Genomic DNA, 70,854 nt, shown 5'->3' with positions numbered 1-70,854 from the left:
AGAACAAAAATACTTCCAGAAGTGAGATATGGATAACTTTGTGCTTGTTAACTTACAGCAAAATGCAGAAGGGGGACTGCTCATAAAATAAGAGATAGAATTCTCATGTTTGGAGGCACAGTGTCCTCCCTGCTTCATTCAGCCACGTTGTTCTTAATGTTTTAGGAACTGGTAGGTGAGAAAGGATTTCTCATTGATGGTGCACAGCATTTAGGCATTTAGCCAGCTCTCTGTTGTTGGAGAGAGGTGTTCAACCCTTTGGGCTCTGCTCTAAAGTCACCTAAAGCTCAGTCACTGTCTTCAGTGGAAATGAAATGCAGTCAGAAGAGACAGGTTTGTTTGCAGGAAGCCGGACTTCAAAACAGTGTGAGAAGTTTAGGCTTTACTTTAATTCACAAAACAATTTGTATTGTTACATAAACAGTGCCTGAACAGCAGATTCCTAAGTGAAACTCGGAAGGAAGAGGTTGTGTTATTTGTAACTCTGGTTCACCAGATGCACTGTGACTTCATCTGGGCACTGCAGTGGTGCAAAAGTGTAATATTTGTGTTATCAATGTGATTTTGAGACAAAAAAACAGGGGGTTTTGGCTCCTTGTGGTCAACACATCTCTCAAGACAGAGTAGCTGACTGAATTTCAGTGTGGGCACTGTATTTCTTTATTTAAATGTGCCTCTCCTTCCTCTCTGATGCTGTTTACTCAGTGGTGTGTTCCACTTCCACATGTAAAGTGTTTTTCCCCCAGTAGCCTGCCTCAGCAGCTGTCAGCTTCCCCAGCTGTGGGTACCTGGATTTCTGGGCTGGGTGAAATGGCAGCTACCTGCAGAGCATGAAGTGCTGTGAGTTACTTCAAGGTGAAAAGCTCTCCAGAGACTGCAGCTCCTGTGCTGCTGGGTGTTCTTCAGCCTGCAAAGGGTCTTGATTTCAGCATTCCTTAAGACATGGGAGCCCTGTGGCTTTGGTGGGAGGAAGAGGACAGCTTTTCTACCCATGTTGGTCTCTGGAGCTCTGGAAAAGAGGGCAGTTTTCCTCTGCTGAGCAAGACGAGGAATGAAAAATGTGTCAGGCCCCTCCCAGGCTGGGCTGGTGTTGCCTGCAGAGTGCTGCTCTCCATCAGGGAGCTTCCATGGCACTCTGGGCTTGTAGCCGTGGTGGCAAACGCTGAGCTGTGCTGCTTCAGAGCAGAGTATCCTCACGTGGGAAAAGAGTTTGCCACAGCCTTGGTAAGGATGCTTTAAATCTCCAAATAACACCCTCAGGAGATGTTGTCTCCTCCCTTCCCTGCTAAGCTTTGGAGGACTTGTGCTGAGGTGTCATCAGTCTTAGGAATGCTTCAACATAAAAGATGTTTTTGGTTTACCTTGCTATATTTAGGCCTCACTTACAATAGGAGTACTAAACTTGGAATGTTTGGAGCATATGGGGGTGTTGATATCTTATATTTAGCTTGATCTGTCAGTTATACAAGCATCTGTCACAGACACAGCAGATGGCAGAAAGCCCTGATAGGGTTCAGAGGCAAAAGAACCAAGATCTTGGTTATTGGGGACAGGGTATGCTTAGGAGTGCAAAAAGCTCATAAAACATATGTCTGTTTTCTGTGGGGAAGCAAGAGCTGGACTCCACTGTGGCATGATCAGCGTGAATCTAGGAAAAGGGATTGCAATAGTTTGAAGTTTGAAAGGTGAGCTAGCTCAAGAATGTCACTTGAGCTGGGGTGCTTTTGGGTTCTGGGGCCTGTACAAAGATAAATGAAAATTCGCTTCTTCAGCCAGAGAGCTTTGCAACCTGTTGGCTCCGTGGATTTTGCTCTGTGGCTGCAGCTGTTGGAGCTGAGGTAAAAGAAGTGTTTGCCTGGGAATGTGGCTTCACAGCCAGCTCACCCTGACTGAATTGTGTGTGATGTGCTGCCAAAAGGAGCAGCTCCTCTGCCCGTGCTCAGCCAAGGCTCCCAACAGCCCCAAATCTACTTGGGTGTTCTGGAAGCTGAGCTGTGACTCACAGCAGCTCCCTGAGCTTGGCTCAGAACTCAGCTTGCAGCTTCACCAGCCTGTGGATGCCGTCACCATGGAGCTGGAGGATTGGTGGTGCTGGTGGGAAATGGGGGAGTGGGAGAAGAACGGGGTATCCAAAGTTATGGGCCAGGCAGGAGTGAGGCCCAGTCCTTTAGGTGGTGACAGGGCCTCACACGGGTGTCCCACAGCGTTCTCCTGTGCCAGAGGCTGAACATTTGCCAGCTGTGCCCAGGTGGGCAAGAGGCCAAAGGCACCTGGGCTGTGCCAGCCATGGGGTGGCAGCAGGGCCAGGGCACGGACTGTCCCCTGTGCTGGGCACTGCTGGGGCCACACCTCAGACCCTGGGGCACTTCTGGAACCTGGGGACAGGAAGGACATGGAGGGGCTGGAGCGTGTCCAGGGAAGGGAACGGAGCTGGGGAAGGGGCTGGAGCACCAGGAGGGGCTGAGGGAGCTGAGGGGGCTCAGCCTGGAGAAAAGGAGGCTCAGGGGGGACCTTGTGGCTCTGCACAGCTCCCTGACAGGAGGGGACAGCTGGGAGGGGTCGGGCTCTGTTCCCAGAGAACAGGGACAGGATGAGAAGAAATGGCCTCAGGCTGTGCCAGGGGAGGCTCAGGTTGGACACCAGAAAGAATTTCTTCACAGAAAGGGTGAGCGGGCTTTGGAAGGGACTGCCCAAGGAAGTGGTGGAGTCTCCATCCCTGGAGGTGTCCAAGAAACAACTGGATGTGGCACTTAATGCTTCAGCTGACAAGGTGGGGATTGTTCAAAGGTTGTACTCAGTGATTTGGGGCATCTTTTCCAATATTAATGATCCTGTGGTTCTATTCTGTGATTCTAAAGGCGACTGAGGTCTTGGCAGGGTGTGTATGTGCTAAAATGGGGCTTGGGCTCACTTTGCTTTAACAAAAGAGGAATAACTGTCCTGAGAATGCTTTCCCCACTTCACATGTGTTAAGTGATTCATTGTGGTCTTTTTACTTTTTCACTATCATGCACTGGCTTAGACAGACTCCTTGTACCATCAATTAGGATAAATTATGAATTAAGTTGAATTGGCTTAAAACTACCCATTTTTGCAGACTGTACTCAGTGGTTTTTCTTCCTCTAGAAAATGCTTCCATCCTTTTGCTTAAAAAGCAGGCAAACAAAATCCCCATGATAAACTGGTGTAGAAGATGTGGTGTGTAGACACGAGGCAGGGAAATCAACCCCTTCTAAAAGGGTGCGGCCAGGCAGTTCAAATCACCTCTTCCCTCTGGTTTCAGTGCTGAACCAGAGCAGGGACACCAAGGGCATCACAGGGATGGGGCAGCTCTGATGAGAGGAAAGGCTGAGGGAATTGGGATTGTTCAGCCTGGAGAGGAGAAGGCTTTGGAGTGACCTCAGTGGTAGAAGGAGATACCATTTGCAAGCTGCTGAGAGAAGCTTAAGGACTGGGGGAGGTAGGAAGAAAATAGGGAGAGAGGGGAAAGGATAAGTCCTAAAGCTTTCTGTGTACCTGTTTACTTGAAATGTGTAGTGGGAATGAAACGTTTTTAAACAAACAACTTTGCAACCAATAGAAACGAATCAGTGACTATAATTTTCATAGAAGTGCTTCATTTTCTATCTGGCTTGTCTCCAGGACTTAATCAAGGCTTTCTTGGAAATGTTGGGTTTGCAGTCAGTGTGAAGGCATTTCAGAGGCAATTTTTGGTTTGCTGCTTGCTTTCTGAGCAGCTGCAGGGATGTGTTTAAGTGAGTAGGATGCTGCTCTCTGTTCTGTTGATGGCATGTAGCTTTTCCACACATAAGTTAGTGGGAACCTGCTGAATCCCATGAGTAGTATTAGTCCCTCAGAGGTAATTGAGCTTTATGCAAGTCCCAACTACTGGTTTTGAGAATAACTTCTCTCCTGAAGAGGTGAATGAAGCTTTAGTTGCTCACAAAAAGGTGAAAGTTTGAAAGTTGTTCCAGTACTCAAGACAGATTTGCAGTGAGTTATGTGAAAGGTGAAACTTGATTTTGATGAAGGTTCTTCCATGAACAAGTAAGGTTTTCCACTGGAAGGACTTAATGCAGTGCCCTTTCCCATTTTAATGTGCTTTGTAACAAAAGTGATTAACCAGCCTTTCTTGCTGCCAGTCAGGTGATAATCCCAGTCAGATAATGCTGAGTGGAATTGTTCTGGTGCAGACAGAAGACAGGGCAGCAGTTCACTCTCCATACCCTGGTGCATGTAGTGTCATCTCTGCTGGTGATCAATAATGCTGCAGAAATTGCTGTGCCATTGGTTATAGCTGCACCTTGCAGATAATGAATATTTATTTGCCCAGCAGCAACAGATTGTATGCACATTTCCAGGTGGATTTGAAGAAATGTATAATTTAAGCTGATACCATCTGCTAATTCAGGTGCCTAAGAAAAATATGTAAAACATATTTTTGGTGTGGACTTATAAATAAAAAGAACTCCCCCCAAAAAACCAAGCAAACCCCAAACCTGTCACATTCTGTAATTCTGGCTTCTTAGTGGCAGCAATTAAAACACCAGCTTATGATAATTTATTTTTCTTTGTTTTCCCTGGTTTTGCCCCCTCATCTGATAGAACAGTGCTTCTTCCAGAATATCTTCTTATCAAAGAAAACATTTTTAGCTGACCCCAGACAGTTCAGCCACAGGAATGTTAATAAAAGGAGTTATTAATAATTCTTGCTCTGAATAGACTTTAACTTCGACAGGAATACGATTTCAAGATGCAGCAGCTCAGCCTAAGGACAACAAGCCATGTTTATTTTGTAGCTGATTCAATGGTTGGAGTTCAGTTACATCCAAATGCTTTGAGGAAAATTAATCAAGTAATGGGGGATGAAGGCAGTCGGGGAAAGTCTGATTTTATTTCAGACTCCTGAGCATCTGCTTTCAGAAACAGCATTCCTTTTAGATGGAGGATACCTTTTCTTAATTAATTAACTTTCTAGGTATTTTTTTTTGTTTGCATGTTGCCCTACCATAATGTGTTCTTATCAGCATGTAAAGTCCCTTGTTTTCCTGAGGGCTGCTGGCTGCCTGTGTCAGATGTTTTTGTTCTTGTAGAAGGAAAAATAGACACTTTTGGGGAAGTTCAGACAGAAGTAGATTATTTAGATGGCACTGAAGTCCTCAAATTACCAGTGGAATGTTGCCAAGGATATGGAGGGATCTAACATTCCCTCCTTTGGAACACAGTGTAGATGCCACAATTTGTCAGCTTTCTTTTCTTGAAAAGAATATCCTCATACTCTTCCCACTCCCTTCCATGAGCAGGCAAGGAGGAGGAGCCCAGAAAACCACAGGCTGGTCACACTCATCTTGACCTGTGGAGAAAGTGATGGAACTACTCACCCTCGTAGGTTTTCCAGGCACAGGAAGGTGACCAAGAGGAAGCTAAATTAGTTTATCAAAGGGATTTCATGCTTGACCAAGCCAGACAGCCTTCTTGAGAGATCTCAAGGGGATCTTACCAAGGTGCAGAATTATCTGAAGAGAGTAACTAAATAAGATGAAGCCAGGCTTTTTTCCATGGTGCCCAGCTACAGGACAAAAGGCAATGGGCACAAACTAGAACAAAAAACAGTTCTTTGGTGGTTGTTTTGTTGGTTTTTTGTTTTTTTGGGGTTTTTTTCAAGTGGCTGAACACTGGCACAGGTTGCCTAGGGAGGTTTTGGAGTTTTCATCCTTGGAGATATTCCAAAGCTGACTGGTCATGGTTCTCGGCAGGCAGCTGTGGCTGGCCCTACCTGAGCAGGGGGTTGGACCAGGTGACCTCCAGAGGTCCCTGCTAACATCAGCCCTTCTGTGATTGATAGTGAAAGAACCCCCTGAGGTTCTTCTCAGTGTATTGACACAAGATCTGATTTGGGAAAAGCTTCTGCTGATGGTGACTGCATTTAACTCTTGAATTTCTTCCTAATTTCCTGGAGATGGTCATTATTCTTCCTCCCTTGAGAGTCTGCCTGTGTAATGCTGCACGATGTGTTGGGTGTGGTTTAGGATCTTTCTGGTGTTTCCAGTTTTCAGAGCTGATTAGGTTGTTATACCCTCCTACACAACCTGGCTGAAGACTCATTTGGTGACTGCATCATCAAACTGTTTGCTCTGTGTATTTCCCTTTTTGGCTTTTAGCACTGTTCTTCAGCAGCACCACAATCCACTTCTCCTTCCTGCTGCCTATCTACCTTTTTAAGCCTTTAATCGATAAGAATCCAGCTTGTTAAAACAATTTGTGAAAGCATTTGGTGACATTCACTGGCTTCTTGAAGTCTGCCAAAAAAAAAAGAAAAAAAATCAGAGTTACAGAAGCAGTCAGAGCTGCAATGTGGGTAGGAAGTTATTTCTAGACATATTTGTATTTATCTGGCTAATATACAATACCTGAGGATCTGAGCTGGTCAGTGCAGCAGAGTCACACTGATTCTGTTGTTGGGAGAACAAATAACAGAGAAAGCATTAATCTTGTTTATGTTTCTCTCAAAGAGTCTCTGAAGTAATTTTTGCATACCTTCACTGCACTACTCGGGTTTTGGGGCTTCCAGTTTTGGGGGTTCCATTTTTGTATGCCCTGTGAATGCCATCTGTGCATTACTGTGAATGGTAATGGGGGGGCAGGATACGAATTAGAGAATTTATATTACAGCAATTAACATTGCCTAATAATAGAATCAAGGAATGGCCTGGTTTGGAAGGGACCCTAAAGATCATCTTGTTCCAGTGGCCCTGCCATGAGCAGGGACACCTCCCACTGGACTCGGCTGCTCAGAGCAAGGGATGATCTCCTTCCTAGACTATGAGCACTGCATTTGGCTCACTCTGGTTTTCTGCAGTCAGTTGAGAGGAAAAGGAATTGCTGTGTGTGATTCAGAGACAGCCTTAAATGTTGACCAGACAGTAAGTGGATTGTGCTGCAGAAATACCAGTTTGACCCCAGTGACTCTAATGGGAGTTCAGATCACTAGCTGAGTTCTTCAGTGAGTCTATAAATCACAGGAGATAACCATGGTAAATCCAACCCCTAGTTTCTAAAATCTGTGAGAGATTAGATACAGGTCTGATGCAGATTTTCAGCCTTGTGAGGAATGCCAGTGCCTTTGAGCAGGCCCAGATGACCCATGAAGTACCTGGAAAGCTTTTGAGCACAATATTCACAACATCTGCAGAAGAGCCTGTGATTCAATTGCTGTAGTGGCATTTCAGAATCATCTTTCAGGTTTTAAGTATATTTTTAAATTTTTTAGTCTCTGTATAAATATCAGGGTTTGGCTCTGGTGCTTGATGGTTCATTGCTAACTTAAATAGATAGATGAAGGCATTGCTGTGTGGAGTTTTTCAGGAATAGATCCACCAAATGATGGGCACTGAAGTGCTCAGTTTCTGCTTCAGCTGGGGCCGCAGAAGGACCTGGGATGGAGTGGGTGGTGAGATGGAGAGGGTGAAAACATTGTTTTCTCTGTTCTCTAATTCCCGTCTCATGAATTGTGTTAATGTTGGATCTCACATTTTGCATGAGTCAGGAGTGCTGTAGTGGTAAACATGAGCTTCTAGTCAAGCACAAGTGCAACAACAGAGAGGATGAGAAGAAAATGTGGAAAAAGCACTGCAGACTCAAGGGGGGATGGCAGAAGGGGGGAGTGTGATGGTTCTGTTCCCTGCCCTTCCAGAGATCTTCATGGAAATGAGTCTACCAAGTTAAAAAATAAGAAGGCTGAGCTACGTGCTTTATCAAAAATATACCAGATTGAGGTGGAAGAGAGCACTTCTTTCAAAAAAAAAAAAAACACCAGTATTTTTGTCAAAGATAGGGAAGTGGGAGGAAAGTCCACTAATGCTTTGCAACTTAGTAGTAACAAGCACCCACAGGAGCAAAATACATCTGAGTGCCTGAGGAGGAATGAATGTGTGAGTGTAGACGTGGGCTAGCTTGTGTATGGAATGGAGGGGCTGTATCCTTGAGCAGTTGGGTGGAAGGGCTGGTTCTGCTGCCTATTAATGAGCAATTTGGCTTTCTAGCTCTCTGTAGGGCTACTTTTTTTCTCTTGCCCTTTGGAGCACCGGGCCTGGTAATAACCAGGTTCTGCTGGTGGCTTCTGTGTGTGAGGTGGCCTCACACAGATGAAGACATTGGAATAATTGCTTGCACTGACCTCGTAACAAAGGATTGGGAAGGCATTAAGAAAGTGTTTGGGGAAGTGTAGGCCATATGCACCATCACAGCCACAAAGGTTAATCTCAAGTTCTTGTTGTGTTAAGAGCTGGATGTGACTTGGCCAACCAGAGGGACACCCCTTTATGTGACAAATAAAACCTGCTGGGTTTTCTGGTGATGTAAATTGAGTTCACAGCAAGTAGGTTTATATGCAGCCAGGCCCTGTCTCCTAAAGCATGCACAACACATGGATGCAGGCACCCACTTCCCCAATATTTTCAGTGCCCCTACAGAAAATCAGTATTTCTTTAACATTTACAGAATGGCCTGGGTTGGAAGGGACCTTAAAGACCATCTTGTTACAACCCCCTGCCAGGGATGGGCAGCCACAGCTTCTCTGGGAAACCTGTGCCAGGGCCTCACCACCCTCACAGGGAAAACATTCTTCCCAATATCCAATCTAATTCTACTCTCTGTCAGTGTGAAGCCATTGCCCCTTGTCTTCCAGACCCTTGTCAAGAGTCTCTCTCCATCTTTCCTGTGGACTCCCTTCAGGTACTGCAAGGCCACAGTGAGGTCACCCCAAAGCCTTCTCCTCTCCAGGCTGAACAATCCCAATTCCCTCAGCCTTTCCTCCCAGCAGAGCTGCTCCATCCCTCTGATGCCCTTGGTGTCCCTGCTCTGGCTGCAGCAGCTCCCTGTCCCTCCTGTGCTGGGCCAGGGCTGGAGCAGCTCTGCAGGAGGGGCTCAGCAGCTTTCCCAGGCTCTGTGGCTCACGTACTTCCCATGTACTTCCATCACTGGGTTTCCACTGTTTTCTCTATTGGACTGTTCAGGGTTTTCTTTCTTATGTCATCAGTGTAAATAAACATTTATTCTCTAAGCTCACAGGGCTCAAGGTGTATCAATAACTGCTGTGAAGCTGCTAGGAGGGTTTGTTTTGTTTAGCTGGGGCTTTTTTGTTGTTTTGTTTTGTTCTCTCTGCCTTACGGAAAAAGAGGGTGTGTGTTATGGAATAAATAAAGAGAGGTTGGTTTGGTTTTTTTTTACCTAGCAAGGAATGCTGCTGTCATCCACTGATGCACAGAGATAGGAAAAAAATGTGGAAGGAGAGGTGCTGAGGGTTGGTTGGAATGTTTTATCTGAGAAAGAGCCCAAGACTCTCCTGTTCAGCTGTCCCCACTGCCACATCACTCTGAAGTCTTACGAATCTTAATGCTTGTATTTTAAGTCCAAGACTGCTTTGTACAGACATTTACACTTTTTTTTTTGCCCAAAGGTGTAAACAGCAGGTCTTGAAGTCCTCTGCACAGACAGAGAGCCCAGCCCAGCAAATATTGATCTGAATGGAGGCCTTTGGGTGCTGCTGCACAGCAATACAGGAATATCAGCTCCTCTCATGTCCCTTCCATGGTGGGAGAAATGCATGTGGAATATTCCCTCTTGCTGTCTTCATAACAGATGGAAAGCACATGCACAAACAGAAAAGCATGGATTTTAGATCTGTATGGGGGGTGGGAAAGTAATAACTTGGAGGACGAGCCACAGTCATTGTCACTCCAGGAGTTTACTGTTATTAATTGTCAGCTTCTGTCCCTTGTTTTTCCCTAATAAAGACTCCAGAAGGCTTTTCCACTTAGTGAACAACCTGTTCTACACAACAGGGAGTAAGGAAGATGAATTCATCTCTATCTCAAATTTGGATGAGGAAAGACTAGAACATTTGGTCTGTAGTGAGGGGACACAAGCTGCCTCTCCAGAAATGATCTTCCACAAACTCCAATTAAGTGGAATGCTGGGTTTTGTGAAGTTATTCTGAGGCTGAAGTGTGTGTGTGTGCAATTTTTTTTTATTTTGAAGCTGTGAAGTTTGTGCCCAAAAGCAGAGAGTCTTAAAAGCAACATTTAAATGTTTGAAGCACTGTTTGAGATGAGGTCTTTGTTCAAGCTTCTCTTGTTCTTGCCATCTAGGCTGTATATTTAACCCTGCTTGAGCACAGAGGTGGTACCAGGTGACTCACTGTGGTCCCTTCCAAATTGACCTATTCTGTGATATTTGTCTATGCTGGTGACATGACTTCTATTTCTTCATGATTTTTTGATGGGTAACACTAAGAAAATATGCTGCTAACAGTCATATCACTCATTTATCTTAGTCTTTAAACAGAAAATTCCTTCTCTACTACTTTTTCTGTCTGTCCATTCACATCCCTTGTGATGCCTAATTGGCTTGTGCACCTTTCAAGGAAGATGTGGTCCTGGGGAAAATTCAACTGCTCCAATAATCCATTAACATTGCTGGTCCTTAAGCATGGCTTAGTCTTTCTGTGGCCTGCAGTGCTGTGTCTTCATGAATAGAGGGGTTTTTTTCTTCAAAAGCATCAGCTGTGTTTCGTGGTATATCAAATTAGCAATAATTTACTTAAGGAAAACATCGTGAGTTACAAAGCGGGATTGTGCTAAATTGCCCTGGCCTTCTTCCATCTGGGATTTCACCAGCCTTGTGCCTGTGATCCTTGTCGGATCAAAGCTTCCCTCTGAAGTGGGAAGGACTGGAAAATGGCAAGAGGGAGGAGAATTCCATACAATTCTCAGTATCCTGACCTAAAAGCACCCTGGTGGCGTCACTCTAGGATCCTGAACCTGAAAATCACAGGAGTCCTGTCAACTTAAAGGGCAGCATCAAATTCCAGATCTCTGGAAGGCCAGGCCAGGTACCCAGGTAGTGTCCTAGGGTTTAGAATAGGCATCCTCTATTGTTAAGTTTGTTAAATTTGTTAAGCTATTATAAGTTAAATTTGCCTATAGAGTGATGAATGTCCTTCCACCAGGAATGTAATTGGTTCTAGCAGTGCTAGATACTATTGGCTGCTCTTTAGATCCTATTTATGCTCTAAATACCACGGAGAAGTGCTAGCCATTAACAGGAAAAATGTACTGTGTTCTCTCTGAGCCTTAAAAAGTGTGTCAGTGCTCTACCTGCACCCCCTTCCTCCCCTTTTTTGAGCCCCTCAGCATTTAGACATGGAAGTTTTGTTAGTCCTGCTATAATTCATGTATCCTTCTTCCTTAAAGGCTATGGATTCCTACATTTCAAAACCAAAACAGTGGAGTCTTTCTGAAGAAAATCCAAAAACATTGCTAAAAGTAGAGGTAGAAATGCACAGGATTCCAATTCTAGTCTAGCCAACAATATTGCTGTAAACAAAATTTATCCAGTAACTATCAGGATATCCTTATCATAAGCTTTAGAGATCTCCTAAACTAGCTGTTAAAAAAAAAAAAACAAAAACAAAAAAACAACCAACCCTTCTAACCTGACCTCTTCTGTGAGCTGATTTCGAGTTCAGCATAAAGCTCAGGATTTGGGGAGGGGGGTGGGTGAGTTAAGGTGAGCTGGGCTCGCCTGCCTGCCCCCTGTGGCACCTGCAAGCCCTGAGCCAGCTGACATTGTTTCAGTGCAGAATGCTGAGACAAAATCAGAGGATGAGCAAACCCTGGCCTGCAGCCTTTGCATGTAATCCACCTGTCCAACAGCACTGACATCATCTCCTGGAGAAGGAACTGAGAGGAACTTTAGGGTAGAAACCTCAGAGTTCAGTACGGCTTTGTTGGATCAGGTCTCCTGCCCCTTGATGGGGGCTAACATTGAGCTCTTTGATGTATTTTATACCTTTTACATACACAGCCAAAATTAAGTTTGGAGAGAGTGTCAGTTTTTGAAATGTGACACTGGCTTTTTCAGTGTTCAGTTCCATTTTAGTTCCTACACCGACCCTGTCCTCTTTTCCACATTCTCTGGAAAGATGAAGGAGCTCAATGGCTCAAGGGATGTGCAGGCAGGAGATGCCACAAAGTACAACAGGAATGCTCAAGGAATGTGCAGGCACTGCAGAGCTGTGTGTGCGTGGTGGTGGGGCAGGAATTTCTGAGACATCCCACAAAAAATGTAACACAGAATGGGAATGAGGGAAGGGAAGGGAAGGGAAGGGAAGGGAAGGGAAGGGAAGGGAAGGGAAGGGAAGGGAAGGGAAGGGAAGGGAAGGGAAGGGAAGGGAAGGGAAGGGAAGGGAAGGGAAGGGAAGGGAAGGGAAGGGAAGGGAAGGGAAGGGAAGGGAAGGGAAGGGAAGGGAAGGGAAGGGAAGGGAAGGGAAGGGAAGGGAAGGGAAGGGAAGGGAAGGGAAGGGAAGGGAAGGGAAGGGAAGGGAAGTTTTCCTGCAGATTGCAGACAGTGGAGATGGGTTCTAAGCTCTTGTGGGACAGAAACTGTTATTTTTAAAATGAACTGAGAATGGTTTGTTCTAAAAACAATCAAGATTCGTGCTACAGATTCCAGCAGAAGAGTTTCAAATCAAATTAGTTAAGCTGGGAAGAAGAAAAGTAGGATGAGAAGGTGTAACAAACATATAGAAGGGCTGCATGACAAGTGTCTGTATCATCTGTGTTTTCCTTTAAATTCTGTCATTTCTGTGTTTTCTCCTGAATACAAGCATTAGGAAAAAGAGAGTTATTGTGTAAGTTCTTGAGGTGGCTGGGGAATACTGTCTTGAAAAGCTCCACAGGGAAATTTTGCCTTTATTGTTTGCATTCCATATTACCAAAAGGTCTTTGGGAATCAAAATGTTATTTTTTTAGCCCCTATGTGGCAGAAGTTTTTCCACTATAAGCAATAACTCTATAAAGAAAAAATGCAGTGGTAGGGAAGATAAGAACTGGAAGCAGTACTAGGAAAATCTGTTATGCATATTAATATTGCATAGAAATCTTGGTAGGCGACGAAATTGGATTTTAGAGTATTTACTTCTGAAATAAAAAATGCTGTACTGAATCTGTGGAGATAGCTTTAGAGAATTTAGCTTTCTGAGCTCTCATTTTTCTTTAATGCAGGAAATATGCTACTAGTGCAGTTCCTGGGCTCTGTAGACTAGGGAATGCTGATGGCATCCTAGAGAAACTTCCTCATGCCATTGGAGGAAAATGGAATTGTGGCATATGCTGGTAAACAGATTTAAAAAAAACAGGCTGAGAAAAGGTTTGTGACTTACCGTAGAGCCACTGGCATCTAAATAGGTCAGATTCCAATAGGATACCTGGGCCATTGGTAAGGGTTCCTGAAGGGAATGGATTGCAGGTATTATAACCTCAGCATCAGCACAGCTGTTATCTCTGTGGAAAACCTGCCTTCATAATAAATGAGATTTGTATTTAAGCAGCCAAAATTACATGCTGTTCCATCATGAAGTTCAACCTCCCTCCCCAGGACTCAGGGGATGTTGGATTGCTGAAGGACAGGGCAAGAGGGGCTCCTGAAGGGAATGTGGAGCTCCAGAAGTTGTGGTGGACTGCCTCGTGCACTATGAGACTTGCAGGGAGCACGGGGTGTGCAGCTCCTAGAATGTGCTTTTTCAGATACAAGCAGCCTTTTTTCCCTCAAAAAAGTCCATTTTAGCCATGTCTGAAATGAATCTGAGAGATCTTAGTCACAGCAAAGCATAGGCATTGTTCCGCCACAACTGAGCCTGCCTGCTGCTGGATTGGGTTAAAATTCAAGTAAGCCAGAAATTTATCAATTTTTTAGATGATATGGCTGTGTGTTTGTCCCTGGGAAGGGAGGGAATTGTCTTTGCTGCTTATTTAGTTGAATACCCACAGCTCTTTGAATCCCTGCTTTAGGAACAGGGCAGGACAGTTCCCGTAAATTTAAGCAGTTGTCATGTAAAAATCATGAGGAAGTACAGGCAAGGCTTTGTGGCCTGCATTGAGTGGAATTTGATCACTGTTTATTGTATTGACATATTGGAAGAGGTTTTGTTGTCTAATGTGGTTGCTGATTGATGCTGGCATTAGTGTATGATTGCCTCTGAAGGCTTCCTGTCTCCACAAGATCTCAGAACAGAAAATTATGGCAACAAATTTTAGAGTTGCTAAAGGGTTGGCTTTGTGAAAGAAGTACAAAATAAGGCTGGAGTGGCGAAAGATGGTGATGAGAAAAACTTATGGACTCCAGTTTTTGCAGGAACTCCTGCACCTGTTTGTCTGGCCAGAAACACACAATATAAAAGGAAATTGGGGAATCTATTAAAGACCCTCTGTTTAAACCCTTTCTGGACATTGTTTCCTTATCTGCTTCCCCTGTGAAATCAAGGCTTTTGGTTTATTAGGGATTATACCTCAATAAAACCGTATCTGTGGAAAGATATTTTTTTCTCTTTCTTGACTGAAAGGTGTTCAAATTAGGAATCTCTCAACAGAGACACAGGATTAGAGAGTCTGCTGCTGAACCATCCCTGCTGTTATGTGCTTGTAGGAGAAGCTTGTTGCCTTTCCCACTGGTGCTCAGGAGAGATGATCTGCCTTGTAATAAGGACTCTGAAAAATTTAGAATGTGGTATTACCTTTATTATCATTTTCTGGTTTGTTTGTTTGTTTGTTTTTAATGCTACATTAGTGTGTCTGTACTTATATCTATAGAATATATACACACCATCTTATAGGAAACAGCACCTGCTGCCTAGGGTTGACCCAAAAGACCATCTATTTTGTCCTTAAATACGGTCTTTATAACTTGAAACATTTTGTATTTAAGCACCTACATTTGTCACATGAGAGCATTTGAAAATAATTTTTTGTGGGGAAATTCAAAAAAGTCAGTTTGAGGTTAGAAAACAGAGAGACATTTCACCCTACTTTATCTTTCCAAAATGCTTCGTATTTGCTGTGTGTCAGTTCCTTTCCCCAGTAGCTGGCACCTTGTCCTTAGAGCATTCCCACACATGGGGCAGACAGTGAAATTCTACAGCAAAAGGCTTTAAAATACTGTAAAAGGCTTTAAGAGGCTTTAATAAAAATATAGGATGGATGCAGTGACTGGGTGCAGGCTTGCTCAGCCAAACACACTGATCAGAGAGAGGTTACATTTGACTGACCCCTCTTTATACCCTTTTATGTCCTATTTTTCCCTTCCCTCTTGTTTTGCCCTGACCCACTAAACATTCCTTAAGTTCAGTCCCTCAGGCCCACCTCAAATATCCTCAATTGTCCTGTTCCTCTTGTTTCTTTCTTCTTATCCATTACAAATTCCTCTCCAAAGCTGTGCCTGAGGGTCCTTGGTGGACCCATCAATGAGTGCCTAAAGACTTTTGTTCTTTCCCAGTGCCTTTCTCTCTCTCTTGTGCACCTGGCTTGGGGCTCTGCATTCTTGTTTACAAATTCCTCCTTCATTTAATATTCCCTTGGAAGTGAAAGGGTTCTTGAGTGGATAATGAAGCAGAGGTCCTCAGCTCCCACATGTCCTTGGAGTGGTGGCTTCTGTCTTGTACTGGAGGTTCAGCTCTGGATGTAGCCCTTGAGTGCTGGAAGGGCTGAACAGGGAGGCAGAACGTGTGTTTCTACCATTTCCCCTTCATTACAACTGATTAAACAAGTGTTTAATGTGGCACTCACAGCACTGCACAGTATGGGCAGCACTTCAGCATTGTTTGCTTGGCTTTTTCAAAATCTGTCATCATCCCTGAAATAGAAATCATTTCTGAAGCAATGCTCTGGGCAGTGATTCTGGTGCTGTTGCCCTGAAAAACAACAGCCAAAGTCTAATTGTGGTAGGAACAAACTTTCAAAAGAGAGTTTAACAGCATCAGGAACTCACCTGTTTTACACAGTTATAATCTTTCTATTTCACCTGGGTAGAAATAATCAAGTCCTTGTTTCCTTCCCTATTTATGCATTATTGTTTTCAGCAGAAAATGGCTGGAGATGGCCCAGCACGACCCTGTTAAGAATAGTGGTGCAAAGATATTTTCTCATCAGCACAGACAGAGCCTTAGACTGGCTCTGAATGGGAGAGCACTCCTGAGATTGTTGTCTTTCTCTTCCAAACAGATAATAAACCTGAGTTAGACCCACCAGTGCAGATTCAGAGCTTAAAATCTGCCCTTTGCCACCACGTGCCTGTTAGGGGCAGAAGGCAGTGTGCTCTCCCTGTGGAAAGAGAGGCAGAACTGTGTTGCCAAGCTGTAACAGAAGAAGAGCTGTAATGAGCCTAAAAGAAGTTGGGAGAGTATTAACTTACACAAGTGGCCAGAATCTGTAACTGATACAGAACAAAACAGCATCTGTGCCCTCTCTCTGCTTCAGGGCCAGCAAATCTCTTCACTCTCATAGCAACAGCCACACTAAACAGACCTGCAGGAGCTTTCATCACCTCCACCAATATGTGACCCTTGTCCTGTTGCTCTTGTTAGCAAGGACTCTATTTTCCATCACCTCTCCTCAGGCAGGTTGGACTGCCTTTCATTCTTCTGATGAACTAATCACACCCTTGGATGACAGGCCAGCTAGAGGGGAAGAAATATGGGGAGCTAAATATCATCCTGTGAGCAGGATAAACACATACAAGAGTCAGGAAACTGAATTTGACTTCTGAAAATGTCTCTGTTTGGCAGGAAGGGGGAGGATTTGGCATCCAGCTTTCAAAGCCATGTTGCAAAAGAGGGTCAGAAGGGGTCAGTCTTCTTTCACTTCCAAGGAAGACTTCTGGAGGCTGGGAAAGAAAACAAGATATGCTCTGCATGTGGCTTCTCTTGTTGGTTTCGAAGGCTGTGAAGACTCCCTGTACTTCTCCTGCACCAGAGCTTCTCTGCCTTGCAGGAGCTGGGCTGGGGGTGTAATTTGTTGTAAATAGTCTCTTCATTTTTCCTGCAGCCTCCCTTCAGGCACTGAAAGGCCACAGTTAGGTTCTTTAGTCTTTCCCATTCCCTTTCAGGGTTAGGTCAGAGCTCTTTACCTTGGACTAAAAGCATCAGGAAGAATCAGGGCTTGTCTTAGTCAAATCCACTGTTCCTATACAGGGATAATCTCTGTGTCTAATAATCATTCCTGTGAAATAATCATTCCAGTCTGTGAGAACAAGACATTATTGCTGCTGCTCTTGGTCTCTAGGTAGGCAATCCTTGTACAGAGTAAACAAAAGATGCATTTCTGAAAGTGTTTGAGTCTTTAAAGGCATCCATTCCATCAGCAGGAGTGGTCTTCAAAAGTGTTTCAAGCATCCAAGAGCACAAAATCCAGGGCAAGACAAAATGGTTTAAATTTCAAACTGCCCAAGTGCTATATGAAGACTCCAAAGTCTCTCAGATTGCTTAAAAATTGCTTGGAGCTAATTGATTGAGAGTTAGGTGCCTTTGAGAATCTGAAAGTACCTCAACCTTATTTATGACCCTATATTCTGAACGGACACTTGCATGTAAATCCATTTTGGTCTTCACTAGGTGGAATTCAAACAGAAAATAACAAAGCAAGGTGCCAGGTGTCCTAGTAAAAGTAAGGATGTTTTCAAAGACAGTTTATTTCTTGTTCATTTTTCTATAACTGTTAAAAAAATGTTTTACTGTAATAGTACTATAGTAACGGTAGTTCAGTGAATAAGTAGTTCAGCTACTGTTATTTTTTCTTGGTGTATTGCTGTCCAGTCAGAAGTTTGTTGAAGAAGCAACAGTTCACCTGGGAAAAATCTCTTTCATTTTCAGGAGGAGTGGGACAAAGAATTGCTCTGCTTTTGAAACCTTCCCCTTTAGTTAGTGAAGGGTGTATTTATATGCTAAATCTTCCTTAAATTATTAGCTGCTTATTTATAAGGTTTTTTTATGAACATGCCTATGTCTTGCAGCACATTCAGGGGTAGTAATTAAAAAAAGTTAGTTTTATTCCAAGAGAGACAATCAAATCTGCATTATCTGACTTTTATTAGCATAGTACTCTATATCTGGCATCACCTTTTAAGTGATAAGTCTTTATGCCTTTGTCTCACTGTGTAGAGCATCTTGTCATGGGATTTTTGTCTTGCTTTAGAGAACCAGAGCTTGCTGGTGCTTCATTTGTGCCTTGAGAGCTCTGGAATTTTTTTCCTTCCTTCTAGCTCGAGGTTGCTCCAAGTACGTTGCTGATTTTATTTTGTTCTGTTCAAAGAAATCAAAGGGAAATCTTGGCAAAAATTTCTTGGCAACTCTCATCAAAAGCTGGTGCCCTGTTATGCTCTGAGTGGATAGATTCAAGTTTTTTTCCTTATTAAATGGAACTGAACCACACCTGGCTGAGGTTATTCCACAAAGCTGAACCAGAGTGTTGCTTGTATAGAATATTGACTCCAACAAGTGAAATGCTCTTATGGAGCTCTGCAAGATGATCACCCCCAAACCTGAAGGGTTCAAACTTAATTTGAAATTGCTGCATAGGATTTGTGTGATGCCATCCCTTCCTGGGGATGAGGAGGAGACAAAACATCTCTACTTGCACAATAGTTCTGCAAAGAGGTTAATCTTTCTGGTTGATACATTCCAAGACTACAGAAAGACTGGTTTAGATTGACTTCCAGGGTGCAGGGTACAAACAAGGGTGTCTCTTCTGATTTCCACCCTTCTTTTGAGCAATTTTTTCCTTATCAAAATTAGATACAATCAGATAAAGTCTCTGGGGTGGAGAAGGGAAACAGATTTGCAAGGCATCATCATGATCTACTGTGCTTTGTCACGCCAGGAGGGAAGTAGGAAGAAGGAGTGATAAGAAATTTATGTCTTGTATTTTATTACTCATCCGAAGTCTTCAATTATTGGTGCTATGCTAATGAAATCTTTTTGGATTGTCTGACAGATCTTATGATAAACTCCTTAACAAGACAATAAAACTGGGAGGATGTCAATTGGGTAATTACCTGATAATCAATATGCAGCAGCTGTGACAAGATGACAGGCAGATATCAGGCCCTGCTCCAGGCTCTGGGTACTTTGTTGGTTCAAGTTTCAGGGAAGATGCTGCCAAAACAATAATAATTGCATTGTGTGACAAGAGTTGGGATAAAGGAATAGCAGCCTAATAGTGACATTAATTTAAACTGAATATGTAGAAATCCTTTCTCCTAGACAAATCGTTATGAAATGGTTGATCCTGGCAATTTGAGTTTTTTCTTGACGTGAGCAGGAAAGATATGAAATGCCCTGAGTAGAACCTTAATTTCCTAAATCTCCAGAGAGCCAGGGACATCAGCCTATATTACATTAACCATTTAATTAACCATTACATTAACCATTTAATTATAACTTCATGGATGCAAAGCTGATTGGACCATTCCTTTACAATCTCAGAGGCAACTGGAACACAATTTACTTCATTTATGTGTCAACATCAACAGCAAAGACCTAGACATAATTCTGAGCAAGACATCCCAACCCTCTCAATGACACTGAGGAACAAGGAGCAGTTGTCTGGTGTAGGGAGCTGTCCACATTCTGATGGAGGTGTGGTACATCCTGGAAGCCTCTGGTTCTGTTCATTACCTCTGGAAGCTAGAACAGCCACATCAAATGCCTGAAGTTCAGAGAGATGAACCTCACTGTGACTAACAGTACCACAGATATCAATGAGAATAAGAACTTGCTTGGAGGGAGTCTGTTTGTGTGGCAGATCCAATGGCATGATGACGTTTTGCTTAATAATACAAAGCTGGAACTTTGCTTTGCAAAATTCAGCCTGTTCAAAGAGATAGAAGCTTATTTTGGAGATAGAAAAGGGAGAGCACAATTTGGCCATAGAATGGACATTTACGGTCATCTCATTCCACCCCCTGCCATGGCAGGGACACCCTCTACTATCCCAGGCTGCTCAGAGTCCCATCCAAACTGGCCTGGAACACTTCCAGGGATTGGGCAGCCACAGCTGCTCTGGGCAACCCGTGCCAGGGCCTCACCACCCTCACAGGGAAGGATTTCTTCCCAATATCCAATCTAAACCTGCTCTGTATCAGAGGGAAGCCATTTCCCTCTTGTCTTGTCACTCCAGGCCCATGTAAAAAGTCCCTCTCCATCCCTCTTGTAGGCCATCTGTTACCTTTCACTGCCAACCCATGAAGATCCCAATATGATTTCTCTATATGATTTTCCATTGTGCCTCACTGCCCTGGGTTGGTGACAAACACACAGTATCATGGACAGGATATTTGCTGTGAAATTTAAGACTGAGCCCTATTCTTGATTTAACCACCCAAAAATGTGAGGTTTGGGGGTTTTTGTTTTGTTTTGTTTTACAAAATTCCTGAATGTTGCAGAATTCCTTCCCATCCTAGCTGAAAGTTCAGGGAGTTTCTGGACTTGTGTGAGATAAAGAAGCAGGCTGGAGGAGACAGGGTGGGCAGGTTGTGCTGGAAGCATTTCCCTCTCATGTAGCAGAGGGGAGCATTAAAAATGCCTCCTGCAAGTTTCTGCTCTTGCCAAAACCTCTCCTGAGAGCTGTGCTGTAATGCAAAGCACCTCAGCAACTCCTTCCCTACAATTTGTGTCAAGCCTGGCTTGCACTGGCCAACTCAAACCAGAAAAAGATGACCACTGCTTTCACAGAACTTCCCAGAGGCTGAGAGAGCCTGGCTTGAGATTCAGCTCAAAAATAGGAAGGAAGGGTTGGAGAAAATAAAATAAAAATAAAATAAAAATAAATAAAAATAAAATTAAATTAAATTAAAAAAAAAAAACGCAACCCATCAGAAGCAGTTGTCACAGCTTCTTGCATATTAAAGCAGGTTAGTGTTCCAGGGTTGTACTGCTGGGAGGGTTTGACAGGTTTACACTGAAAGACACCACTTAGAAGTGTTAACTCCTTTTAGCTCAGCCTTATGGAGCCTTTTCACTGCAGACTGTAATGTTGGCTACAGCCTTCATCATTCATTCTTAAAATGTGAGGTTAATGTGTAGCTACATTGGATATTAAGAGAAACAGATGGAGCAAGGAACACAGTGAATCACAGGGAATCTGTTCAAGAATTTTTCTCATTAAGAGGTTTTTTTCCTTACTGAGCCTGCCTTAAGTATCAGAGCAAGCTCAAATCATCATGTAAATGCCAGTTCCACTGCTCCCAGGTTGGGATTTGAAGCTTTCAGATAAATGTTGGGTTGGGACCCACCAAGGAGAAGCAGCAAATTCTTTCTCATGGACTTTAAGTTGGATCTTTGTTCCAGGTCTCTCCTAAAAGTCCCAGCCTTTGATTTCCCTGATGACCCGCAGTACTGTGCTTTGTAAACCTCACATGCAGGCCTGCTTTTGTCAGCTGTAAGAAGGCACTCCCAACTCCTAACAGAGGCCATACCTCACATCTAAATTTACTGTAATTCCAAACTACCATCAGCCTTCTGGCCAGCTGCCCCAGGGCAGGGGATGGCTCTGTGGTTACATAAACAGGGTTGTTGGAAGCACCAAGGGAGGTCAAACTGGCAGGATTCCCACAGTCAGAAAGCCCAGACAGGATTTCCATTGCTCTTCCATCAGATAGGATGGAGGAAGAATGTCTCTGATGATCTCAGCTGGGAGCTGATAACCTTCCAGAGCTGGATAAATAATGAATGGCTCCAGTGATGGCTGTCTCTGAAATGTGCTAATCATTTTGGTAGAATGTGCTGGATACCATGGATGTCACCATTGCCACACTGAAATGACCACACGGACACCTGGAACTTTGTAGAGATCAGAACAGGGGCCAAAAAGCCCTGATTTGTTTATTTCATTCTATTATATCCTTGTAGAAAGGTGACCATGAATTTAAGGGTGGAATTCCCACCTCTCAGCTACACTGGTCAAAAGGACTGTCAATCAACACTCTCCTCCCATGAAGAGACATACACAACAATGACAGTGTTTACAAAAAACAATCTCTTGTTTGCCTGAACAGAGCGTGAGAAGTGAAACCTTCTGATTTAATATGAAAACTCAGAAAACTGGAAAAACTCATGGTGACACATGGGTGCATGTCTGTGCTCTCCAGGTGATCTAGAGTTTGTCACTGGTGTGTAAGAGAACAGAAAATGAGGGCCTGTTGTGAATCCAGTGGTTATTCCCTGGAGGACACGATCAAGGGAAGCATCACCACCTCTTGATGTTCTCAAAACTGGATGGCTTTCAGAAAGTAAAAACTTTAGCTCAATATCACTCGTGTGTAATGAAGAAGCGAATGGAGGAAATTGGAGTCTGTGGAACACAAAGGGATGACACCAAGGGATCAAATGCCTCCTTTGTGTTTACATCTTTCAGAAAATGTTTTGCCTATATTTTCTGTTAAGAGTTTGGAGCAAAACATTTCTAATCAGCTTCTGAACTCGTGGAAAAAAGAAAAGTTATAATTTTTTTCCTATCATTACCCATTCTGAGAAAAATGTTTTGGCTTGATTTGTTGTCAGCTGGTTTTCAAGTCTTTTTTTTTTCCCCATGGCTCATATTGCAGTAATCTGTACCTTGGAACAAGACGATCAGAGCTTAGTATCTGCCCTTACTGAACTAATCCTCTTGGCTATGATGTGTGGCAAAGTGGCAGCTCTGAAAGACTTTGGTGTCTTCTGCCCTCACCTGCTGGGTGGGATGTGGTGAGGAGCTGTGCTGTTTTGCATGGAGTGAGAGCAGAATATTCCCTGCTGTTCCCTCTGCAGGAGGGAAAGGCTTTGCACCACCCCTTCAGCTGGAACACCCTGCTCCTCTTGGCTTGCCTCCACACAGGCTGGTGATGGAGGAGAGGGAATACATCAGTCTTCCCATCCATCCTCAATTCCACCTACTTGGTCTTTGGAGTGCGAGGTACACTCAACCAATTTTAGGCCAGGAGACAAAAATTTAAGGCCTTTTTTCTTCCCTTGTAGCAAGGAAAGGAAACCCAGCTTCTATTAAGAGGGAACAGAAATCTGTGTTGGTGTCAAGGCTCCTGTTTAGCTGCCACAGGTAGTTTGTTCTCCCAAAAGGCTCCATCTGGGCTGACACTTGGTGCCTCCCAAGGCAGGAAAAGGCAGAGTTAACACATTGGCAAAGTCAGAGCTGGAATCCTGTAACTGTTCTGTATAAAGCTGTGGGTTTGCAGTGGCAGAGGTCAGGAACAGGCTGGGGGAGGTGCAGGAAACCTCCTTCCCATTCTTTGCAAGGGGCTGGAATCCTGTCCATTTGCTGTGCTGAGGTGGCAGCACAGTGGAAGACTGCAGCTCCTGGGCTGGGCAGACAACCCCCCTTGTGATCCTGCTGCAGGCTGTGTGTCTGTCTCTGCTTCTGTGGGGTCTTGATTCTGCAAACACCCCAACAATCCCACCCTGTGCATCCCTGAGAGCGTTGTCCAAACTCTCCTGGAGCTCTGGCAGTCTTGGGGCCGTGACCATTCCCTGGGGAGCCTGGGAAGTGCCAGACACCCTCTGGGGGAAGAACCTTTTCTGGTACCCACCCTAACCCTCCCCTGACACAGCTCCAGCCGTTCCCTGGGTCCTGTCCCTGGTGAAACAGAGCAGAGATTAGGGCCTGCCCCTCCTCCTTGTGAGGAAGCTGCAGAACTGCAGTGAGCTCTGGCCTCAGTCTGCTCTTCTCCAGCTGAACAGAGCAAGTGACATCAGCCACTCCTTTGTGTCTTCACCTCCAGGCCCTTCACTGTAGCCCTCACCATCTTCCACAGCCTAACTGGATCCCTCAAAAGGAGTTGGTGCTTGCACAGGCCTACTGCTTTATGTGGCACTGTTTGAGATCTGAAGTGTGCCAAGTAAACAGCAAAAATGAAAAAAAAAGCCTTGTCCTTTCCCCGTTCTTGCTCCTTGTAGAATAGGTGGTGGTGTCATTCAGTGAGACAAAGAATTGTGCTGTTCTTCCCTTTTCTGTTTGGTGGGTTTTGGTGATGGTGTTTCTGGATCACTTGACATATCTCTGCCACCTTTGAGATATTCCCTTAGGATTCATGTCACTCCCCAGCAGCACCCTCTGGGTGCTGGCAGGAACCAAACCTGTTGTGACCTGGACTGGTGGCCAAAGCCCTTTCTAGACCAGAGGTGGCAGGAGCCCTGCTCCTGATTTACACTGCTGGAATTTCTGTGCCTTGAGTGGAGGCTTTCCTCACCTGTGAGGTGCTGGGGAGAGCCAGGGTGAGCATTCCTCCCCTCCCCTGGCAGGTGGGTGTTGTGTGGCATGTGGCTTTGGTCCCCTGTGTCACCGTAGTAACAGCAAGGCGTCGTTTCCTGGCAACTGTCAGGGTTGCTAAGAGAAAAGTCGGCAGCTTTGGTAGATGTGACATCTCTGACATCCTCCACTCACATTACATTGGGATGGTTTGATGGAGAGAAGATGACCTGGTGGCCAACTCTCATCTCCTTTGACCTGGCTGAATCTGCTTTTCAGAAACAATTACAATGTCTATAAGGCAATGGAACAGCCTGTCTGGGAGATGGGGAACATGGATCCTGATCCTGTTGTGTGCCATCTTTGCCCCATTCAATAACTACGAGTGACACTTCCTGCCCTCTGCTAGGAGATAAAATGAGTTCTGGGAATAAAAATAATTCTCTAGGTACTGAGTGTTATCACTGGTCTTTGATGCTCTGATTCCCCAGTCCATTTCAGAGGTGGCTTCACTGAGAAAGAAACTTTCCTCAAGCTGTCTGCTCTGCCAGTGATTCATTCTTAAAAGAGTTTGCTTCCCAAACCCGCCTGTCCATGGGGTGAAAGCTGTGGTTGGAGGGGGTGGGTGAGGGAAGGAGCAGCAGGTTCCCTGAGGTATTACTCCAGCTTAGAATCTGGAATTCAGTGCAGTTGTACCAAGGCAAAGCTGAAGGCAGCACAGTGATGAATTGATAAATCCTATTTGCTCGCATCTGCCCACTCGGAGCCAGAGCTGGGGACATCACTGGCTGCTGCTGCGTGCCAGAGCATGTGCAGAGGGAGTTGTTGTGCTCTCTGCAGTGCTTGGGAGACAGATGGTGGAGCCCACCCATCCTCTACAGAGAGGAGGATTTCTGCAGTGCTGTGGTTCTGGCAGACGATGCAACAGCAATGTTCTTACATTTCACAGAACTGACTGGTCTCAGAAGTGATATTTTACCAGTGTTCTCTTCTGGGACCTTGTTTTTGTTCCACAGCTGCCTGCACAGCTTTTGGCACAGCACTAATGGAGAATGGGCACTGCTCTGGCTGGACCAGCTCTGCCATTTAGGGTGAGAGTTGGACTGTAGGGAAGAAATAATCTTGGCTGCTGAGGTGCTTTTAGGAGAGGAGAACCAGTGAACTGATGTTCTTATCCATTCCAAAATTCCAGCAAACCCTCTGTCTTAGCACAGTATGGGAGAGCTTCTGTTCGTTGGGAGTTGGGGCAGATCAGATTAATGGAGATGTCTTCTCTTCCCTAAATGGAAAAAAACTGATTTAGCTTTACAAGTGGAACTTGCCACAAGAGAATGAAGCCCAGTGCGATTTTGCAGAGGCCATCAGAAATGCTGGGGACATTCAGAAATGCTCAGTTTCCCACCAATTTCCTGCAGCTGACAGCACATTTGCATTGACCTTGGTGACAGCGCCAGCCTGGCAAACGGAAAGGACGTGCATCACTAAGAGGAGAATTAAATTTGCAAGGAATGCCTTGTATTTCATCTTCTGTTACTGCCATTTTTATCTGTCCCGGCTAATCCTTGTGTCCCTAGAAAGCCTGCCCTAGTGTTCCAGTTCCTGCAGCAGGAATGGTGTCTGTGCTCACAGCAGGGATGGCTTTCTCCAGCTCTTTAGTCAAACGCTGTCGTGGACCCCCTGAGCTCCTCGTTCCTTTGCCAGCTGTGGGGAGTGTGCAGCTCACTGATGTGGAGCCTTCTGCCTCCCAGGGCAAGGAATCAGCCCTGACCTGACCGGCTCCTGTAAGAGCAGCATTGCTCCAGTGGAAGCTGTCCCCAGTTTAGCAGATTCCAACACAGATTCCTTTGTGTGGGAATAAGAGGGGAAAGTAATGTCTTCTCTTGCAGCTGTCACTTCAGAGATTTTCATCCCTCTCTCTTATGTAAGCTGTGAGCATCATAGACACGAGAGGTGTGGGTTACAGGTGTGTGGAATGGCTTCACACAGCTCAACAGTCATCCCTTTCAGCATGGTTTGAATTAGAAGAGGTGTGGGATTAAAGAACCCATCCTCTTTTTGCTCTTTAAAAAAAATGTGTACAGGCTTGGCATAGTTACCAGTGCAATAGTGACACTGTGGGTGCATCCAGATTAGTGTTTTCTTCTTCTCCTCCCTTCCTTTTTGCTTGTATAAAACATCACTGCAGCTCATTTTCCAGGACTGTGTGCTCATTATTTTATAGTGAGTGGCTCTGCTCAGAAGTTTCTAGCTGATATATCCTACTTAGAAGGTGACGTTGTTTCTTAAAAACCAAGAACAGTCATCTCTAAAGAACAGGTCCAGTAGTCTGAGCAACCTAGAGCTGTTTGGAGTTGTAAAGGCTTAGTGTTCTTGAGTGATGGGGAAAAGAAATTATTGGATACCAGCCCTGAGTCCTTGGCTTCTGGAGCTGGGCCAAGTCCACTTCCTATAATTAACCCGCAGTGTCAGGGGCGTGACAGGAGCCGGGCATCACCAGGTGATCCAGCAACCTCTCCTGTCCTCCACCAGAGACCGGGAGGAACAGGGGGCAGAGCGGGTGGGGAATTTAAAACAGATGCTGTGACAGGTTGTGCCCCACTCCCAGACAGCCTGGGCTCCTCTCCCTGTCCCTTTCCTGCCGGACTCTGTGAGGTGACGGCGAGGCTGTTCCCGCCGGCAGGAATGCGCAGTGCCCGCGGAGCTGTGCCCCAGCCAGGCTCAGCACACCGCAGCCAAGTCTCGATGACTTTGCAGATGCTGGTGCTGCATGGAGTGACCTGAGCTGAGCCGAGCCACGATGCAGTGCCAGCCCTGGAGAGCTCAGCCTGCAGGAACGCGGCAGTGGAGCTCGGAGTGGAGCTCCTCAAAAGGGATTTGCTTTAAGAAAGGCTCGGGATTGATGCAGCTGGCTGAGGTGAGGATGCATTTGTCGTGCAAAGGCAGTGGGAATGTTCTTTTGTTCTCTGTGGAGACAGAGTTGGGAACCATCAGGACAATGTTACCAAGAGCTCTGTGGGCAGGAGACATTTTGTTGCAGCAGCTCCATCTCTGTATCCCCAAACAGATGTAAGCCAGGGAAACCTGAGGACAGCAAAGCCCTTTTCTGGCAATATCCAGCAGCATTTCCTCTCCGGGGAAGCCCAGGTCTCTAACTCTGTGGAGACAAAATGTCAGGGCTTCATCTGTCCCTCCCTCCCTCCTCCCAGCTGAGAAGCCATCAGGTACCTTTGTAATGAAGGATTAACTTTGCAATCAGATCTGTGCTCCTGGTGCCCTCCCCACATCAAGCACAGTCATACCCTGAGCATAGGAAAACATGCTCATGGAATAAATCCAGGTCAGGTTTCAGGCTGCTGGCTTAGCTGTGGCCCTGACTTCTTGAAGCTAGAGTTTAGACTTGCTTAGCAATGGTAAAGCTGTGCTACGGGTCCAAGAAGCAGGGCAGGAAAGGTTTTGCTCCTGACCTCCCATCTGAAGGACACAGCTCCTGAGCTGCCTGGTGCCTTTTGTTTCTCAGTTATGATCCACAGAGAATCATCATGGAATCCTAGAATGGCCTGGGTTGGAAGGAACCTTGAAGATCCTCTCACTCCAGCCCCTGCCATGGGCAGGGACACCTTCCACTATCCCAGCTTGCTCAGAGCCCCATCCAGCCTGGCCTTGGACACTGCCAGGGATGGGGCAGCCAGAGCTTCTCTGGGCAACCTGTGCCAGGGCCTCACCACCCTCACAGGAAAGAATTTCTTCCTAATATCCAATCTAAACCTACACTTCCAGTTTGAAGCCACATGCAGCCCCCAGCAAAAGCCCTCTGGCGTTTCACCCCCTTAGCAAGGCTGGGGTTTGGTAGTTGCTGTGGGGTGGAAGAAGAACTAGGGAGGCAGGGCAGTAGAAGCCTGTTTTGAATCCATGTTTTTGGATGCCAGCCCTAGGCCAAACCTAAGGAAAGGGACATAGTGTTTGGGCAATGTGGGAACAGGAATGGAAATGAACTCTGGGTCTTTTCTGTTTAAAACACGTCTCCCTAGTACTAATCCTGTAAGGACTCGGAGTTCCCTCATCCCAAAAAAGCATTTCTAAGTCAGGCACTGCTGAATATGTCCTTGCTTTGCTTGCCACAGGCACGGAGAAAAGAGCCTGAGAAAAACAGTAGCTCCTGCTGCCAGCTCTGGAAGGCAGCAGACTTCTCAGATGTCAGGCAGATCTGAAACATCAAAGGGGCTTTTCCTGAACTAGCTGACCTTTTATTACCCATATCCTTCCACTAATACCCAGCAGATTATCTTTGCCTTGTTTTTGCTGCTGTGTCCCTGACCTGTGGAAACCCCCATGCTTTGAACATGCCCATGATGGCAGGGAGGTGGCATTTGTAGTGACTGCTCTGCTTCAGGTGGCTCCTCTGCGAATTTTCTTTTGGATGTTTGTGACTGGAAGTGCCTCCAAGTGTGTGTCACCACCCCCACACCTCCATCTGATCCTGAGCTATAGGTGAGCACCAGCTCAGCAGACACTGAGAGGGGGTTTAGCCCCAGGGGAACCGTGGGTTGCTGTGAGTACAAGCTGGCTGTGCTTACACACAGGATAAGCTGCACCCCCAGACCACCAAGGACAATAATTTCCAGTGGTTGTCTCTCTCCTTTCAGCAGTCTTGCTGAAATCCAGGGGAGTGCTGGTGGAAACAGGAGCAAAAATGGTGTTCTGGGGGGAAGGTGTTGCTGGTAGCTTCTGGATGTAACCATGATCATGAGATGAGGCAGTGGAGGAAAGCCAGCACAGAGGAGAGAGACCCTGTGCTTCCAAGCACTGCTGTGCTGTGTCTCAGATGTCAGTCCCTGACCCCAGCACACGTTCCTGTGGAGGTGCACGATGCTGCCACACACAGATTGCCTCTGGCTCTGCTCTCTAGGCTGTCTGCAGCTTTCTCCTTCCTGGGTCTGCTGCTCTGCTCCTGGACTTTCTCCAGGCAATGCCTCCCACCGGCTTCGTTCTGTTCTCAGTGGTTCCTCTCTCATGATGGAATCTGCTGGAATAACTTGCACTGCAGGAGCAATTCTTGAAATGTGCATCGAGATTATCTTTAAGGCAGAGGACAGGCACTAGCAGAGACTGAGAACCACCAGATTAACACCAGTCCCTGTAGGGAACAAAGGGCAGAAACTGTGCAATGTGTTGCTCAGGCCATTAGAAACCCCTGGTTTCTAGGGGAAGGGGGCAGTGAAAAATGGGGCTGTGTGAGCTTTGGCATGCTGGACCAAACAGTGAGGGTCAGCTCCAGTTTCCCAGAGCCAGGACCCTGGAGGATTGTTGCATTCACTAGCTATCAACGTCATGGTGTGGAAACCAGTGGATTGAGGCTGTGCCTGCAAAATTACATGTCTGGTTCTCTTCCACTGTCCTTTTGCAGCCCTCAACATCCACACAACTTGCAGCCTTCCAGCACCTGAAGGGAGCCCATAGGAAAGATGAAGAGACTCTTGACAAGGGCCTGGAGTGACAGGACAAGGCGGAATGGCTTCACACTGACAGAGAGCAGCTTTAGATTGGATATTAAGAGTGAGTTTTCCCAGCCAGAAGTTAGTTTTTAATGCTGGACTAAATCCTTGAATAATGAGGTGGAACATTTCTACAGCACTTTTGTTCCAGGAAGGATGATCAGGTGCTCTATAGACAGCAAATCCATGATGATTTTTGTCGTTAGCAGAAACACAGATAACTATGGATTATAGTTACCTCCCTTTTACCATCTCAAAAAGAATCTGGGAGTTGCTGCATGAGACATAGAAATATCAGGCAAAGCTGTACTTGTAGGCATGAACTGCATGAAAATTAGCCTGTTAACTTGGCCTAGTCCATGAAATATTATTGAAACAAAATTGGAACAATCCAGTTGGGTCACGAAGTGAGATGTGTGATTTATGAGGGTGAAACCAACTTGACATCATCTTAATGACATACTATTAAATACACATTACTAAATTTGATCTGTCCAGGAGCACACTGCCTGAGGGCCAGCATTCCCAGCTAATTCAGTGGTTTCCACTCTTTCTCAAACATATTTCACAGACATAGAAAAAGAGCAGAAGCAGTATTTTGGAAGGTTTCTCTGCTGGCTACAGATAAAGGTAAAATTGAACAGTCATCACTAACATAATGTCATCTCACAGAATCTCGGAATATCCTGAGTTACAAGAGACTCACAAGGATCATCAAGTCCAACTCCTGGCCCTGCACAGGACCAGAGCCAGGCACGAGCATAAAAATGTTTAGACTTTGCCTTCTGGAGTAAGGAAGGGAAGGAAATGGTGTAAGACTTCCTGTCCTTCATATACCTTTTTGTGAGATGACCTTTCCTATGCTAATTGAGTTGAGTCAGAGTCTGAGCTGTGACAGGAATAATTCTTGGATGCAAAAGAAAGCAATAAACATACAGACACAGTTCTGAAAGCTTAAATTGGTCTCCCTGATGCGGGGAAATATCTGTCCCCTGAGGTAAATGCCACCAAACAATGCTGGATTCCTGTCAAAGTGGCAGCTGATGGCCATTCTGGGAGTGTGACTACCGATGGGTCAGCAGCTGCCAGCTTGGCCAGTTTGTTTCTGTAGCATTCAGGCAGCAGTTCAAGTTGGCCTCTCTCAGCAGAGCTCATTCCAGGGGCTGAGGGGTGGAAAATCCCTTGTCCATTACATACCTCTGGCTCCACAAACGTCCATCTTCCCTTGAAAAGGGGAAAGTGTCCTGCACCTCAGTTTCTGCAGAGAAGGAGACAGCTCTTTCCTGTGACCAAAAGGTTTTGCCCCAAAGATCACAAAGCTCATGGATTGGTTTGGGCTGGATGGGACCTTAAAGATCATTTTGTCCCAGCCCCCCATGCCATGAGCAGGGACACCTCCCACTGGAAGTTCTCCCATGCTCTTTTCATGGAAATCACATAAGGAGAGGAGCTTATAATGCTTGTAATTGTGGCTTGCAGTTTCCATGCTTCTCATGAACAACAGCCAGCAAGAGGAATGAGCAAGTGGTTTATGGGTATGGGAACTCAGAAATTCCATGGTGTGCACAGCACTCTGCATCCAAGCCAGGTGACATTTGGTGATGCCTCAGATGACACCTGGAGTAGAAGGGAGTTTGTGAGGATCACCACAGCATCCTAGAAAGAGCCCTTGGAGCTGCACAGAGGACCTGCTCCATGACAAAGCCAGCTGCAGTTTCTAGGAATGATATAATCATGTGAAGGGAGACCAGGCTTAAATTACCAGGTCAGCAGCCATCATTTGGAGGAGGCAGCTGAGGTGTAAGCAGATAGCAGTGGCAGGGTGAACCAGAGTTCACCTGGATTACAGGGCTCCGTGTATGGCACAAACTGGTTTTGATGCAGAGCAGCTGGAGGGATGGGCAGCCAGCAAGCCCAAAGTGGGATGGCCAGAAGGTTCTGTGGCTGAGGCAGGGCAGGAGGTGGTCAGACTCTAGGGACAAACTGTCAGAGTTGCTGGGTTGGGTCCTGGAGAGATGCACAGCAAAGAGGATCCCTGCTTGCTACAGCAGAACTGGCGTGTGACTTCTGCTCTGGCACAGAAACCACAGCGGAGTCCCAAAGGGCTCCATTTGGGAAAAAAGGTGCCTTGGCAGGGGTGGGATTAGTGGGATGATTCAGGGGGGAGATGGAGATCATGGAAATACTGTCAGCATCAGCAGATCTCCATCCCCTTCCTGCTCATCCTTGACAAACAAAATCTCTCCATCTATATTCCCTCCTCATTCTCTGCCCCTAATAGTACAGGGAAAGTCAAACAGCTCTTCTCTTATTTTATACACCCCCCTACCCTGTGACTCTTGAGGGGGAGGCAGTTTGTCTCTCTCTAGAACTCTGGAAGCATGGGGAAAATGAATTTAAATGCAATGTTTTGGGGTCATGTTCTCTGACAGTGCAAATCAGCACAGCCTCAATTAACTCAATTAGCAGTGCTGACCCTGGAGTCATAAATATTGGCGAGTCTCTCACTCTGGGCACTGTGGCAGCATGCAGAAGATTTTAAAAGAGCAATTTTCCTCCCCCTCTGGCTTTTCATAGAATTTAAAAAAAATGCTATAAAAATTTGTCAGTCTTTGGGTCAAAGTTCTGGAACCAAATATCAGCTGTACTGTCAGTCTGCATCTTACAGCAACCCTCACTGGATGCACTCAACTGTCTCATTCAAAGGGCTTTTTTCACATTAAAAATCCCCTTGAGTTTGAATAACAAATGACAAATAAGCTGCTCCAAGTCCTTATGGGAATCCTGAAGGATAGATCAGTGTGGGGGCATGCAAGGACTTTAATTTCATCTTAGAGAAAATCCTGCCACCTCGTATGCGTGGAGAATTGCAACAGAAGGGTTCATATCCTCAAAAGAAATGTTTCCTGTGTGTTTGAGATGGCAACAACAGGCAGGATTCCCTCTCAGCATAGACACATCCTCTACAAATGCATGGAAGTCCCAGAAGATCTTGATGTCCAGTATTTTAGGGGGGTTATTATTTTCGGAGAGGGACAGACTTAATTTTGGTTTGTAAGTGCAGCAGGTCTCTTCTCAGACACTGATAGGCAGAAATCCATGAGGACTGGATGTCATTTACTGTAATTTCTTACAAGAAATTGAGGGCCAGCACAATCAGGGTCAGATAGTGAAGTAATAACAGCTTTCACAGGAACAGCCAGTCTTTCATTTCTAGATCCTCATGCCTAGCTCACTAGAGCAGCTTCAACTAAATCCTTTTTATTATAGAAAAAAATTCTAAGTCAACTTAGTCAAGTGGCAGAAATCCCAGACTGGTAAAAAGGCTGAAAGGAAAGAAAAGTAATTTCTATGCCATCTTCCCCTCAAATATGCACATATGAAAAAAGAAAGGAAATATGAGAATTTGCCGGTCTTCATTTAGCCTTTACTTGGGAGTTTCCTTACCTGAATTTGATAGTTGATCACAACAAAAAATATCAGCATAAATGATGGCACAACAGCAGCTGTAGCTCAAATCTTCAAGTCTGTTTTTCAGAGAGAGGTTTCTGGGGACATGTATCCTTCATTTTCCCAGTTGTCTGTCTCTGCAGTGTGAGTTTTAGACTAGACATTGGGAAGCATTTCGTTACCAAGAGAGTGGTGAGACAATGGACCAGGCTTCCTGAAGGGGTGGTCAGTGCCCCAGGTCTGTCATTGTTTGAGGAGTATTTGGACAATGTCCTTAACCTTTGATCAGGCCTGAAGGCTGCTGGACTGGACAATTACTGTGGGTGCCTTCCAAGTGAAATATTTTGTTATGTTCTGTTCTATTCCATTCTTGCAGTCATGGTCTTCTCTGTATATAGGGAAAAAAGAGGGAATGAGGGTCCCAAAGGCCACGGCTGTTCCCTGGGGGTGTGGGCAGCAGATTTGGAGTGAGGTGGATGCCAGAGCAGTCCCCACCTGCCAAGGTGTTAAGGAACTGCAGGTCGGGAGTGAAAGGCATTGACAGCACTGCGGAGGCTGCTGACCCAGCACCTGGCTCAAACCAAACGCACAAGCTGCTCATGAGCTCTAAATCTGGTGTTTAGTTCTGAAAGCCAGAAGGGCTTTCAATCCCTGCCTTCCCCTTCTCCTGCATCCAAACCTTTTGCCTCAGTGGCTTTGCTGAGTGGGCTGGCAGCGGGATGCTGGGAGCAGGATGCTCAGTCTCTGCTTCCCACCCTGCTCCCGGATGGAAACAGGAAGATGCCACTGTGGGGGGAGTGCTGTCACTTCCCTGTGCAGGCTTCCATTCCCAGAAAAGACAGAAGCTGTGTTTGCATGCAGAGCATCTCTTTTATGTATCCAGTAGCTGTACCCCATCTGAGTGTGTGTGCTGAACAGAATGCTGGTAGTAGCAGAACTTCCATCAGCTGAAGGAGAATTATATCCATAAGCTTAGTTATATCCATAAGCTAAGAAATTAAAATGAGGGGGGGAAAGGAAGCTTGGCATTTTTTCCATATCCATATGTTTTATTGCATGGACTCCAGCAGGTCACAGGGAGGGGATTCTGCCCCTCTCTGCTCAGCCCCTCCTGCAGAGCTCCCTGCAGCCCTGGGCCCAGCACAGGAGGGACAGGGAGCTGCTGGAGCCAGAGCTGGGACACCAAGGGCAGCAGAGGGATGGAGCAGCTCTGCTGGGAGGAAAGGCTGAGGGAATTGGGTTTGTTCAGCCTGGAGAGGAGAAGGCTTTGGGGTGACTGAATTGTGGCCTTGCAGTGCCTGAAGGGAGCCCACAGGAAAGATGGAGAGAGGCTCTTGACAAGGGCCTGGAGTGACAGGACAAGGGACAAGGGCTTCACACTGACAGAGAGCAGGGTTAAATTGGTCATTTGGAAGAAATTGTTCTCTGTGAGGGTGGTGAGGTCCTGGCACAGGTTGCCCAGAGCAGCTGGGGCTGCCCCATCCCTGCAAGTGTCCAAGGCCAGGTATGGATGGGGCTCTGAGCAATCTGGGATAGTGGAAGGTGTCCCTGCTCTGGCAAGGGGTTGGAACTGGATGACCTTAAAGGCCCTTTCCAACCCACACCTCATCCCTGGGTGTCCCTGTGTGCAGGGAGGGCTCCGAGCAGGGCCCAGGCTCTGCTCCCTGGGGCCCAGCAATGGCACCAGAGGAACGGGCAGGGACTGATGCCCAGGAGGTTCCACCTGGACATGAGGCAGAACTTCTTCCCTGGGCAGGGACCGAGCCCAGAACAGATTGTCCAGAGAGGGAGTGGAGTCTCCTCCCCGGGGATATTCCAGACCCCTCTGGACAAAATCCTGTGCCCTGTGCTCTGGGATGGCCCTGCTGGAGCAGGGAGGTGGGACCAGATGACACCACTGTGGTCCCTTCCAGCCTGACCCATCCGAGGATTCTGGGATTCTGTGAGTGCAGGTGTTGTCATCATCTTTGTTAAAATCCTAATTTAGAAACCACTCATAAATTCAGTGTTAAATTCTTGGTGTGTTGTAGACAGACTGAGGAATGAGGGGAAGTCTGCAGAGCACAAATGCTTAAGCTTGCAGTCTCCAGTGGGACAGGAGGAACACCTGCCCTCCCAAAGAAGGTGTAACAGGTTCAGAGAAGGTGATATTGTACATACGTCTGTGGTGTTTGAGCTTGTCTAAAGGATATTGGTGTGAATATCCATCGTGCATGAGAAGGTAAGGACTTTCCAGAAGGGATAAAGCAAGCTGCTCATTGGAGAGCTGGTGCTGAATATGAGATTTGGGGAGTGGATCTCATCCCCAGCCCTGGTTGCTGGATTGTTGTCACCTCCTTTTTTTCTGATGGTTCCCCATATTTTTTGAGGGAGGAGAACAATTTGCAGTGGAGTCACACTGAGTTGTTCTGCCTCCTTTGCCAGAAGGTTCATTTTTGCTTTTGATTAATTACAGGAGTTGAGTGACTGCTTCAAGTGCAGCAGTACAGCCCTGGTGTCCTGTGAAAGGTATGGGCCCAGGAGAAAGGCCTGAGCTGAGCCCAGCTGGTGTCCCCTGACATCAGAGCAGCCACACCTGCTCAGCCACCTGGGGCAGCCTGTCTGCTGTGTGCAAAGCTAAGCTCTTTGCCTAAAGGGCAGCCTCAGCCAGGCTGAAGGACTCATGTGAGGACGAGATGGATGCTTCTGTACTTCCCATGTAGTTTTTTGAAACGTTTGCATCAGCTTACTGATGTAGCCTTGAGAAAGAGAGGAGGCAAGCCCTCCCCTGATGAGTCCAGGGGTGCGTGCATCCTTTAACAACCCCAGAAAGGGAATGCTGGCTTCCCATGGTGAGAGTTTCCTAGAGGGAGAAGCTGATCAGCTTCCCAAGGTCACCGAGTCCTCTCCTTTGTTAGGATGAGTATGTCAGGGACCCCGAGGCTCAGATGGTCTCTGTTCCAGAGAGCTACAGCCCCAATTCTACAGCTGGGGAGAGGCAGCATAACTCTGCTTTACTGCCTTGCCCTGTTTGAAGCCTCAGCCCGGACAATTTGTTTATCAGCTCTTCCACATGCCCCATTTCAGCAGGAAAATTCAGCGTGCTACAATGCTGGCGAGGATGACGTTTAATTTTAGCAGACACCTCCTTTCTGTGGGTGGGAAGATGGGTTCTGCTGGGCGCTGAAGCGCACAATAAGGCTGTTATCGAACACTCCCATGCTGGTGTGAATTAGAAGCAGCACAGTTTTAAAAATCAGCAAAGCTGTGCCCAGTTTGAACCAGTCTGCTTTCAAAGTCTTCACTGGAGGCATTTTGTGTTTTCTGTCCCAAGAGACAGAGTGAGGACTGAGGGTCCTATTTTCTCTGGAGCCACATGAGTTTATATCTGCTGAGCCCCTGACTTGGAATGCTTATTCCACCAAGTGTGTCAGATTTGCTGCCCTGTTCTGCCACAAATGCCTAAAGACTCGTGCAGTGCCTGAAGCAAGGCATAAAAACAGGGCTGGGTACACCAGTGACCAAGCAAAAAAAAAAAAAAAAAAGAGCAGTTTCTGGGGAAGGAAGGGCTTTTTGGATCACCTCTATGGGGAGGGAGAGGAAGGGGAAGGAAGGGAAGAACAGCGCACGAAGGAGCTGTGCGAGAGAGAGTGCAGAGGAGGATGAGTCACCTTCAGGCTTTGGCTTGGGTGGCAAGGGAAGCGTTTCCACCTCCAAAACGCCTCCTCCCCTTGCTTTTTGGCTGCCTTGTGAGCTCAGGCTCTGCAGTGATCCCAGTTCTGGGCTCAGAGAAGGAGGCTGGCAGTGCCCCAGCAAGGGAAGGGCAGGGCAGGAAGGCACAGCACCTCCTGTGCCAGCAGTGGCTCTCAGAGGACTGGCCACAGGGCCCTGGCTAAGTCTGACTCCCTCATGTTTTATGTAGTCTCTTAGCACTCCCAGCACTGGGGGAGGCAGCACCAGCAAATCAAAGCATCTCCAGTTCTTTGCTTTGCTGCTTCATGTCCCACACAGAGAAATTACCTCACAGAGCTCTCAGCCAAGAACTTCACAGCTTCATATTTCCAATACTGCCATCAATGCCCAGCACTGGGGGCAGCAAAAGGGATATTTCCCCTTGTTTGAACGATGACACTCAGACATAAAGTCTCAGTTAATTGTCTGGGCTCTTCTGGGCTCTTTATTTTGTCAGTACAAAACCAAGGCACTGCTAACTGGTGATTCATGGTAGAGCTGACAGGCACGATGACTCACCTCCCAACAACACTGGTTTGTCTCCAGGGTCTGTGGGTTTGCTAAAGACATCTAACTTTCAGGTGGGTAAACTTAGGTGAGATGAGTCTTATCCCAGGAAGCAATTTCTGCTGCCACCTCTTGCCTTCCTCTGCAAACACCTCCAGTGAGAGCTGTGTGGTGACTTGTGAAGAAATGTGCTCCTCAGGATGAGGCAGCAGCTCTGAAATGAATATTGTGAAATGTCAGGGGCTCTGCCCATGGACCTATGGCCAGCTTGTAAGAGAGCAACTACATCCCCCTGGAGTGGGGGGATGTCAGGAGTAGAAAACCACCAGTCTGAGTGCTCTGCTTGATTTTACCCACAGAAATTCACTTACAGACAGATCTCAGGGGTTACTCTGAAATCCACAGAAAGTTGTCTCTGTATGTGCAGGAAATTTGCCTATCAGAGCAAAGCAGGGTGATCAGGTGGCCAAATCAAGAAGACATAAACAAACCAAACCAAGCCCCCCAACATGATACAAACAGGACTACTCTTTCAGAAAAATCCATCTCTTATAGCAACTTTAGAATAAAAAAGTATTTCTCTAAAAGCATGAAGCTTTCATGCACAGATGAGGTACTTTTTCCAGACCACCAACACCAGTGAAGATGTCAGATGTGCTACACTATCAAAACAAATGCATAAACATGCTAGATGTGAATATTTATTCCTAAATTTCTATTTATTCATAACTTGAAACCAGCTGGCTGGGTTTCTGTTCCATAAATCTCAATCTAAGCAATATTACACAATAGATCAGTCCATGGGTTTTAAAGAGAGCTGAGGAAAGTTGCTCATGTCTATAAATATTAAATGATTTGCTTTTTAAGTGTTTTCTCTTATTAAACTGCTAAAAAGTTCCTTATTTGAACTTGTTCTGCCATTGGCAGAAAGGTGTCTTCAGAAGCTGAAATTAAATATGTAGAAACTTCCTTACAATCATGGTGCAAATTTGTACTCATGATACTCTCCTGCCACTGACATAATGTGGATTTTTCCAAATGTGCAGCACATTACAGGCCTCTAGTGGTAGAAATTTAAAAAAAAAAATCTAGCTTAGGATCCATCCTAACTGTAACAGTTACTGATGGTATTGAATTCCAGCCTTAATAAATTACATAATGCTTTCTGTTTATAGATTTGGCCTTGTAGTTGGCTCACCTGAGGGAAATGGAAATTCAGCAGAGGTCAGAGATGTCAGTGATAATTCTCTGTTAATCTGAAAAAAAAAAAAAAAAAAAAAAAAAGGAGAGAGAGAGAGAGAAAGTAAACCAGGTTTAAAAAAAAGAGAAAATCACAGGGTGCATAGCCCTAGTCTTGGTCAATTAATTAATTAATTGCAGTACCTAAAAGAGGTAGAATGTTGTGAGTCTGGCAGGGTACAACCGTGCCACCCCACCCCTGCCTGGGCTCCAGCCTTACCACCCCTTTTTCTGCCAGGTCTGTGTGGACACAAGACTCTGCCAGTCCATCTCAAAGCTGTCACCTCCCTGACAGATTCAGGTGAGACTTGTCCAGGAGCATCCTCCTTTCAGCCCTTGCAAAAGGAGCATTTCCTCCTGCCAGGGCTGATCTCGCAGCATTTAACATTTGATTTACTCAGCACAAATTTATTTGTTTTGCACAAAGTACAAGGCAGTGACTAAGCAATTCCCACAATGGGTTGTTTGGTGATTTGGTTTTGGTTTTCTGTTTTGTTGTTGATTTTTATTTAATTACAGTTTTTTCACTCAGATTACTAATAATACTCTCAAACTCCTAATTTCTGAGATAAATATGATGCAAACTTATACTTCTAAAAATCTCAGCATTTTACTACATTTTTAGGGGTGTTAACACTGTGGAGAGGAGTACTATATGTAAAAAAGAAGAAAAAAATGGAGAAGAGTCAGAAGTGATTGGAGGTTTTTTCCCCCTTAGGTTTTTTTAATTGGAAAATGGGATTTGGTCACAGGTCACTGCATTTTGGTGGAGAAGCAGGCAAATTTGAAAAGCTTCAGAAGAGCTCAAATGAAATGCTGTATATCTGGGGACTAAAGAGCTGTGGAGGAAAGCTTAAGATCATCAAAATCGCTGTGTGAACAAAGACCATGGAAGAAGTGATGGCAGCAGAGGGTAAAATTCTGTTGAGCGTGGCATTCAAATCAGAACATCATATTGGAAGTGAATGCATTATTTTAAGATGCATCATCTTGTGCTTAAGCATCTTTAGGTCCTCTCTTGGATCTTGGGCTGTTGGAACTGCGTGATCTTTAAGCTCATTTCCAACCCAGGCCATTCTATGATTTACACTTGCCAGTCCTGTCCAGGGGATGTATTTTGGTACAAATACTGCCAACATTTCTCCAACATTCCCTCTCATGATCCACCGTGGAAAAAAAAAAAATCATTCAGCACAATGATGCAGTTGCAGGGCATCCTGAGTGAGACCTCACAGCAGTTCTGCAGCTTCCTCAGGAGAGGAAGAGGAGGGGCAGGCCCTGAGCTCTGCTCTGTGTGACCAGGGACAGGACCCAGGGAACGGCTGGAGCTGTGTCAGGGGAGGGTTAAGGTGGATATCAGGAAATTTTCTTCCCCCAGAGGGTGTGGGGCACTGCCCAGGCTCCCCAGGGAATGGTCATGGCCCCAAGGCTGCCAGAGCTGCAGGAGCATTTGGACAACGCTCTGTACAGGGCCAGGAGCTGGACCCAGTGATCCTAGAATCCAAGAGAAACTATGATTCTATTGCTAAATCAACTTTTTAAACGGATTTCTTGCAGCTGTTAAATGTTCCCAAGTATAGAAGAGGAGACTGTGATGCCTGAGTCATGGCTAAAAGCTCATGGCTATATGGCAAAAAAACCCAAAATCAGGTAATAAAATAACTGGCCTAAGTCCCTGGTCCACAGCTGAACCCTGGCATCTATGGCTGATTTCCAGGTAGCTCAGAGAGAATGAATATTTTCCTGGCATCTACAGGATATCTCTGCTAATCCATTTAACTGAGATATGAGGGCCCCAACAGCAGTGATTTCCTGCTAGCGCCGAGGGCTGGGTTATTCTGTTAATCTGGGGCCACAGCTGGTCTATCCTCTTTCTGAGAAATCGCTGCCATTCCTGGGGTGGAAATCCTGCTGCACCCCTCCCACAGTGCTGAGGGGTGTCCCCAGCTCCCCAGGGTACCACTGCCAGCTCTCAGAGGGGACACGGGGCTCCTCTCTCGTCACCTCTCACTGGTGGCAGCTGCTTTTGGCTGAGACATTGCTCCTGGGGAAGGGGCTGGGCAGGTGAGGCCGTGGGGTCCTGGAGTGAATATTTTTGTGAGCAGGTGACAGGGATCTGTTGGTGAACTGTGTGGAGGGCACTTCTGGCACTGCACAAACCAGTCCAGTGACTGCCTGTGCTGGCACTCAGCACAGTCCTAAATTCGTGCCTTTGGAGATGCTTTTGCAAGGGGCAGCAGGAAACCTCCAAATCTCTCTTTAAACCTTCTTCCTTACCTACTTAGCACAGAGATGGAACTATCAGCCTGGGGCTCAGCAAACTATCCTAATTTCAGTGCACAATCTCTGTAGTCTTAAGGAAGCCCATGAGCCATGTAGACATTTTTTTTGCAAAAGGAGGCCTCTTTTCTTCTGTCTGCTTTCTTTATATCATTAGTTTGGGCCTTGCTTCAGAGTCATTATATCATATTTTAATTTTCTAAATCTCCTCCTGACAGAAAGTCATTAAAAGGCTTCCTTCATCTGCTGTAAAACAGATGAAGATAAATTGTACACCCTCCCTTTTTTTTAACAGATGAGACAGGGGTATGTGACCTGCATCCTCAGAACCAGGCTTTCTTTGCAAGGTCAGTGCCTGCTCTGTGCTCCATCATGTCTCCCGTGGCAGACATCAGTGTTTTCCTCTCAGAGGGGTGGTTTGTTGCCTTCAAGCTAGGACAATACTCTATCACTGTGTTTTTCCCACACTGGTGTGTAGAAGATTGTGTCTCAAAGCACTGCAGGCCAACAAGGACAAACCCACAAACCAGAGGAGTGTGTACAGTCCCAAATGGATCAGTTCCAAACTTCTCACAGTGGTCAAGATAAAAAGGAAGGATGAAGTCTGCTGAAGTACTAGCTCACATCATCCCTAAGGATTTGGCCTGTAGCCTGGAATTATGACAAGAGTTGTGCCTGTAGGCCACGTTAACTTTCCCTAGTATGTCATGTAGTTGCAGGGAAATGGAACACAGGAGGAGAGGGAATTCCTGCATGTTACACTGGCTCATTTATGGTCACCTTTACCAGGATTGTGCTTGCCAGCAGCAGCACTGATATTAACAGTTTGTGCCATGGACAGATTGCCTTTTTGTAAAGATCCCTAAGAATAAAACAGTAATTAAACCTCATAATGCCTCGGGGAGTTGCAAAGGAGTCACGTCACTTTTCTGATGCAGCTCTGCAGCATCTGATTGACTGTGTAGGGCCCTTCTATTATTGACTGATTCACCACAGGCCCAAGGATTCTGAACTGGAGGAGTCCCAATCACATTCTTTTTCTGCAATAAATGGAGGAGGAATGGCAGTTTTTCTCCAGTGAATCACCCACACTGTTTTCAGAGAATCCTGAAATGGTTTGGGTTGGAAGGGACCTTAAAGATGATCCAGTTCCAAACCCTTGTCTTGGGCAGGGACACCTTCCACTAGAACAAATCACTGAGAGCCCTTGAGCAAAACCTGGCCTTGAGGATTTGAACAGTGTTCACCACTTTGAGAGAAATACATAAAATCCAGCCAAGTCCTGCCCAGCAGAGATGTTGCCTTTTTTTTCTGCGTGGAGGAGTTTGTTGCCTCATGTCATGTCTTTTGTCGCAAGTTACTCTAACTGAAGGCAAAATCTTCTATTTCACACAGAGATTCAGGATGGACCATGAAAAAACTGAGTCTTTTTAGCTATTGTAAATATAAGGCAATTTCAGGAAGGTGTCAGCTGTTCTCCACACAGTAATTGCTTTAAAGGACAGAGATCAGAACACTCTGTGCTGCCTATTGGCTCCAAAATCCACCATTGGAAGTTGGAAAGTCGAACTGCTCATTTTCTGGCTCCTATAAATATCTGCTCTATTTGGCTTCCAGATCACTGGGAGCAGATGTACCAGATCATTAGAGGAGGAAAGAGGATTTTGCATCCTCAATTTTTATTGCTGCCATAAATACTTTGGTAGTCACTGCACAGGGAATCAGAGTCTGCAGAGGCTGCAATCTGCATGTTAGACACGATCCAGTGCTTTGCAGGCATGGCAGGAGTGCAGCAGGAGCAGGCAAAATGGGAATAAAAGGTGAAGTGAAAAGAGTTGGGGGCACATCATGGTCTGGCTGAGCACATATCAGTGATTTGCAGGCATAACTAGGGTGACAGGTTTGAGGATGAAAAGGAGCCATACTGATTTCTGTGGGGGCATTTCTCCAGGTGTAGGGGAGGAACAGAAGGGGATGAAAGGAATCCAAGTAAGTTTAATTTGGTGGGCACATCTTTGCAGAGGGAGAATGATATACATATTGGCCAGGCAAACAGAAAAAAAAAAAGGAAGAGTTGTCTTAGACTTCCACAATCCCCATGAGGCTAACAGATGTTGGTGTGGTAATTCAGAGCATTGATTTTAAAAATGCACATTATTTTCTTTCAACATCAGCATTTCAATCACAAGACCATCCTCTTTCCTAAGGTGTGAACCCCAGACATTTGCAGGTGGCCTGCACAATGTTTGTGCACCATTTAATGTCTCTCTTCAGCTTCTGAAGTAGCATCTGGTATGACTGGCATGCTTGATGAGCTGAGTGCACATAGTGGAGTAATATCAAAAACTAGAGGAAAACAAAAAAAGGACAAATAATCCTTTCTCCACTGGCAGTTCATGTTCAGTGGCAAGTTCTATTGTGTGCTCTCCCTTCAACAGGAACAGCTGGTCAGAATTAATTTCTCAGCTCATTGCTGTTGGTGGGTTTGTGTGGGAGTGAAATGGAAGAGGAAAGTTCTCAGAAGCACTGAAACATTCAAGTATTACCAAGAGACAGGTATATGGAAAATCTGTATTCCCTTGATTTTGTACGGGAAAACAAGAGGCTGCAGTCATCAGCACTGTACTCTCATTACATGGGTACTGCACTAATTACAGCAGGAATTAAATCTGTGCTCTACCTGTGGCTCCAGCTTATTGGAAATGCCATGAGGTCTGGGTTTGGAGATCCACAGGCTGCTTCTGTTGGAGCCCTTGGACAATCAAGTTCATTCTGTGTTAGAGCTCTAGGACTAGAACAATATTCCTGGCATCTCTTGCATGTCTAAATGAAGGCTCATCACCTTCTCTTTCATTTGGCTTCTCACTCCTTTTCTCACTCACTCTAAGATCTTGGCATAAAAACCTTGTTGCTACCATGATGCCTAAGGTTTGGGTTTTGATTGGTTTGGTTTTTTCAGGTGGTTTTGTGGGGCTTTTTTGTTGTTTGTTGGGGTTTGTTTTGTTTTGGTTTGGTTTTTTGTTTTGTTTTTTGTGATTTTTTGGTTGTTTTGTTTTGTTTTGTTTTGTTTTGTTTCGTTTCGTTTCGTTTCGTTTCGTTTCGTTTCGTTTCGTTTCGTTTCGTTTCGTTTCGTTTAAAAAGGTTGTTATTACCCAATTGATCAATACATAATTTTAAGCCCATTTCTGGGAGGTTTTTGGATGATGCTTGGAATCAACATTAAGCCCCTTCTGCTTGCCAGTCACAGTGCAAAGTGCAACTTTGAAATAGCACAGATTCAAGACCTGTTGAAAAGACAGCAGATTTTGAGATGAAAGCTGAAGGTTTTTGAGTTCTCTAGGCCTAGCAGTTACTTGGGAATGCATTTTTGGAGACAGGGCTGGTTCAGGCTCCCACCACCAAGACTGATGCTTGGTCACAAAAGCACATTGAGAGAAGGTTCTTACCTCAAAGAACTGATCAAGTAAGTGGGCAAGGCTGACAAAAGGTGGGTGTAGAAGCAAAGAGGACTCAGTTCAGATGCATGTACATAGGGAGGTGTCCAGTGCCACTGGAGAAGCCTGAAGATAGCTCTGATATCCATGTGGATCTCACAGATATGGCACAGAACTTGCAGGAATCCTTTGCCTACCAGAACAGTGGGAGGAGATACCTGGGGCACCCTGAACGTCACCACATTCCTCTGTGGACAGCTGGATCAACCCTTAGAACTCCCTTAAGCCTTGCAGAAGTTCATTAGGTGTAGACACCTAAATTTAGGGCTTTTGTTAGATGCTTCACAATTGAAAATACTGGCCCAGGGTCACAAAGACAGCAGCCCCAGTGCCAGAAGGATCCCAGCTGGCACCCAGGTGGGTGGAACTTGGCAGATTTGGGTCTCCACTCACTGCAGGTCACCTTCACCAAGCTCCCGTGGGAGAGACAAGGTTTCCTTCTCCTTTACAGCTCTGGGAACTGAGGCAAGGAGGGGCTGAATGACTTTTCTGAGACCCCCCCCCCACACAGATTAATTAGACTGAAAAATCTGCGCTGGCAATATTAAAATACTGGGGTTTAAGACCATAATTTAGAGAGTTGATGCAATCTCCTAGTGCTGTGCACAGAGAGAGGCTGCTCAGTACCTCTGCCAAAAATCCCTTCCTGTAATCTCTTCTAAACCTTTCAAGGTCTGTGCAATTGGTTGTGTGGTGCATAAGTGAGGCAGTCAAGAAACAGAATCCCTGTGCCAGAAGCATCTTCAACAGCTTCACTGTACCTCTTAGGGGCTTCTTTTTGTTCTAAATAGATGTGAGTTTGGATTTTTTTAATGCACAAGAGCTTTGTGGAGTAGACCTAAATGTGCTGAAAAGTTTGGTGAGGTCTTCAGAGTGTTTTAGTGATGGCTGATTGTCACCTGAAACCACTGTATTTCCCCAGAAACATACATGAGCTGGTAATTTTATATTAGCAAAACTAACTCAGCCATTCAATTATTATTCTGTGGGAAATTCTATTGCTGTAAAAACATCTATTATTTTGTTCCCCATTGTTGAGAGAGTACTGATAAAACCAGATGTCATTTATTTCTGTTGCAAGCAATTGAGAGCTGAGGTGGTTGTTAAAAAGTGTGAATTAGGGGAGATGACACGAACCTCCCTTGGCAATATATTCACCAGGATACCATTTCAGGAGCTCAGAGCTTGCTCTGGAGCACACTCTTGGCAAGGAGCAAGGCAGTGCCTCATCTGCTGGAAGTGTTGGCCATACGATCCTTGAACTTCTCCTGACTCATGAATGTGTTATCCCATAAGCAGCTTCTGTACCAAGAGTGCAGATGTAGGGATGAGCTGAGGAAGAGATTTGTGGGTTTGTCACCTTCCCTCCTGCTCTGTGGCATCCTCAGCTCTGATTTTTATCTCTCACTGAAGCCAGTTCCATACGTAAGTGACCAGGAATTTTTATTATCTGCATAAAACCCACAACATCTGAATATCTGCATGCCTTGAGCAGTTTGGTCCACTTGAATTGCACAGGAAGTGAATTTGGTGCCACTCAGGAGTTCCAAGAGCAAGGTGTGTGCAAGTTTGAGAAGGTATCTGACCACATCCTTGTGTGCTGTAGCTAAGGTTGTGGTGCCTTAAGTGGTTAGATATTCTTTGACCCAGCTTGAAATTCCTGCTGCTGTTATTCAGTGTTTTGTTGATTTGAGCAGGTTGGTGATATCACTTGAAGGTGTGTTCTGCTCCAGAAGGGATCAGAGAATCACAGAATGGGTTGGAAGGGACCTTAAAGATCATCATCTTCTTCTCCCTGGGGAAGAGCAGGCTTTGGGGTGACCTCACTGTGGCCTTCTTGTCCCTGAAGGGAGCCCACAAGAAAGATGGAGAGAGATTCTTGACAAGGGTCTGGAGTGACAGGCCCAGGGGGAATGGCTTCTCACTGACAGAGTGCAGGTTTAGATTGGGTGTCTTGCAACTGGAAGAATTTCTGTCCTGTGAGGGTCGTGAGGCCCTGGCAGAGGTTTCCCAGAGAAGCTGTGGCTTCCCAGTCTCTGGAAATGTCCAAAGCCAGGTTGGATGGGGCTCTGAGCAAGATGGGATGGTGGAAGGTGTCCCTGCCTATGGCAGGGGATTGGAATTGGATGATCTTTAAGGTCCCTTCCAACCCAAACCATTCTGTGATTCTGTGATCTGCCAAGTCTCTGCTGTGGTGTTCAGAGCAGCCTCATGATGTAGCCTGTGTATCCAGATAAGAGTGGCCCCCTGCTCCTTGTCTCTCTCAATTATTAAATCAGGTCTCCTTTGGTAATTTGTGCTTTCAGTACAGCTCTGGTTGGAAGCACCAGCAATTATAGGACCAAAGAGCAAAACCTGCACAGTCTAGAAGCCCTCAGGATTGTTTTGCTGCTGGTATTTGCTGTTGATAATGATTTTGTGGCAACCACCTCCAAACTATGCTGGAGATAGCCAGCCATTAGTTAAAATATTTTTTAATTTCTGATGGAGTTGTCTGAGCTGTCACACATTTTACATAACTGAGTTCCTTATTCCTGTGCCCGTCATTCATGTCCCTGCAATTCCCTTTTTTCTTGCCAAGTCACTGAATGAAAAACCCAATTCACTTTGGCATTCAGAGCTGCCCTAATGCTGTTTCAGTGAAGGAACAATGTTGGGGGTTATTTTTCTACTGAGTTCTTGCTGAAAGTGAAAGCCCTGAGGCTTTTGTGTGGGGTCCCTGCAGAGCTGCCCTCACAGTTGTACTGACATTCATCAAAGGGCACCCTTTCCTGGAGTGTAAAAGCACCACGTTACTGAGGACATCTCTCCATCTGCCAGCCATGCCAGTGAACATCTGCAACAGCACCACTGAGAAGACTTCAGGAACAGGGAAGGGTTTAAAAAAATAAGATATATTTCATAGTATTAAAAAAGAAATCCAGTTTATGTGAACAGTGGAATAGTTTGCCCCAAATGAAATTTGTAGAAATTCACTGCAGGTGATTCTTTTTTTCACCAGGGGAAAAAAAAAAAGCCTTTGATAGAAAAGCTTTGTGTCTGTAATTTTGAGTTTTATATATCAATATAAATATATATCAGTATAAATAGCTCAACAAACATTACTTAAATTACCACATAGATATAATAAAATACAGTCCTATCTACATGTGACAGATAGAAAGGATTGGTCTGATTTATCACTTCCATTGATTCACACAGATAGATCATTGAACCTTTTTTAGGGCTGGGACACCAAAAATATAGAAATTAAACCTGCTGGTTCACAAGCAATTAGAAAACTTTAAGAAAAGGTCTTTATAGGAAGCTCTCAGAAAAGAAAAGAGAAGGGAAAAAAAAAAAAAAAAAAAAAAAAAAAAAAAAAAAAAAAGTATGTAAAGCTCACTATGATTGTAAAGTTCACTACAATTGTCTCCCTGACCCTGGGTCAGCAAAAAACCCAACATGATACCAAAGGTCAGTCAAATCCTCCTCTAAACTGACTTGCCCTTCTAACCCCCTGACACCCTAAATTCAAAACCTTCATCCTAAATCACTTTTCCCAAAAATATTTATTTAAATTCTCCCATGGATTCCATAAATCATGGAAATGCAGTAGCTGTCCAGCAGCATCAGCGCGTGATGTGTTTCAGTGAGAAACTCCCAGCACATGATATGCCTAATTCCTAAAGCTGCTTTGAAAAGCTAATCTTTGGTGCTTTGCCCTTCAGAAAGGTTTGTCATGCATCTGCTGACAGACACAATGCAATGGCATGAGAAGTGGTGCTACCTCTGTTTTATTTGGAATTTGTGCTAATATTCTGTGCCCACTGGGCAAAGAGGACGTAACCACACTGCAGGTGACCAAGCTGAACCCCATCATTTGGCTTGGAGCTGTTTCTTGGAGGGTGGGGTGCAGGGTCCTGGTTCTGCACTGGTACCCCCACATGGGGCTGGATCACTGCTGCTCTCTGCATTTTCCCTTGATGCAGATGCTGGAGGTCACTTGGTGTCACTGTCACACCCCTCCAAATATTTTCCTGTCTCATTAAAAACGGTAAATGTGACTCCCCCAGGGGCACAGGCTTGATATGAAAGGGTGACTCCAGATGAGTTTTCCCTGTCTTCTCTGAGTGAGTGAGTGAGTGAGTGAGTGAGTGAGTGAGTGAGTGAGTGAGTGAGTGAGTGAGTGAGTGTCCCCACTGTTCTCTGCCCCCTCATTTGGTGCTCTGGGCCTATTTTGAGCACACAAAAGGCTTTGCTGGCAGTCCCTTGTGCTGGTCAGAGGGAGTGTTCCACACAGACTGGTTTCCAGCCGTGAGCCCTGCCCTTCCACTCCCTGCAAAGCTGTCGCGGCACGTCCTGGAGAAACCTGCAGCAGAAGCGCTGGCCCTGTTCCCGCTTGGCCGGGCTCCCGGGCGTGGCACCAGAGGTCAGCGGGTCACTTCTGTGGAATCCCAGACCTCCTGGGCATTCGTTTCCCTCTTCTTTCCCGTCCCCTAATCTGCTAAAGCGTGCGGGAGAGGCCGGAGAGGGCGGGGAGGAGTGTGTGATGTAACCTCCAACTCCGGCGAAGTTGCGCCACAACCCCGCCGTGCCTGCGGCTCGCCGCGGGCTTTTGGTGGCCGCAAGGACTGAAGAGGAAGGCAATGAAGACCCTTGTGATATATGCCAATAACTCGCTTTTTGAAATTTATGAAAATTTAATAAAGAATAAAAATTGGTTACAAAAAAATTAATACAATAATAAAAGTTTAAAAAGTTTTCAGAGACAGGACAAATAATGAGGCAATAAGAGCAAAGAAAGGTAGCCCGGGTCTACCGTCCCCTCTCCTCTCAGACAAAAGCTGCGAGAAAGAAGGGCCCCGTTAGAGAGAAGCATCTCTATTTTTGAGGACAAACTTTGATGATTATGCATACTTTATCTAAGAAAAGCCCGTTTGCCAAGAGCCTTTTGCAAAACCCCTGGCGTCTTGGAGTCTGGCTTAACCAGGTGGCTTTGTGGATTCAAGGAGATATACAATGGTCTCGCTTGACCAGGGTAGATTCAAGGAGATATGCACGGTCTGGAGTGACCAGGGTGGTTTCAAGGAGATATGTATCTTTCCCTCTGAAACATCCAAGAGGGGTTTTTAGTATGGCTTGTTGTAATTGTTCTCTCTGTGTAGAAACCTCTGGGTTATCTTCTCTTTGCTCTTGAGCTAAGGACAATACCTTACACACAATTCTTACTTAGATTCAATGTTAAAAACTACATTTACTACATTATTTAAATGTTAATATTGCATAACTTTTCTACCTAGCATATTACATATAGTAAATATCTGCGTAGAGCCACACACCCAATATGCCTTTTTCACAATCCCTCCTCTTTCTTTTTATAATAAAATTGGCTCGAGCGATATTTACTGCTCTCTTGCATCCCTTCTATGTTCATTTTCTTCATAAATCAGTCTGGCTTCCTGGAGGGGGTCTGCTACTCTGTTTTGTTTCCTTAATACCATTATCTTTTGTACCGTTTTTGTTGTATCCATCTTTTGATCCAAGGTCACTAATTGCATACCTTGAACTACACTAGTGATTAATCTGATAAAACAAGGGATCAAACAAGGGAGGAATATTAAACCAGCTGTAGCACATAAGAGGAAAAAACCTAGTTTCTTCCACCATTCTATTCCTAGCACATTATCCCACCAGCTGGTACTTAGCATGGATTCCCACTTCTGGACTGGTACATGGGCGATTTTTCTGATATCATTGACTATATCCAGGACAGCTTCTCCATTATCATCTATTTTTAAACAACAATCTGATGTATTGAATTTTCCACAAACGCCCCCTTCTTCAGCTAATAGGTAATCCAGTGCTAACCTGTTTTGGTACACAGCGGCTCTGATTTGAGTTTGTTGCCTGGATATTAATTCCATTGCACTACCAGTTTTGTTTGTTATTATCTCTACGACTGCTTGAAGCCTTATGATACGGTTTAACATATAAATGGGAGTTCGATATCCCCAACTCCCGTCCTGTGCCCAGGTGGCTGGTCCGTATGTTTCCAGTATGCGTGCAGGGGGCCACTCATCCTCTCCCCATTTTTGGAATCCTCCAATTACATCTCTCTTGCTTCTTTTTAGATCCTCATAAACTGGTATCCCTAAGTGATCCCCTTCAGGTCCGGGCAAAAGAAAAAATCCTGGTTGTATGACACCCAGAGTACAGCTCCCTTTCCACTTGGGAGGGAGTTTTGGATACGCCCTTTTCCCACATATCCAGAACAAACCGTCTGGAGCTTTCCAATAGTCCAATTTTTGCTCATCCATATTCTCCCAAAATTTAGAAATCTCTGGGATGCCAACATAAGGATTCTTTCCTGTATCATTACATTGAAAAAGCCTGATTTTATTATTATATTCACAATTTCCGTTTTTTTCTTTTTTCTGGGTCCAGTACATGGTAGGTTCTTCTGGGATCCACCATACAGAGGTTCCATTACTAACCTTGTATCTTTTACAGGGAGTTTTTCCTACTTCACGGAGGAACTTTTTTCCTTCACGCCAAAGACATTCCTCCCCTATGACTACTGAACTTAAAATCCATCCCCCTGGCCGATTTTCTCCCTTTATACTTGTTTGGTTCCACTTAAGGAGCTCGATTGGGCCTAAGCTGCTGCCTTTCCATGGCCATTCTTCTGACATCAAAGCCCCTCCACAGACCCAACAATTGGTTACGTTGAGTTCCTTACTTATTCTTTCTCCCAATTCCACAAACAGATTTTTACCCATCCGTGAAATATCTATTTCTTTCTCCAGTTGTTGTTCCAATTTCTTATACAAACCATCCAGCGAGATTGGTACAGGCTTTGGTGGTGGTGCAGGCCTAGCTTTTTTGCTTATCAATTCCTCCTTTACCAAATCCTTTGTTTTACTCCCAGTAATGTGGGTGAAACACATCCATTTCTCCCCTTTTGCACATTCACTTCCCCTCACATTTTCCGCCATCCAGTACTTTTTCCCATTGTGTATGCAGTTTCCCAATTTGGAAGGGTTATAACAGTGACTGTTGATATGAGTGTGAGAAATAAAGAAGGAGCCTCGGTGTCTTTCCATATACAGTTTTTGGTAACACCTGTAGCATGGCCTGGTCGGCATCCCAAAAGGGAAGAGCCAGAAAATGAGTGACAGAACCAGCAGAGGTCCAGTATGGCTTATACTCCCACCTCCCATGCCTATGGGGTTGCAGCCCACAGCAGGTGTATGTGATCTTCTCGGTGGCGATTACAGAGGCCAATCTGGTCTTGCCCTCTCCTCTATTGTCACTTTCTCTTAGCTAATTTCCAGGCAAATCGTTTTTGACACTTCTTGACCGTGGTCTCCCACTCTTCCTCAGCTATCTCCCATTCAACAGGCACTAATAATTCCCAACCACACAACCAAGTTATTATTTCAGTAGCTTCAAGTTCTGCTTGGATAGGGGGCTTAGGTGACACTCTACACTTCATGCAACGAGAGCGTCGTTTGTGTGAACTACAGTACCAATTTTTCCCACAGCTCAAACACTTACATTTACACCAACCAGCATGTCCAGTATTTGGGTGAATCAAACAGGGTATTTGGCTTGGCAATGTATGAGGTAATTCCCCCTCCTCTTTATATAAATCACAGGCTAAGGCAAAAACACAGGGGTTTTCTGTCCGAAACAATCCCGATCCTCCTGTCTGTGGTGGAAGTATTCCTCCCCAGGGAGGGTACCGGAGGTGTCTCAAAGTTTTCCCAGGTGGTATTTGAAACCACTGGTGCAAACTCGGTCTAGCTTCCCAGTCTGGTGTGATCCTGTGTATGTTTCCTGGATCATGCGGATCTCCCCAGTTCATCACCTCTCATTTCCGTTTTAGGGTTAATTTCGTTTCACCCGGTTCCGATGATATTGTCCACTCCTTAGGCTTTTCCATAGGTCCTTTGATTCTGCTGGCGTGGATCCACCCTCGTTCTCTGGTCCGGACCGCCGCCTCGGTCGTCAGCAATACCTGAAAAGGACCTTCCCATTGTGGAGTTAAAGATTGTTCTTTCCATGTTTTTACTAATACCCACTCCCCTGGATGAATATTATGGATTTTAAAGTCTAAAGGGGTGGTTTGAGGGATTATTCCTTTTAGTCTTAAATTCTCAAGGGTTTTTGCAATTGTGTTAATATATCCCTTAACACTCCTTTCCCCTACTTCATAAGTAGCATTTTCATGTTTAGTGGTCAGAAAAGGTAACCCAAACATCATTTCATAAGGTGACACTCCCAGATCTGATCTGGGTTGTGTTCGAATTCTCAGTAATGCTAAAGGCAAGCATTGTACCCATGACATTCGGGTTTCAACTATTAATTTGGTTAAAGTTCTTTTTAAAGTTTGGTTCATCCTCTCTACTCTGCCCGAACTTTGTGGGTGCCATGGGGTGTGTAATTCCCATTTTATCCCCAAGGCTTGAATTAATTGTTGTAACACTTTTGATGTAAAGTGTGTTCCTCTGTCTGAATCTATTCTATTAACCATCCCATATCTTGGAATAATTTGTTCCAAAAGGGTTTTACTTACCACATTAGCAGTAGCCTTGGCAGTGGGAACTGCCTCCACCCAATGAGTTAAATGGTCTGTTATTACTAATATATATTTCCATCGCTGAACTTGAGGAAGTTCTGTAAAATCTACTTGGATACTTTGAAATGGTCTAAGGGCTAATTCCCGACCTCCCCGGGTGGTTTTCCTCATTACTTTCTTATTTATCCTTTGACAAGTTATACATTTTTCAGTTACCCTTTTTGCTACCCCATAAATCCCAATGCACCCATAGTTTCTTAAGAAATGATCACACAAAGCCTGGGTACCCCAGTGAGTTTTTTGATGCATGTCTTCTAATATCCTTCTAGTAAGTATTTTATTGAGTAATTGCCTTCCATCAGGAAGTTTCCATTTCCCTGATTCATCTTGTTCACCTCCTATCTCCTTTAACTCTTTTTCCTCAGTTTCACTGAATTTTGGAATTTCCAATTCCTCCTCGTTTGTAGTTAATATTAACATTACTCTTTCCACTCCATTCTCTGCTGCGTCCTTTGCTTCTTGGTCTGCCAAATTATTTCCCCTTACTTCTGGAGTTACTCCCTTTTGGTGACCTCTAATATGTACTACAGCTATCTCTTCAGGTAATTTTAATGCTTCTAAGACCTCTAAAATGAGCCCTTCATGTACTAATCCTTTTCCTCTTGAATTAAGCAATCCTCTTTCTTCCCAAATTTTTCCAAAGGTATGTACTACTCCGAAGCAATACATGCTGTCAGTGTAAACTGTACCCTTTTTATGTGCTAAGTGTTCTAGTGCCCTTTTTAGAGCATATAATTCACAGGTTTGAGCTGACCAGTTTGAGGGTAATTTCCCTTTTTCAATAGTTTGCATGTTTTTCCCATCAACTACTGCATATCCGGACATTCTTTTTCCTTGTAGGCATCTGGAAGAACCATCCACATAAATTATTTCCCCTTCTAAAAGGGCTTGGTCCTCAAGGTCTTCTCGAATCTTTGTCTGGTATTGGATAATTTCTAGACAATCATGTATTAAGTTATCTGTTGGTTCCCCATATAAAAATTGAGCTGGGTTCAGGCTTTTATTTACTTCTAATGTCAAATCATCACTGTCTATCAAGATCGCCTCATATTTTAGCATCCGAGAGTCTGTCAACCATTTTTCAGCCTTTTGGTTTAACACATTTCGAACTGCATGAGGTGTGCACACAATTAGTTTACCTCCAAAAGTCAGTTTACGGCTTTCTTCAACTAGGATTGCAGTAGCTGCTATAGCTTGAATACACACTGGCCAGCCATGGCTCACTGGATCCAACATTTTTGATAGATAAGCCACTGGTTTCTTTACTCCTCCCCACTCCTGAGCTAGAACTCCATGAGCCACTCCCTTTTCTGTATTCACATATAAATAGAAGGGTTTTGATAGTGAGGGTAAACTTAATGCTGGGATTGAAGCCAGTTTTGACTTCAGTTTTCCTAATTTATCCTCATCTTCCTTGTTCCATCTTATATCATCTCCCTCTGTCAACTTTTTGTATAAAAATTTTACTGCCTGTGTGTATCCTTCAATCCATAATCTACAATATCCCAATAAGCCGAGTAGTTTTCTGATTTCCCTTTTGGAAGAGGGAGAGGGAAGGGATAATATTCCTGCAATCCTTTCTGGGCTGAGCTTCCGGTTGCCCTTACTTATTAAGTGTCCAAGATATTTTACCTCTGGTTCCACAAATTGTAATTTCCTTTTTGATACTCTCAATCCTTTTTCTCCAAGAAAATTTAAAAGCTTTATAGTAGCCTCTCTGACTTCAGCTTTTACTTCTCCTGATAGCAAGAGATCATCTACATATTGGATAACTTGTATCCCAGAGGGAGTGGGGAAAGTTTGTAATATGGTTTCTAAAGCTTGTCCAAATAAGTTTGGAGATTCAGTAAAACCCTGCGGCAATTTTGTCCATCTTAATTGCTGCTTTCTCCCGGTTTGTGGGTTCTCCCATTCAAAGGCAAAGATATCTCGGCTCTCCTCGGCTAATGGGCAAGCCCAAAAGGCGTCTTTAAGATCCACTACACTAAACCACTGATGCTGGGGAGGGACCTTACTTAGGAGAGTATACGGGTTGGGAACTACTGGATATCTGGTCCGAGTTCTCTTGTTCACCTCCCTTAAGTCTTGTACCAGTCTGTAACTCCCATCAGGTTTCTTTACTGGAAGAATGGGGGTATTATGAGGAGACATACAGGGTTCTAGTGTACCATCCCTTATCAGTCCTTCTATTACTGGCTTCAACCCTTCCCGTCCCTCTAATGAGATAGGATACTGACGCACCCGTATGGGACAATCTTCTCTTTCAATTTTAACTTTTATGGGGTCAATATTCAATCCTCCTCTATTTCCTTCAGCAGCCCATACCTCCTTTTTAATTTTCTTTTCATCCTCCTGTTCTAGTTTCAGTATTTTAGCTGTCATCTTCCCATTTTCTGGTATAACTCCTATTCCTAATTTTATTTGGAAGTCTCGTCCCAATAAATTACTGCCTGCCCCCGGGACCAGCAAAACATCTCCTACCCAAAATCTAGTTTCTCCCTCTATTAATACATTTTTGATGACTGGAGCAGAAAAACTTTCTCCTTTTGCACCTACTACCTTTACAGTCTCTTTACTTACTTTATAACCTTTGGGAATATCTATGAGACAAGTTTTTTCTGCGCCAGTGTCTGCTACAAATTTCACTTCCTCTCCTTGGGGACCCACTTTTAGGGTTATCACAGGCTCTAGATGGTATTTGTCCCCTAAAAAATAGAGCCTGAGACTTCCCTAGTCACTTTCTGTATTCATCTCTTTGAAGATTTTCAGATCTTTTGCCCGTTTAGGGCAGTCCCTTCTATAATGCCCTTCACCTTGACAGAAAAAACAGACATTTTTGGAATGCCTCTGTGGCTTTGTTGGTGTTGGGTTTTGATTTTTTTCCATTCTCCTGTCTTTATGACCATCATATTTAGAAGCAGTGCCTGTGTATCTCTGATTTTTCTGGAAATTGCTTCCCCTCATAGTAACTGCCATAATTTTTGCCTGTAGCTTAGTTTGTTCTTCATCCCTTCGAACATAGACTTTTTGAGCTTCCTTCAATAAATCATCTAAGGGTTTTCCATGCCAATCCTCAATCTTCTCTAATTTTTTTCTAATATCTGGCCAAGCATTTGTAACAAAATTTACTCTCAATAAAGCTTTTCCCACTTCAGTTTCAGGATCTATTCCAGAATATTGTTTTATATTTCTCCTAAGTCGATCTAACCATTCAGTTGGGGTTTCTTCTTTTCCCTGTTGTATTTCAAAAGCCTTTTTAGCATTTACTCCTCGAGGGGCTGCCTCTTTTATCCCCTTGATTATGGTATTGCGATAATCATTCATACATTTCCTCCCTTCCTCATTATTCTGACCCCATTCTGGAGGTTCTGTCGGCATTATGTCTTCTCCAGAGGGTCCCTGGGGATGCTCTCTATTCCATATTTTTACTCCTGCTGCTATAATCATCTCCCTTTCCTCATGAGAAAATAATATCTTAATTATGGATTGCAATTCCTCCCAAGTATAGATATTTGGTCCCAGGAACTGGTCAAGCTGTTCAGCTGTGCCTATGGGGTCTTCCAGAATCCCTCTTATTTCCTTTTTAAAACTCCTGACCTCAGAGGAGGTTAGGGGAGCATTCACGAAACCCGTTCCTCCCCCTCCCATGGGTACCTCTCTTAGGGGAAATAGCCCAATTTCTTTTTCCCATTCCTTTTCTTTAGTTTTGTTTTCATGTGGTGAGTAATAATCAGGAGAAAGTTGCTTCCTAACTGCATTTCTAGTATTTTTGTAAGGGGCATCTGGCAGAGACAAAGAACTCTTTTTAACCGTAGCGGCAGCGGTTTCCATAGAGACGATTCCCCTAACAGGAAGTGGGATTCCTGGAGGACTCACCATAGAATTTTGGTCCTCCCAAGTAACTATAGAGTTTGAGTCCTCCAGAGGAGGGGCATGGGCGGGGTCTGCTACCGGAATTTCCGAAGGGGAAGTCATTTCCTGTCTACTCCATGTGGCTGGGCTGCCCACGCGGCCCATGGCGGCTGGGCCTGCCGTCTCCGGCACAAACGGGGCCGCGGCAGCAGCGCCCGGCATCGCCGGGGCCGGGGTCGTCGCCACGGTCCTCGGAGACGGGACCGGCGGAGACCCGCCACACGCTGGCAGCGAGGGACTCGCCGTCCCAGGAGGGCCAGGAGCCGCAGATGCCTGCGGCGCCATCACCGCGGCGGACGGGAGGGCTGGCGATCTCATAGCCACAGGAGAGGCGTGCAAGGGTCGGGCCGCTGCTGCCGCCGTTTCTGGCGATACTATTCCTGCGGCTGGCGGAAAAGCTTGGGGACCTGGGGTCGCGGGGGAAAGGGGCAAGAAACGGGCGGCCTCCGCGAGCGGGAGAGGGTCTGCTGCAATTACTGGCGGAGAAAGGGAAGGGAAAGCCTCCCCCGCCGCCGCCGCCGCGGGCGAACCCGCCGCCGCCACCGGCGGAGAAAGGGAGGGGAGACCTCCCGCCGCCGCCACTGCGGCGGGCGAAAAGGCGTGCGGACCTACAACTATGGAGGAAGGGGTCAGAAAGCCCGCTCCTGCTGCCCCAGGCAGACAGGGAGCCACTACTGGGGGCGGGCGGGGGAGGGGGCCCGGTGCCACCGGGGCTGCCGCCCCAAGCGGACCCACGCCCGGGACGGGAACCGGGGCGAGACCACACGACAAGCCGGGACCCGTGGTATACGCGGGGGCAGGGACGAACTCCGACATTGGGGCCGAGGGAGACCTCCCGCTGGGTCCTGACTCTGGCAATGCAGGCGTGCTTTGAAAAGGAGGGGGTAGAAACTGCAGAGGGTCCCATTCCTTTTCTCTCTTTTTCTCCTGTTCCCCTTTTTCCTGTTCCCCTTCCTTCCCTTTCCCTGTTTTCCTCCCTTGCTTTGTTCCAGGGGTTTCTGCTACTTTAAAAATCTTGATTCTCCTATAATCTCCAGTCCAACAGGCCGCATAATTTCTTTCTTCTAAATCACTCTGTTCCTTTGAATTTATAAATTCATTTAAAGCCTGACAAATCCATTTTTCGAAGGAACCATATCTAGGCCAATAAACGTGATCAGATCTTATTTTCTCTCTTGGCCATTCTAGCATACAGAATTGTATCATCTTTATTTTATCCTTTGTCCTTGTACAAGGGTTTTTTTCCCAATTATTTAACATGATTCCCAGTGGACTGTCTGGAGGAATTTCTGTGGATGGTTTTTTACTTTTTCTTTTCTTCCCTATCTTCTCTTTACTGGATTTCTGTCCCATTTTTCAATATTCTCTCTACTCCAACCCCCCTTGTCTCTGTTCAACTTCCCTTTACCCCCACAAAAGCTACTTTTTTCCTTTCTCTCACACTATTTCTTAATACAGTTTACTTTCTCTGAGGAACTATAATAAAGTTTAAAATAAAAATTTACACTTTCTATACTTTCATTCATCCACATTCACTCCACCCTATTTTCCACTTATTCTCACACACAACCAACAATCATGACAACAACAAGGTACCTTTTTTTTTTTTTTTTTTTTTTTACACAACTTTTACACTCTTTAAAGAGTCCCTGGCCAGATAATGTATTTCACAAACCTTCAATCTGGCAATGTTGGGATTTCTCTTCCCAACCCCAGATGTCTTGGGTTTATTTCATAGATTCTGCAGAATTTAACATAACCCTGGATGTCTCAGAATTTCTCTCCAATCCAGCTGGTTATCAACCCTGGGTGCTCTCAGAATTTTCCTCAACCCAGCTAAATTCTGGGTGTTCTTGGAATATTTCTTCAACCCAGCCGATTATTAAAATAACCTGGGTGTTCTTGGAATAATTTTCCTCAACCCAGCAAAAGCTTTTAGGGTTCCCTTTTCACACACTTCTTCCCGGGGGGGGTTTCTTTCACTCCTTTTTACCATTCACTTTCGTCCCGGTGCTGGCCGCGTCCCTCGCGGGACAACGGAACCGCAGCGTAGGGGACTCCGCTCTCGCTTGGAAGGTCTGGGTTTTACCCCAGCCCGCCTCTCAGACACACACACTTTCAGCCCCCGTTCCGCGCAAAACGCTGCCACCCCCAATCCCAGCAATTCTTACCACTCCGTTGTCCTTGGGTCTTTATTCTTCGTGCACACTTTGATGTTAGGAGCTGGTTACCGCGGTTTTTAGGGAATTCTTTCCCTTCTCTTTGCCTTATTGTCTCCTTTTGTCCTTGGATCTTACCCCTTTCTGGGGTACTCTGCGAGGACCAGAGCCGAGGCCGCCTAATGCAGGCGGGACGCGTCTTCCTGGTCTCTAATCCTCTCACAGCACCCACAGTGGGGTATTTTAACCGTACTCTGCTACCAAATTGTGATATATGCCAATAACTCGCTTTTTGAAATTTATGAAAATTTAATAAAGAATAAAAATTGGTTACAAAAAAATTAATACAATAATAAAAGTTTAAAAAGTTTTCAGAGACAGGACAAATAATGAGGCAATAAGAGCAAAGAAAGGTAGCCCGGGTCTACCGTCCCCTCTCCTCTCAGACAAAAGCTGCGAGAAAGAAGGGCCCCGTTAGAGAGAAGCATCTCTATTTTTGAGGACAAACTTTGATGATTATGCATACTTTATCTAAGAAAAGCCCGTTTGCCAAGAGCCTTTTGCAAAACCCCTGGCGTCTTGGAGTCTGGCTTAACCAGGTGGCTTTGTGGATTCAAGGAGATATACAATGGTCTCGCTTGACCAGGGTAGATTCAAGGAGATATGCACGGTCTGGAGTGACCAGGGTGGTTTCAAGGAGATATGTATCTTTCCCTCTGAAACATCCAAGAGGGGTTTTTAGTATGGCTTGTTGTAATTGTTCTCTCTGTGTAGAAACCTCTGGGTTATCTTCTCTTTGCTCTTGAGCTAAGGACAATACCTTACACACAATTCTTACTTAGATTCAATGTTAAAAACTACATTTACTACATTATTTAAATGTTAATATTGCATAACTTTTCTACCTAGCATATTACATATAGTAAATATCTGCGTAGAGCCACACACCCAATATGCCTTTTTCACACCCTGCACGGCTGTGGGAGGCCTGGTGGGTGATGTACTCCCCTCCCCTGTGGAGAGGAAAGCCGGGCTGCAGCTCCTCGTGGTGCCGGCTCCACCTGCGGACCCCCGGAGAAAGGGATGCTCGGAGCTGCTGCGGTGAGTCTGCCCCTCCTGCCTGCCCGGCACAGGCTGACAAAAACCATCACACCGCCCTTTCCCGGCGGCCTGGAGGGAAGGAAGGGACGGGGAACGCGTGTGGATTGTTTAGGGGCGTGTAAGCACTGTGGAATCCCTGCGGTGTTGGGTCTGAGCCAGCTGATCGTCACCGACTAATCTGGGTGCTGGCAGGGCCGCCCGGATTACGGGGACATGCGGCTCTGGGTCAGGACGGGTGTGACACCCTCCAGGGCCTCGGGCTTTGTGTCAGGGGGACACCCCAAAAAAGGGGTGACTGCAAGGATTAAGTGCAGGAGAGAAATTTGGGGGTGTCTGACACGTTGCTGGGCGTGGGTGTCAGTCTGTGGGGAGGAGTCAGAGGAGAAAATGTGGTTTTCTAAACGCCAGCAGGAAGTGAAACTGGGAGGAAGTCGTGTGTTTGCTAATAGAACTGGATCGGGTAGCTCAAGCTGTTGAAACTAACTGCAAAAAAGTGTTTTCTAGGAGAACTTCCAAGTGCCTTTGAAAACATCTCCCTGCTAAAGGAAAGAAGGGAAGAGGAGGATCATCATAATATGTATGAGTATTCTACTTTATGTGCTATATTACAGAATCTATACAAAATAAAATTAATATGTAAACTGGGGGCTCAGAAAACCAAATAATCAACTCTGTTATCACCCCTGGAGCTGCAGCAGTGCTGAATGAATCCCTAGCTGCCTCCCAGCACTGGGAATATCCAATAATACCTGCAGCAGGATGCAGTTATGATATCTGGTGTGTGTCCTCACATGAATGTTGTGCTCACAGTGCTTTAGGAAAAAATGCCACATGACTGATTCCTCAACGGTACTGGCAGTCCCCTCCTGGCTCTGGCAGATCACATGCAGATGCTCAGAGCATTTTTTAGAAGTGAAACCTCCATGAAATATCAAAATCCGGAAGTTAAATAATAAGTTATTTAAATTTATAAATAAATAAAATCTGGAAGTTAGGTTGCTAATCCTTGCAAGGGGGTTGTCTTTCTTCCATTTTTTAAAGGGGACTTTAATCCTGGTCTAAAAGTTAACTTTTTAGAAAGCTAACTATTGTCCTTTCATTAGGTGTAGTCGTGAGCCTTTGTCTAAAGAGCCTCCTCATTCTAGACTCAGTCAAGTTAATTTCTTTCCAGAACTTGGGATGGCTTCAACTTGGCAGAAAACTCAGGAATTCTACAACTGGGTTCTTGAAAACGGAGGTAGGTAGAGATGCTGTCTAAAATGGCAATTCCTGCATGAACAGCATAATCATGAAAACCAGACCTAGAAGGAATGCAATCCTTATACTAGACCACATTTTCTTCACTAAGCAGGTTTCCACTTTCCCTTCTCCATGATCACAAACTCCCCTTAAGTCTTGAAACATATCTCATTGACCCTCCAGCTGGATCAGAGTAAGGAATGAAAGGATGGAGGATTTCCCAGTGGGCTCTGACAAGACCGGGAGCAATAAATGCTTGGGATTGCCTGTTAAATCTGGAGTACTAAAGGAAGTGATTTTTCTAAAATGCATTTTCAGGTGTCATGGGAAAGCTGACCAAAGAGTTGACCAAAGAGTTAATACTTTGGGGTTTAAACTCTTTGTGATGCCAGTAAAACTTGTTATCAAATTGAATATTGGCAGTAACTACTCCTCAGTGCTTGAGATTTGACACTTTGCAGTGAGGAGACATCAGATGTTCGGTAGTTAGAGGCTCAGTTTGGTCCCAAAGGGCTCTGTTGTATCTCTGGATGTAAAGAAAAGCCACAAAATGCCACAAAGGTAGAACAGCAGGCTTGCATGATGGCTTTGGCAGGTGGAGGACGTGGGGCATAATGCTCAGACTGTAAAAGTGTCAGGACTTGTCGTTCACAAGAGAGTGTAAATTGGAATTCAGGACTTCTGACAAACTGTTAAATCCAGAAATGGAATATCAAAGAGCTCCTGACACAGCCCTTAAGAGCCTTCATAAAGAGCTGGGAGGTTTAGAAGGGATAGGGATTAACAGAGTTGTCCAGACTGGTATGGCATTTATCAAAAAGTAAGGGAGTTTGGCAGAGCAGTGATCACAATGGGAACAGGAAAGGAAAGCGTGAATGGCATCTGGGATTTTTTGTTGATATGACATATCCTGGGTGGTGGCAGGATTAGGGGGAGGTGGCATGACAGAGAAGCTGTTGAATTTCTCTTTATTGTAGGACTGAAGAGCTTTTTCAGCAGGGATAAGTGTTTTGGAATTTCCCAGTAAATTCGTGCTTTTTAAGAGAGTCCACTCTATGAGCAGGTATAAAAATAAAGGAGTGGAGAATTTCAGATGTCCTGAGGATTGTAAGGAAGTAAACACCAGTGATTGAAACATTTTTATTATTTAACTGTAAAGATTTACACTCCTGAGGAGCCACTGTTGCTTTGGCTGCTCCTGTGCCTCCCTGCACAGTGTGTGGGATTGCTCCTTTTGCCCAGGGAGGGCTCCAGCTCATCCCAGGAAAGGTCTGCCTTCCAGTACTGCAGTCCATACCCAAAAACTGGGCTAAAACCTTTGTGCTAAAGCCTTTTGGCCGAGTCAGAGCAGAAGGACTGAGGTGCAGCTTTGCAAAGACACAGAGACACCAATTTTCTTTCTGAAGGGAATCAATTAAATACAATTAAATATATCTGCCTTGCTCTGCGTGGAGGTGTCAGCTGTGGCTGTGTGTTTTGCTTCCCAGATCCAAGGACAGACCCATGGCCACTGGTCTACTCCCCACTTCCCATCACCCTGCTCTTCACCTCCTACCTCTGCATGGTGGCGCTGGGGCCGTCCTGCATGCGGCGGCGGCGGCGCCTGGAGCTGCGGGCCCCGCTGCTCACCTACAACCTGGCCATGGTGGCATTGTCCAGCTACATGTTCCACGAGGTGAGGAGGCAGGCTTGGCTCCTAGGTAAGCACCTGGGGAGGGTTTGAGTCCCAGAGCCTCCAGATTCCAGGGTTTGAACAGCTTTTGCTGATGGACTCTGCTGAAGGGAACGGGAGCTGGCTTGCACATGTCTGTGTTTTGCCACAAGAGGAGCAGTGTTGTCCTGCTGTACTTGATTTCCTCCCATTTCTCAATCCTCCCGCCATTCATGAAATTTACACGGGATTTCATTCATCCTTAATGAATGAATTGCAAGTTGAGATCTCCCCATGAGGCACAGAGTGTGTGGAGGATGTGGGACAGGCTCATTTTGCCTCGAGTCTGGCTGGTGATGGATCCATCTCTGAGGATGAGAACCCCTGGTCTCGTGAAAGGTGTCCCTGCTCAAGGCAGGGGATTGGGATCAGATCATCTTTCTTACGGTCCCTTCCAACCCCTTAACATTCTATGATTTTCCAAAGTTGGTAGTTCTCTCCAGGAGTGCCAAGCACTTTCTGTAAAGAACGTGTTTTTCTGCTTATTCTTAATGCATAAGCCTTTCCACAAGCCTGTCCCCCCCAGTTTATGTAGGCCACTGAAAACTCCTCGAGGGAACATGGCCAAAGTTTCAAAAACATTCTGATGCAAACAAATATGCCCTTTTAATTTGTATCACAAGTGTTACATTAACACAAATTGCTTTTGTTTTGTTTGGTTTTTTTTTGAACCAATGCTGCTCCATCTGAGGACAGGTGTGAAAATTACTTTTCTGTGCTTGATTGTTCAGTTATACTTGTTACTTGGTCTAGTTTTTGGCTTCCCAGTGAACAGGCAAATGCAACCAACCAAAACAGAGCAGCCTGGGATCTTTGCAAAGGAGAACAGACTCTCAGAGAGACTCAGCAGCGTAGAATTCACTATTCCTGCTGAAGTAGTTTTGAGCCCTCCAGTGATTACACAAAGAGTTACAAATCTTCCCAGGCCACACTTGCTTTTTGAGATTCCAACCAGGATGTGAAGTACTTTGTTTTAGGTTTTTACTATTTGTTCATGGATTTTCTGTCAGTGACTATTAGAGTGAGACCCTACTATCTCAGCATTAATATACCCACTTTTTTTGGAACAGATGGCATTGAACAAAAAATTGATTTTTATTTGCTTTTGGTTTGTTTCAGTTTCTGGTCACTTCAGTCTTGGCCAACTACAGCTACCTGTGCCAGCCAGTGGATTACAGCTGGAGTGAGCTGGGAATGAGGGTACAGTTCTGGAGAAAGCTTGCCTTTGGCCCTGCCCTCCTGTGGCTATGCAGATTCTTTTGTTCATAAATAGCAATTTGCACGGCTAAGAAGGCTTTGACTCCAGTTTGTTGTTGCCTGTAAATCTATTCCATTAATTTGTCTGCTTCAACAGTTGGTGCACTTTGCTTTAGTTCTCTAAAATTAATCATCTCAGTCAACCCAGCCATCTAAGTTTGCTCTTTGGTCACTGCAGAGAGGATAATTTTCTCAGCTGAAGTATCAATATTGCAAATTACCTCTGAAATAGAAGTGATTCTTCATGTGGACTATAAGGATTCGGGGTGTCTGCTACCAAGAAAAGCAATTTTTATATCGTCTGCTTTGCATGACACAAATCTTACTCAACACTTCTTTTAGCAGAGGGATTTGGCTAAAACTATTGGCCATCACAGGGGTTGGGTCCCACCAGCATCAGCTTTTTAGAAATGCTGCATGGGTATTTTCTCTTTGAATTTGGAGTTACAGTGCCTTGCTTTGAACAGATGCAAGCATCATATCATCTTTTCAGTTTTTCAGAGTCTTGCCATCTGGGAAAAAAAAAAAAAAATCCCCTAATTTCCCCCCCTTGCTGCAGACCCTGGGTGGGCAGGGATACAGTGTAGTTGAAAATGTGTTGGTTTTGGGTAAAGCTCTCAGAAGCTCTAACTGCCGTGCCTTGTGCTGCCCAGCAGATGGCAAGAGTGTGTTGGTGGTTCTTCTTCTCCAAAGTCATCGAGCTGCTGGATACGGTAAGGAGGGCTCAGCCCCTCAGCGGGATCGGGGCTGGAAACAGATCCTTCCCTGTCAGAAAGGGGCAGCGCTCCAGAGTGGGCCCCCAAAATTTTAGCTGCTTCCAGAGTAGGCCCCCAAAATTTTAGCTGCTGGTGCCACACAGGTTCTGCCATTGCCTGGCTGGCTGATTAATAGTGGGGCAGAAAAGGAGCTGCAAGTGGAGAAATCCTGGCATCTCCTGCCATGGATTATCTCAGAGCTGTGTGCTAAAGTTTGTGTCCTGGGGGAATTGAAAGTCCACCTCTTTATAGCTTGTCTCCGGGTCTCCTTCTGCACTGTAAATGAACTAAGTGACTGGACAAGGCCTCTGCTTGGCCAGCAGGAGAAATCTGTGTCCTACCCTGAAACTTCACACCTCTTTGGGGTGTAAGTTGACAACCCACTAAAATGTGAACAAACATGTGGATCCTTCCTGTTGCCAGGGGTTTGGCCAATCCCTTCTCTGTTTGCATCAGCAACAAAAACAGCTTTTTGCCAGTCCTGAGAGCCTGAAAAGCAGATTCACTTTTTTGTTATGTGTGTGTGTATGAATGTGCATGGTGAAATGCAGTGACCTGACGCGTGTTCATCTGGCAAAACCATTCTTTTTGCTAATGCAAATTCCAGGAGGGTTTGGCCATTCAACACAGTGGTTTTTCTGTGGGTTAATGTCTGGTAGCAGTAAATATACAGCCTATGTCCTGAAAAGGAGCAGACCCAAGCAGCTGTGAACTGTATGGAAGCTCAGAGTATCAGATGTGTTGTCTTTGGACTTTCAGCCCTGAATCCAGACATAAAAATATTTGGACCTTTGTAGGAGAAGTTCTATCTTCCAGTTCCCCCTATAAGTTCCATTGTGTTTCACCAGGTTTTGTCAACAGCAGAGGAAATGGGTTTGGGAGATTCAGACTCATCACTAGTTATTTTTATAACTTCTTACTGCAAAATTTTTCTCTAAGCACACCGACTCAAGGTTTTCCTTTCCTGGTTTCTTTCAGGTTTTCTTAATTTTGTGCAAGAAACAAGTGACTTTTCTGCACGTGTACCATCATGGCTCCATGCTCTTCAACTGGTGGTCAGGGGTCAAATACGTGCCTGGAGGACAAGGTATGCCTGTCAGAAATGCTGCTGCAAGAAAACCTTGTGTTTCTCAAGGCTTTTTTGGGCTGTGGAGGTAGAATTATCAGTGCAGATGGGCTGACTGGCAGGTTGGAAGCTCACCTGCTTCCAAAGGTGAGAAAAGTGTGTGCATTTCAGACGATCCCATCTGCTCAGCCTTTGGGGCTGTTTAGGCTGCCATGGTCACTGCCTCACCCAGAATGAGAGTGGGTCCAAACAGACAAAAATAACATCCTACAGGAGGTCTGTGTGTATCTCCTCCCAGAGCAGTGCTCCCCCACTCCCCACTCACAGGCAGCAGCCTGGTCCTGGCTCTGTCTCCTGCTCTGGCTGTGCCCATTTCTGGGCTGTGTCCAGAATGCTGCCCCTTTTTCCCTTTTTGCTCAACTGGAAGAGAAGCATCTGGGTACTAAACCACTCTAGGTAGGCCCTATACAAGGTGCTGGGACATTCTTTTTTAGGAAGTCACTTTGGCTACACAGCCTTGACACCAGAATGATGTGAAATGCTTAGGTCAGACAATCAAAGTCTCTCCTCTGCCTTCGAAGCTCTCTCTGTCCTGAACACTTGATATGGGATGGGTATTTTGTGGATGCCCCAACCCTGGCAGTTCAAGGCCAGATTGGATGGGGCTTTGGGCAATTCTAGTGGGAGATGTGCCCTGAGGGTTGGAGCTAGTGGCCTTTAAGGTCCCTTCTGACCCAACCCACCCAATGATTCTGGATGCTGAAGGAAGGGAGAAGCTGCTGTGCTTCCACAGCAGAATTGGGTGGAATGTTCAGGGACAGGAGTGGATGTGATGTATTTTGGAAGCATCACCATGGTGACTGTGAGCCCTTCACAGGGTCAGCCTGGAATGGGTCATGTGCCTTGTTCACCCTCACTTCTTCACTCCTCAGCCTTCTTTATTGGGATGCTGAACTCCTTTGTGCACATCTTCATGTATGGCTACTACGCCCTGGCCAGCCTGGGCCCGCGGATGCGCCGGCACCTGTGGTGGAAGCGTTACCTGACCATCCTGCAGATGGTAATTGGCTCCAAGTGTTCTTCCCTGCCCTCCCAAGGGTCAGCTGTGATGGCCCTGCTGCCTGTCACCTCACTGGCTCAATCTCTGCTTGCTGCCCACGAGAGCAGCACGTCCCCTCCTGTGCTACTCTGAGAGGTGAAGCCATGGGGGAGCTGCTCCAAATGCTGCTCTCACGAGACTACTGGGGGCCTTCAGTGACCACATCAAACTAATTATTCACACCTCTGTAATGGGAAGGGAAGATAAAAATTAGCAATTGTATTCCTCCTTTTTATGTTGTATGTGAAGCACTGAAAACAAAGCTTGATGTGGAGAGGTGGGGGCAGTGATTCAGGGAAACTTTGGGTTCTCAGTAGGGCAGCAGACTGGGGAGCCTTGACTCAGTTCCTTTAGAAAGGAAGGGAGTTTCTAACTGCAGGCAAACAGGGGAATTAAAGAGAAATATGTGAGTTTTATTCTTTCTCTAGATAATCCCTTTAGATTTTCTTTCCCTTTTCTGACAAAGTTACAAATCAAAAAAAAAAAAAAAAAAAAAACCTCTGTTTTTTCAAAGATACAGCATAAATGCAATGATCCAGACAAGGACAATGGTTGTAGGAGACTTTTTTCCACTCAAAGAGAGGCTTTGCAAACCAAAAGTATGCAGTTACAAGGGAAGAGGATATGTGTAAAATAGTGGTACAGTGAAGGTTGCTCCAGAGATCTCACTTAGCCTGCATGGCAAAGCAGAACAAGAAAGCATTGCTCGAAATAAAAAAGGTATTTGTAATGCAAATTAAAGCACAGGAAAAAAAATTAATAGCTTTTTGGTAGGTAGAACTCATTGCTTCAGGGTATTGAGATAGGTGACTTACTAAAATACAAAAAAAACATAATGTTTAATGTTTAAATGAATAGAGGTAGTATCTGTAGTTCTTCTCTGCAAGCTAAAATACAAATCAAAATAATTATGGGTATAATAACCTGGTTACCACTGGGGAAGAGGAATCTCCCACCCTCACATTCCAACCTCTCAGTTACTGCACTGTGAGAGAAATGGGCCAAGGGCAGGAGAGGCTGGATTGGTTAAACCTCCAGGTCTGATCCAGGCATCTTTCCTGGTGGGAAAACACTGCTGGGCTTGAAAGGCAGGCTCCCAGGGATGTCAGGAGAGGCAAGCAGGTGGTGCTCTGGGTTGAGGACACTGCTAGGATGTTGTGACAGCTGTGGTGGTCTCAGTGGCCAGCTGAGGCGTATCTCATGTGGGTTCCCTAACCTGGCTGCTTCTTTTTTCCACCTCTTCCAGTGCCAGTTTGTGGCCATTGCTGCCCATTCTTCCTACAACCTCTTCACAGAGTGCCCGTTCCCTGATGGCTTCAACACTGCAGTCTTCCTCTACATCCTCAGCCTCCTGGCTCTCTTCCTGCGCTTCTACTACCGCACCTACGTTAGGGGAAAGCGGGAAAAGCTGACCTAAAGGAGATCAAGGAGGACAGAGAGCACAGTCTGATGAATGTGTGTGTTCTCTGCTCATTGTGACGTGGTTTCAGGAAGAAAATGTGTCTGGGGGGTGTGTGTGAGGCTTGTGTGTTGCCTTCAAATATCCCAGGTTAGGGAGAAGAAAGGAATGATGTAAACTCAGGGATTAAGGAACTGAGGAGCACACTTACTTAACCTGAGGCCAAGCTAAGCCAAGTCACCAGCATAGCAGGCTTTGGGACATTTGCCGGATAAGGTGTTTTTCCCTTCCATTTTTGACTCAGTGTCCAAAGTCTAGCAGCCAGCTACAACTTCCTGCCTCGTTTCTTAGGCTGCAGAGGGTTTCTTTGCATCCACAAAACTGTCTCAGCATGGTGTTGTAGATCAGGCAGGATCTGTGCCTCCAGCCTGGAAATCAATGTCCAGGTAGCAGCAGCAGCCAGGAACCCACGGGGACTGCAGGATGCACTCAGCTGTACACTGCATCCCACCCTGTCCTGCTAAGGAGGCTCCTACTTGGACTGAGGCAGTCCTGATGGTTTCATTTCATATCAGTATAAGCAGCCAGGAAATTGGACATTAGGTTGTCTGGATGGACAGGTGCCTTCACTGTCCTGAAGCTAAAGAAGGCATTATTAACACTTTCATCCTAGTAAGAAACTAGTGCAGTAAGAGTCACCATGTCCCATTTTCTGGAATGCTTATTTCCCTTTGGAAATATTTCCCCTTTCCCTTTTCTCATACTAACAGAGGGTTTTAATGCACAAAGATATTTGGTACTGCTCCTTAGAGATGCTGTAATTTAAAAAGAAAGAACTGATGTTTCCTATTCATAATTTTTTTTCTCCAATTCGTTATTATTTTAATACTGTTATTTTTAAATTTTGCTTCTTGTCAAACATAAAGAGTTTAACAACACCACAAGCAACCACATCCACTACCTAATTGTATAAGAATTAATACAAAATGTATAAAATCCATTCACTGGGTAGAGCAAAGCTGCATCGCTCCATTGATTTTAAAACATCACTAATTGGCTTCTTTTTTTGCTCCCAAATCAATTATAACTAGAATCTGGCATTTATATGAATCTGCAGACTGTTAAATACTCTTGAAGTTTTGATGTGGTAGTGCTTTGAAAATCCTAATTAAGCTACAAAGTGGTAATTATTGATCGAATCCTGCTCAGTTGATTAAAACAGGTATTACAGAGTAGTGGTATTTTGTGAAACACAAAGGTGTGGAAGGAGAGGGTTGGAAGTAGTGACACAGTGCATTGCCATTGCCAAGCCAAATCCACCTCAAATGTAAAGTCCAACTTTACTGGGAATGTCCAGAGGGCTAGAGCTAGCCTGAACCTAGCAAGTGGGTGTACCCCAAAAAATCTGTGTGCCCTGCACTAATCTGGAGTTGAGTGGCTACAAAAAATTGATTCAGCTTGTTCCTCACTGCTCTGTGTTCATACCCTAAACCTTTCCTTCAGCCCCTCCACACACATGTGGAAGATAAAACAACATTCTGCCATTCCTCACATTCCTCATTCACACAGAGCCACAAAGGACTTGTTCACAGTGTCACAAGGACACATCATGAATGTCCTTTGATTTGAGCAGTCTCTCTTCTGATTGTCACTGGTGAGTATGAGAACCACTGCATCTGTGCTAGTTGCTTTTCTTCCTGTCAAACATTTTTCCATGCTAATTAATAAATAAATAGTGACCTTTTGCATACTGGAGTTTTACTTCTGTCAGAATTTTAACTAGCAAATCCCTGGGTGGGTCCTTCATTCCTCCCTTTGTTTGGAAAGACAGGAAAACAGGATCTACTATAACTCATGAGGAGGGTTTCCCCTGGGGGCTCTCCTGAGCTGAAGATTCAGTGCAAGTAAAGTTTTTTCATTACTCCTGTCCACTTAATGATTCATTTACGGCCCTCTCCTGCTTAAACCATCAGTACATTTGGCCCTCTAGTTTCCTGGTAGAGCATTTCCTGCAGCTGGCTCACAAAGCAATCTAATGCTCTTTTTCCTATCATGAGTAGGTTTCAATCCCTCAGTTTGCCCTCACTTTAATGTTTTCAGAATGAAGTAACTAAGTTCACTCATAATTTTATACAACAGTAAGCATCATGTATTTTGATTTTCCTTGATTCATGATAGCTTAAAAATTAGAAATGAGCAAGAAATCTGAATGAGATTACTCAATGCTTTTCCACTCCTAAAATAAATGAATTTGTAAACACGCCATTTAGCTTTTATTAAGGCAGCCTGTGTAGC

The 70,854-nt window shown here is 45.2% G+C and overlaps 1 protein-coding gene across 4 annotated transcripts; it reads left to right on the top strand.

The window, feature by feature from the left end:
- The first annotated feature begins 48,368 nt into the window (after positions 1 to 48,368).
- Positions 48,369 to 70,314, top strand: LOC134549626 (very long chain fatty acid elongase 4-like). Of its 4 annotated transcripts, XM_063395393.1 has the most exons (10): positions 48,369 to 48,877; positions 59,904 to 60,033; positions 60,538 to 60,610; positions 61,137 to 61,270; positions 62,760 to 62,947; positions 64,103 to 64,183; positions 64,894 to 64,953; positions 65,974 to 66,082; positions 66,994 to 67,121; positions 68,407 to 70,314. In XM_063395393.1, the coding sequence occupies exons 2-10, from the start codon at positions 59,931 to 59,933 to the stop codon at positions 68,575 to 68,577; spliced, it is 1,047 nt and encodes a 348-aa protein (XP_063251463.1). In that variant the 5' UTR covers positions 48,369 to 48,877; positions 59,904 to 59,930; the 3' UTR covers positions 68,578 to 70,314. The 4 variants fall into 4 exon arrangements, with proteins under 4 accessions (XP_063251463.1, XP_063251466.1, XP_063251464.1 ...); XM_063395396.1 differs by lacking the exon at positions 48,369 to 48,877 and having other exon boundaries at positions 59,899 to 60,033; positions 60,528 to 60,610; positions 61,205 to 61,270; XM_063395394.1 differs by lacking the exon at positions 48,369 to 48,877 and having other exon boundaries at positions 59,899 to 60,033; positions 60,528 to 60,610.
- The last annotated feature ends 540 nt before the right edge of the window (positions 70,315 to 70,854 follow it).

Source organism: Prinia subflava, chromosome 4, assembly GCF_021018805.1.
Source record: "Prinia subflava isolate CZ2003 ecotype Zambia chromosome 4, Cam_Psub_1.2, whole genome shotgun sequence".
NCBI classification, from domain to species: domain Eukaryota; kingdom Metazoa; phylum Chordata; class Aves; order Passeriformes; family Cisticolidae; genus Prinia; species Prinia subflava.
Note: the sequence above shows the minus strand (reverse complement) of the source record. Positions and strands in the feature narration are given on the sequence as shown.

What these genes read in the sequence shown, in the direction of transcription:
- LOC134549626 (XM_063395393.1), top strand. Translation starts at nt 59,931, where the DNA reads ATGTACTCCCCTCCCCTGTGGAGAGGAAAGCCGGGCTGCAGCTCCTCG. An exon ending in TCATCGAGCTGCTGGATACG is followed by an intron (nt 64,954 to 65,973) that starts GTAAGGAGGGCT and finishes GGTTTCTTTCAG; the next exon opens with GTTTTCTTAATTTTGTGCAA. An exon ending in ACCTGACCATCCTGCAGATG is followed by an intron (nt 67,122 to 68,406) that starts GTAATTGGCTCC and finishes CACCTCTTCCAG; the next exon opens with TGCCAGTTTGTGGCCATTGC.